Source organism: Colius striatus, chromosome 1 (assembly GCF_028858725.1).
Source record: "Colius striatus isolate bColStr4 chromosome 1, bColStr4.1.hap1, whole genome shotgun sequence".
NCBI lineage: Eukaryota > Metazoa > Chordata > Aves > Coliiformes > Coliidae > Colius > Colius striatus.
In genome coordinates, this window is record NC_084759.1 from 187685190 (window position 1) to 187746137 (window position 60948).

General features: G+C 40.0%; 2 protein-coding genes across 6 annotated transcripts; one reads left to right on the top strand and one right to left on the bottom strand.

Moving 5' to 3' along the window:
* Positions 1–31061: 31061 nt before the first annotated feature.
* CRELD2 (cysteine rich with EGF like domains 2) lies at positions 31062–43430 on the bottom strand. 2 transcript variants are annotated; one of them, XM_061988940.1, is made up of 10 exons: positions 43161–43405; positions 42044–42126; positions 41231–41341; positions 38956–39047; positions 37967–38143; positions 36691–36789; positions 35010–35087; positions 34162–34257; positions 33196–33336; positions 31062–31627 (listed from the first exon to the last, which is right to left on the bottom strand). In XM_061988940.1, exons 1-10 carry the CDS (start codon positions 43314–43316, stop codon positions 31569–31571), a joined length of 1092 nt encoding a protein of 363 aa, XP_061844924.1. In that variant the 5' UTR covers positions 43317–43405; the 3' UTR covers positions 31062–31568. The 2 variants fall into 2 exon arrangements, with proteins under 2 accessions (XP_061844924.1, XP_061844931.1); XM_061988947.1 differs by lacking the exon at positions 34162–34257 and having other exon boundaries at positions 43161–43430.
* Positions 43431–43602: 172 nt separating this feature from the next.
* ALG12 (ALG12 alpha-1,6-mannosyltransferase) lies at positions 43603–58394 on the top strand. 4 transcript variants are annotated; one of them, XM_062018325.1, is made up of 10 exons: positions 43603–43872; positions 47719–47910; positions 48035–48167; positions 49154–49327; positions 50633–50827; positions 52069–52172; positions 52630–52853; positions 53591–53760; positions 53952–54027; positions 57042–58393. In XM_062018325.1, exons 2-10 carry the CDS (start codon positions 47746–47748, stop codon positions 57271–57273), a joined length of 1473 nt encoding a protein of 490 aa, XP_061874309.1. In that variant the 5' UTR covers positions 43603–43872; positions 47719–47745; the 3' UTR covers positions 57274–58393. The 4 variants fall into 4 exon arrangements, with proteins under 4 accessions (XP_061874309.1, XP_061874318.1, XP_061874334.1 ...); XM_062018334.1 differs by having other exon boundaries at positions 43867–43945; positions 57042–58394; XM_062018350.1 differs by lacking the exon at positions 43603–43872 and adding an exon at positions 44246–44391 and having other exon boundaries at positions 57042–58394.
* Positions 58395–60948: the final 2554 nt, after the last annotated feature.

Sequence of the window (60948 nt, forward strand, 5' to 3'; positions counted from 1 at the left end):
GACATAACAGATACTACAGATTCAACAGTCAAAATTAAAATGGTAAAATCAAACTAGAAGGCATTTTCAAATAAGTCTAAAAACTAGTGTGAATACTCCTTCAGCTGTGTGTCTGGCTGGAGTGGCTAATAACGAGCTTTGTCAAAGTGTGGTGATAGGGCTCCTGCACTGACTGCTTTTATATACAAATGGAGCCTATACCCAGAAACCAGCCACTGTACCAAAACCATTAATTAGTTACCTATCACTGCCCAGAAAACCCCAAGACAATAAAAGGATGAGTGATAAAAGCAGAAGATTCTTCTCCTGTAAAGAGGTTGAGTTATCAGTGATCAAATGTTGTGGTAGAAGAAAAAACTATGGCTTAATTGACACTGTGAATCATATTCCATGTGCAGCTCCACACAGGATCCAAAACAGACACTGTGCTATTCACTGGTGTTACAGAGGTGAGAAGTAGCACCACATTTGACAAATTAAATTGCTTAGATCATATTTAGCTCAATCTGGAGATCATCATGGTCATCACAAAGTAACGAGGTGAACTCGAGCAGCTGTGTTGATGTGCATGTTTGGGGAAAAGAAGATCCTGAGGTGCTTTCCTCCTTTGTACTTTCTAATGGAAACCAAGTCTATGACCTAAACACAGGTATCCTAAACACCTGTCCTGTGCCTGAGCAGTTCTGTGGTATATTAAAGTTTTACAGCATAGCATTTAAAAAACTTTTAGTGAGAACTGATCACCTGACAGTAATATGAAAAAGAATTTTGGGACTGCTTGAGGAGTCTGTGCTACATGCTATTCACACAATATTAAGAATGATGTCTGTCATGGAAATCTGATCATCTTAATTAAGGTCAGAAACAATAAATAGGTAATAATACAACCAGTAGTACAGGATACCCAACTAAAAGCTCTTCCACATCAAGGATTACCAAGACCAAAATGCCACTGTTCTAGAGCAAGAATTATTTAATTGTTTGAGAGCTGGTTAAAAGATGGGAAACAAAAAATTGGGTTTAAGTGTCACTCAGCGGGTGGATAAAATACTGGAGTATCACCAGGTATGAGTGTTGGAATTAGTTTTATTTAACATCTTCATCAATGACCTGGAGAAGCAAGCGTGCAGTGAAATCTCAAATTAAGCTTTACATGGAGTCAGTGGCCATGCCAATGGAGAAGAGACATGGGACTTCACAGATCTGAGCAAAAGCGTAAAGTTCTCCTTAAAAAAAAAAAAATGTCTTCAGAACACACTGCATGTGCACTAGCATGCCTCACTGACATGGCTATGCCAGAGAGGACTTCTCATGCAGGCAAGGCTTTACGCCTTCATGGGAAAGGCCATTATCTATGAGATCATAACAGCAGATGGTCCCATTCTCAGGGGGGAATCTCAAACTTCATTTTGCTACAAGTTACAGATTTCCTTATTTCAAAACAAACTTGAGGCTCAAGGAGACCTCGCAGCACGGCTGGATGAAGTGTTGCATTACACAAGTAAAACAGGTTCCAGAAAGAAGCACAGTAACATCCCCATCTTAGAGATTGGATTCAGTAACTGATGACAGCTTTTTATGTGTGAGAATACTGAGTGTTATTCTGTTCATCATTAGTCGTAAAGCACTATTTTTTACTTTCCAAATTTGAAGAATCGTGAGGCTCTTTTGTCCCTGAGACATTTTAAGGTAGAAAAACCCTAACTCCATATTTCAAAGAATAATTAGATCTGCTGTCTTTCATCTTAGTTTAAGTCAGTCACTCCTGTCTAAAGCCTTCATCGTTGCTAAATCAATGTGATAGTGATCATCTGGACATTTGCAAAGCTGAAGTTTTGAATCCTGTTTATTGTAATAGATGTCACTGAATATTAGGAGTGAGATTTAGCTCTGGATTAAGACAACTAGATTCCAGTGTCAAAAGTGTTTAAAGCATTCAAGGAGTACTTGTAGGTGTCTTGTGCTACTTTAAAGTACTGAGGTACTTTTGAGGGCTCACAAGGCTAACGTATGACACTGAAATTGCAAAAGACTTGAAATATTTTGGAACAGTAGATAGGATGTCTCACAAGCATTTAAAATTGCACAGGCCCTACACTGAAATGACACAGATTCTACATTTAGATAATCAAATCCAGATGCACATGACTCTAGGATGAAATAAACCTGAACTGTGACATCTTAGATTTAAATAACTTTTAGAACAACTTCTGTAAGATGAATTTTGTTCTTACCATGTTTGTTCATGTAATGGATATATGTTCCCTCCACATTTTCTTGTAACTTTGCATGAATTACATGTATGTTTTAAACCACCAGGATCTCCTGTTTCAGTCAGAGTACGAGATGCACAACTATTAAATATGCACATCTATATGTGCCTTCAACATGAACATGAGATTCACATCCAAGCCTCAGATAGATTTAGCCAGACCTGAACTACACTTTAAAAAGCCCACAGGACTGTTATCTTGGCTCTAGGGTGGATATATGCTTATCCCAGCTGCTGCTCAGCAGTATGCGCCTTCCTCCTACACAGTGACCCCTCAGCAAGTGTGCAAGATCAGGTTGGCTGGTGGCAACAGGCGTTGTACTTGCAGAGCAGAAGGGAGACTGCTGCTAGGATTTAAAATACATGTTTTACAGCTTGCCAGGAGAAAATTTCATGAGATTTGGCTCATGTGACATATCTACCCTCAATGCTTTAGAGAACTAAAAAATAAACAGTGCCAAATATGCAAATATAAAGTGTTCTATTTCATACATACATTTCACTAGCATGCCTGACACTTGTGTCCTCAAATAACTCTGTGTGTGGCTGATTTCTCACACCCCAGCCCAGCTTTTTGTGATTACCAGTCATAAAAATCAGACTTTGCATTATACCTTGAAAATTATTATTTTGGGCTTCATTTATACTTGTCTGCACAACTCATTGCAGGTAATTTGAGGAGACATGGTAATCAAGACAGCCCTTGTCTTTCCACAGTGATATGATTCTCCCACAGAGCTGCTCATAAATTGACAGTTATATTTAAAGAACAGTATTTGTGTGGATTTTGATCTTTCTTGAACTATTAAATTATAAAATGTATATACTACAGATATTTACATACACTGATATTTCTTTTAGACTTTTACTTCCAACCTGCCAAAAAACCTGCCATAAACAGTCCTCAGTAACACTTTAAAGCAAAGTCTTTCATACCCTTATCTAAGTTAAAGGGACCATTTACTGGATTATACTTATAAATAATTTTTTAACAAGAGGCATATTTTCCAGAGAATCTGAAATACACTTCTCACAGAAATTCTTCAGCAGCTTAGCATGTAACCATCCGACAGGAGAGGGATACTGTGTGATGTCCAAGGTCACAAGTCATGAGCATGTGTGAACAAATACAAGCTAACTGTGTGAAGAGGGGAGCAGCAAGCACTCAACGTTACCCTCCGTTCACTGGTAAAGTCTGACAATGAAAGAGTTCATTGTATATGTGTGTATGTGTGTGTCTGTATGGCTGACCCTTCACAGCAGAACAAAGTCAAATAGCAAGTGAAAATGACATTAAAAACAACGTGCTCTGCAATTAGTTTGGTTCTTTCTTATATTCATGTGGATTTTTTAAAGTTTTATTTTAAATCAATTTGGCCAAACATGCAAGAAACCAACCAAAACAATTACTCACAGTCCAACACAAACCTGTAACCAAGCATCAGAGAAAGCACCCCAATAAAAACTGGTAAAGTTAAATAAGTGGCAAAAGGGAAGTGATGTATGTTGCTTAGTGTGGATATGAGTAGGATGGGGTCTGGTGTGCACAGCACAGGCTGTAAAGTGCTTAACCACCTGCTCAAAGCCAGGGACAGATTTTTTTTTTTTTCACCATATCCTGGTTACTCAGAAGCTGTTGTGTGGGTTACTCAGGCTAGTGTGGGTGGTGTAAGCTTAAAGCCACCAGAGCAGCTGATAATGCTGCTGAGGCACTGTCAGGAAAGAAAATACTGATACCTGGGACTCTTTGAATGTGCAAGGAGTAGTAAATTTCCATCTGGATTCAAGAGGCCAGGATGTGGTGTGCATGACCAAGGAGTTTTCACTCTCCTCTTACCCCAGTGATTCACCTCAATTACCCTTGGTGTCAAGTCACCTCATAGAGACCCTGGGTGACCACAGAAAGACATAAAAGCCTTATTTCTCACTGTGATTGAACCACAGTGCCTGCTTCCTGCCTCCTGATACTTCCTTATAAATTGGAGCTCAGGGGATTCCCTCTGCTATTGCTTTTAAAAGAGCTATTTTTAGGCTGTGGTCACTTTTCCCTTCCTGGACTTGTTACTGTCTCTAATGACTCTGCACTTTCGACCTGCAAATGCCCGACTTTTTTTTTTTTTTTAAGAAAAGGGATTTCCATCTCATTTTCTTATATCACCTAGTTTCTGGAAAGATCCTAAATAATCTTGCAGATTTCTCCAGTGCCTTTGCTTCTCTGAATGTATCTCAGAGTAGAGATGCAGAAACCAAAGAGAATCAGTATCCCTATGTATGGGTCCCTTTCCCCTGCTGAGAGGCTCCTCCAAACCATCTCATCCAGGACCCAGCTGAGAATCTCCAACCTCATACTGCAGTACAAGGCATGCTCACATAGCTATGACAGACCCTCCAGAATCTTTTGAAAGATCCGACATTTCATCCATCACATGGAACAAACTCATCTTGAGCTCAGATGAAGAAGTCTTCAAATTGATTTTTCTAGGTCAACAAATCCCCAGTATACTCTGAGAGCATGGATCTCAGCTCTTGGTTTGCTCTTCAACTGAGACTTTGAGAGTTGACTGCCACATGCTCAGGCAGTTGTATAAATTAAAGGCATTCCAGTGCACTACATGTGAGAGTTCACACAGCTGGAAGTTTATTCCAAGGTAATCAGCATGCTTCTCAATCTCATAAATGGTTGAAAAACTTAAGACAAAGATTATAGCTTTTAGGGAAAGATGGAAACTTTGTTCAAATTAACCAAAGTCAGTGAAACCTTCCTAATTGAGTCCACTGACCTTCAAATTGGACTGCCCCTTAAAGTTTTCTAGGCATTTGAGATCTTTGGGTAGCTTTAAGGGAATGGTGTACTATGGAATTGTGGTGAAACAAGCCAGGAGGAATTAGGAAGGTGAGAAAGCTTCTGACTTTTTCGGACTATATGCCAGAGACTTAGCACAGTACTTAGTTATGACAGGGAATACCTCAAGAGGAGAAGATGGCAGTATTTATACTGAAAAGAAATGGAAAAGTTATCTCTGAGCTCAAAGACCCTCTCTTTACTCCAAGGTAAGCAAAGGTATTTCATCAACACAGGTTTATTGTTGTGAGCTGTCGCATGTCTCTAAAATAAACTTATGGGACATGGAAACAACAGTGGACATGAAGCAGGTGCCTCAGCTTTGTTAGGATGCTTATTGTCCAGGCTTATTTTGTCCACTGACTCTTCCTAATAAATATCATACCCATATGAAGGATTGCTATCTCCCACATATATCTATTTAATGCACAGTATTTTAAGCTTTCTCCTTTCCACAAAAACTTAAATCGTAACACCAAATAGGTTTCTTGTGTGGCCAAGCATGCAAAATGTTCTGTCTTGGTGTTACAGATATGAGGGTGACAGAGTATGGATAGAACTTTTCCTGGGCAAGTTTTGTTTTCTTACCAAGTTTCCCTGTGAATCCAGCAGTCTCACACAAGACATATCACTCGAGCACTTGTAAATCTCTAGAATAAAATGCCCAGGGAGACCAGTGAGGGTCTCAGGCCAACCTTCCCCTCTGCAAGCAGGGCAGCTGCCTCCCTCCCTGACCTGTCTCTCACCCATGGAGCTGCTGCCAGAAACACAGTCCCTCATCCTCCGTGGTCCAACTGGGTGAAAGGGAAAGCTCCAGGCACCACCTGCCTCCTGCCTGCATGGGACACAGGCCAGACCTGGCAAGGAAATATTAAACAAATACTTATTAACAACAGAAAAGCTATGCCTGGAAACCCCTAAATCCATCTTCTCCAACACAAAGTGGCAGTCCCCTCTGGCAGCTGACACCAGGGAAACTGCACTGGCATTTTAAAAGGACCAAAGGCTGGGTCCAGTATGTATATGTAACACAGTGGAATCAACAGAGGCAAACTCACATTTGTGCTGTATACAAATAGGTTAAGATAGCCATGCACAATACATTTTCAGTTATGAATGTAAACGTTTTAAGTCTGAAGGACAGACTCTTTGGGATCTATCTCACAGTGTGTAATACACGTGTACACATGCATATGCTTCCATGTGCATATACATTTGTTAGTGCCGTTCACTCTGCGTTGGTGTTTTTTAAATCAGCACCCTGCTAGATAGGGTTTGTGTCTTATTTTGGCACTTGCTGTTCATAGGCAGACATGAGCCAGAAAGAGTTTGGAACAGATAAACACTGCCTTCCCGGATCTCTTCCACTTTGCAAAGGGAAGAGAAAAAGCACCCCAATAACAGGATGTAGGCTTCTCCAACAGAAAACACACAGGGAACTCCCAGCACCTCTCAGTAGACCCCAGCAGTTTTCTAGCCAAAAGCTGAAAATAACCTGGTGAGCCAGCAGCACCATCAGTAAGGGAAAAGGCAACATGAGTGCCTCAACATGGCCCACGCTGTGGGTTTTAAGCAAGTGTTTGTGCATGATATGAAAGTCATGCCAGGGAAACTCATCAGCCTGGATTTCAAGACCTCCCTGGACACCACGGGTCCCTGATATTAAGCCCCTAAAATGCTCGAAGGTGACAGGTCACAAGCTTTCCAGTTGGGCTCTCAGTAAGGGGTTTTCAGGTTAAAAAAAACAAGTGAGTTAAAAACAAATAGACACTTACTTTCCCTCTAGTTGAGAAAAGATAAGAAACAGAAAAATACTTACCTAGAAAACTAAAGTAAAAAATATGATTTGTGCCTATGTAGTGACTTTATGTATCAATAAGCAATTTAGAAGGTTGATGGCACCTATCAATTAGAAAAATGCACCACTGTTTTCTTTTTCTGTTTACTTACACACAAACTGGTCTCGTGCTCTCCTGTCTCTGGAGGCTGCTGTGTTTCACATTGTTTGTGAGTTATATACTTTTAATAGCACCTAATGAGATATCTGCTGCAGAATCCTCCTCCATCCCTAGCACATGATCCATTGCTCACGTCTATAGTATTACATACCAAAAATAGCTCACAGCTACTACCCACATTCTTAGAATATCACAAAAAAGCACAATGAAGGACACAAACAGAAATAGAAATCATGGGTCACATCTCAGTATATTAGGTAGAAATGTTGCTATCTGATAATAGAAAAGTGTGTTTTAAAAGAGTATTGTTAAGAAATGTGCCAGCAAAAAGGATTATTATAATTCAGACTCCTGTAAATGCATTGACATAGTTTTTCCTTACATGATCTGATCCTATTTTTAGCAATATTTAAATCTTATTTAATACTTGCGGATGGAACAGGAGAGAGACAGGTGGGAAAATATGTTTTTCCAAAATGACTGTAAGCTTTCAAAGAAAAAAGCATATTTTTGAAAAGAAATGAACCCTCACACCTTTAATAAGGCTAATGTGGGGGCATTTTAATACAAAATTCAACCCTCTGAATTCATAGAAAAGATTGAGAGATTTTCACCAGCACCAAAAGGAACAGGACATTTTGCCAGTTTGTCCCATAAAAAGTGATGTGTGGATGAATAGTAAAGGATGAGAGCGTGGCCATATGGTAAAGAGTATGTTTTTAGTGATCGTCATCACTCTTCATTTATTTTTGCTGGGGCTCCCTCTCCCTCTTGGCTAGCCTCAGTCTTCTCCACATCCCTGCCCCTGAGGCTTTCTCATATTCTTTCCCACAAGCCACACAAGTTTTCCCTGCCTTGGTTGCTCATGCAACCAAGTTCCCCTCTCACTCACCTTCCATCACTTCTCCCCACCCACAGGTCTTGATCCAGGGATTTCAGATTTCTAATATCACCCTTCTAAATTCTCAGTCAGTCACAGTGCTCTTGCCCTGGGCACTCCAGTCCTTGTCCTCATATTATTTCTTAGCCTGTCTCAAAGCTTCACCTATCACTACGTCCTTCTTGGCTCCATCATCTCTGTTTCCCCTCTGTCCAACCTTATCTTGCACTTTCTTGGTCCTTGTCCACGGTTTCTTTGCTTTCTTCACAATCCATCAGCCTCCATACCATCCATTATTTCCTTTCTTACTTTATTGCCCCAGTTTCCCTATCAATGTGGTCATCATAGAGAACTTCATCCAACTTTTTAAAGTCATAAGGAAAGCCACGGGAAGAATGTCAAAGATCCAAGAGATCTAGTAAAAGGGGCTTTGTTTAGTCCCTTTAATTTTTTAGGAGAGAGAGCTTTATGTGTCTCAGAGGAGCATGCCAAAGCAACCTCTAGGAATGGGAGTAGAGTAGTGGAAGAATGAGTCATTTTGCAGATCAAAAGGTCTGGGAATTGTTCTTGTTTACAAGAGAGGTGGATTCAAGATCTAAGCTGAAAACATACTGATTATACAGGAGATCAAAGTAAGAACATCAAATACATCTGCCCCAGATGTAACATGGCCATGAGGGCCTTTACAGTTTTGTCATGTCATGCCAAGCCATATTTCCATTTAAAAACAAACAGCACCTTATCTGAATAGGATGGGACTTCACAGGCAAATGCAAGTTTCACTGTTTTGCTTTGTCAAAATGATACATGTAGTTCTCAGGTTTTCATATCTTTATCCAGGTGCTTGAATGCATAACATCTGTTGCTTTCATCCATAATTCCCAAATGATACACTACTAAGCCATTGAGGATGGAAGTTTTACAGATGCCATGTACTCCTAGTTCAAGCACATGTCATTTCACTATTGTTCCTGAACAGCTTTATCTCCCCGGGGAAACCTGAACAGAACTGCAAAGAGACACCAAACAAACACACTATCCGTAGCTGCTTTGGCTACTAACACTGTTGAGTTACCTTCATGTTACAGAAGGACTGAAGGGAAACCAGCTCTGGGGAACCAAATCACAAATTCATCTCACCATCTAGAACAAGCTCCTGAATCTTTACTTCAGGCCAGCGTTACAGTAACAAAGCAGGCTGGATAACTGGGGTTTGAGCAGATATTAAACCCAGAGTCAGTAACATTAATGTTTAAACTATGCATGTTGCAGAGTAAGCATTGACAACATAGATGTTAATCACAGGACATCGTAATTGCAACTGAAGGGAAGATCAGTTAAGTGTAAATGTATAATATACATAAAGTTATCTGAGTTGCTAACAGTGCTTTTTGATGACCTAGTAGCAGTTATTGTACAGTAAACTATTATATATGTAATACATATAACATACAGACTTCTCAGAGGTAATTTCTCCAGTATCTGAAAACCTCACCCCATAAATTCATGCAACTTTAGTGAAGTTCAGCCAGCTGAGGGTCTGGCCAATTGCAATGACAGGATTTTTGTCTATTTTTCTTTTACTTATTTCATTCTATTAACTCAATTAAAATAACGAAAGATACAGGTTCCAAGTAACGAAGTCTTGATATTTGGAGACATACCGGCTTCAAATATTAGCACAACAATTAGCTGTAGTTTTAGGAGTACACTGATAAAGACACTTATTTTATACAAGGCAAAGACTGTATATGATGTGAAACACCAGAACCTGGTATTTGTGAAAAGAGATGTCAAGATTGGCTTGACGAAGGCAGTCGTGATAATAAGACTCATGTATTTGATGTCTGAAAATGCTCTTTATAGTGTTTCAAAGGATGTAAGGAGAGTAAAATATAAAAACATCTCAGTATTGGTCAGCAACAGAGAAGACCACACAGAACGAATACATCATCTGCTGGCCAGAGGTACAAATTACTCAGTAAGTATACAGATGAAGTCACCATGAACTGACAGGACATTCACAGGGTAAAGCATCATTTAACATCAGTATTAAATTCATACCTAAGCAGGAGACCACAAGAAACTGGTTTTTTGTAATGGTAGCTTTCATTACCTCCTCAGGGAGAGTGAGAATAATACGTCTTCTGTGCCCTTCAGTGAGAATTCATTATATTTTTTGTCATTAGATTCTGAACTAAACACAGCTCAATTAATATTAAGCCTGGAAAGAATCCTAAAACTGAAAAAAAAAGTTTCTATAGCACAGGTAATCTGAGGACAGGTTTCTAGTGGGTGATAGTAGTTGATAACATCTAGCCATCTGAAGGAATATCAAACGCTTGAATTTAAAGTGAGAAAGAAGGGGACACACCGTTTCCCTGGTCAACAAGTTCTGTGTTTACCATGATCCATCTTCAGGACTTGCTATATTCATTGCTCCACGCTTTGTACATTGTGGTACTCACTTTTCTAGAGAGGAAGTAGAAACAGGTGGTTTCAGTTACTTTTGTGGGTTATGTTTGATGAGTTGCTATATTCTGCAGGAATCCAATTGTCTTTTTTATCTTTCTGTGTTTTTAAGAGAGTTTTTAGTTCAAATCTTGAAAGTATTGGGTGACATGAACACGGATAACATTTTTCCAGTGTAAATACTTTGAACTCTAAGAGAATTAAATCTTTTTTTTCCTGTAGTTCACCAAGTTCTTGTTTCAACTCATACCGTAGTTTTGCCTGGTTGTAAGTGCAGGAAAGGAGTATATTCTAAGAAGAATGTAATTTCCTGTGCTGATTGGGTATAAACAATGAGTCTCTGGCATTTCACAGGTGGGTTTTATTACTTAAGCTTTTCCTAATCCTACCCCATAAACCATCTCTGTAATACAAAAGTCTATTTATGACTGAAGATGCTCACATGGGCAGTGGGTAGGGGCCATTTGTGGGATTTGACTGACACATTTAGCATCAGAGGCCTCATGAGCAAATGTTCAGTTTGCCATGGGTTAAGGAGTGAACAGTCTTTCCACGATGGGGAATATGTGGGAAATAGCAATGTACTTTTCTTCTTCCATCACCTTCAGCTCAACAAGAGGCTAAAGTTACTCTTATTTATAACAGCATACAGGTTGCTTCAAATTTAGCAGGCTAAGACTTTTTCCTAAGAGCTGTGTTTCCAATTAGAGAAGAAATTTCTCCTGCTGCTCTGCTGTACTAAATCCAACTTGGTGGCTTTTATGCCAAGGGAATCACTGGCTGCCCTGATGGGTAAATTAACACCCACTTAGACTGGAGCTAAGTGTAATCCAGACCGTGGGCATTGCCTAGAGCTTCATAATCTCAAAGTTTTACTTTTGAATGAGGTTCTTGAACATCCAGATGAAGACTACTCAAACTCTGCTTCTGCCCACAGACAAAGCTGACTTGGGGTCCCTATGCTCTGCCCACAGGCAGCATGCAGGTGAGGCAGTGCTGTACATGAGTACTGATCCAGAGCCACTACATCTGCACTGAGGAGTCCCTGAGCACACTATGCCCAGCATCTCTCAACTTTTTTAAACAGTCCTGCCAGTAAAGTTAGGTCATTGTACCATGCACCCTAAATGTTGTAAAGTACATATAACATCAACACTTGCAAGGATTTTTTAGAGAGATGTGATAGAGAATTCTCAAGTAGCACTAAAAGCTACCACTGCTGGATATTAGAAATTTCATATCTACAAAGCTGGACACAAACAAAATTCACAATTTATCACAAATTACTATCACAAATACCAAATAATTTAATTGCAACATACAAGTTTAATGCTGATTGGAACCTATGGTATCTTATGATTTACCATAAACTGTCCCCCATAATTACATTTTTTGTTATTTTTGGATAAACTATAGAGTTGGTACAGAAAGTAGACTTTCACAATTATCAATGATAATTGAATAGCAAATTATTTAATTATTAGCAATGGAAAATTTAGTTGAGAAACATAATTTACTGAATTGGTAAACATACTCAACCAGCATAACAATAGAATCTTACATTGAAAATATAATCCTTGAATGAGAAGCCTCATCCTAGAGAAATGACATATTATTTCTTAGTAATATAGCATAGCACTAAAATCGCTACACAACTGATAGCGTTTGGTAGTAATCATCATTGCTCTGTCCCATAATACTTCTGCAGGCATAAATTCTTACCTATGTGATAAAATGGAGTTTATAAAATATGTCTGTCTGTTGACTGAGAGGTATTCAGTCTGCCAAAATAACTTTCCAATTAAAAAAAGGACACATTTTCCTGTTCTTTTCCATGGGGAAACTGCAATGCAGATCTGCCTTGAAAAATATCTGCTGATTCTGAAGTCTTAGTGCTTTTGCATCCAATCCTCATTCGTAACCTTGGTCTGTGATAACCTGCCTTCAAAGTGGTGCAGTACTCCAGAGCCAGACTTGATTTCCATCATTGCATACCCATTACAATGACATTTCTGCTAATTCAAGCCAAATTAAGCCTCTCTGCAAGACAGAGGTCTATAAATTTATAAAATAGAAGGGACTGATTTTCTTTGCTGAGTGATACGTATTCTGTTTCCTCAGCTTCACTGAGTGTGTAATAGTCTGACTCTGCATTAATCTGCTGACATATCTGAAAACAAAAATCATCAAGATGGCAGCATTTTATTTACTACTACAAATATCTAAATGGTGGCTGTCAGGAGGCTGGGGCATCCCTTTTTCTGTTGTACCTAGTGACAGGACAAGGCCTAATGGGATGAAGCTGGAACACAAAAAGTTCCATTTAAATACAAGGAAAAACTATTTTACTGTGAGAGTGAGGGAGTCCTGGCACAGGCTGCCCAGGGAGGTTGTGGTGTCTCCTTCTTTGGATGTTTTCAAAACCAGCCTGGACACATTTCTGCTTTATCAGGGCAGTTGGACTGGATGACCTCCAGAGGACCCTTCCAATCCCTACCATTCTATGACTAAGATTTCCTTGGAATTTGAGATTTTTCTTTGTGAATGGGCCAGACTAAATAAAGTTTTCTCTGTTACTTTATTCTCTAATACTCTAAATTAAGTATTTTGATAAAATCTATTTATCTTCTTTAATTTTTGAGCTTTTTTTAATTTCTGAAAGCTCATTTGTTTCAATATAGAGGCATTCTCACTGATTAGGATAATTTCCTTCCAACACACCTATTTTAAAACACTGGCAGGAAGGTTTCTGTTTTTTCTCATTCATTTTCAGTGCTCTGAGTTCTCAGTCACGCTGCAGTGAAAAGCTGTGGGCAAACCTCACACTGATCACAGCAATGGTCACACCTTACTTGCAGTGATAGACCAAAATTAGAGGGTTGGCTGCACAATTCAGTCTAGTCATGTGCCGACTGGCCCCATCCCTTCTGTGGTCCTGAATCCCTGGGGATCATCCAGGATTTTAGTGGTAAGGAAAAGCAGCTGATACATCTCTTTAGATGTCAACAGAAGTGTGGTAAGATGAGATTGAGAGCAGAAAAAATGTAAGCAGTGATCCAAGGCCTGTGGACAGCTGTGATCTGAGGAAGGAGAGAGATTGCAGATAAAAGCAAGGAGACAATGGGGACGAATGAGGCAGGTGGGGAAGGGAGAGGTGCAGAAAAGCCAAGGAGCTGGCCAGAAAAAATGATCCTCAGCATTGCTTAATCACTATTAGCAGTTATCTCCAAAATCCATTTGGTTGTTGGAAAGCATTCTTCAACTTCTCTCCTGCCCCCTTGAATGCACAACTCTACTAGTTAACTAAATGTTTGTACAGAACAGAGACTGGAGGGGATCATCCAAGTAAAATAACTTAAGCTGCATTTGCATCTGGAAAATAATAAAAATTCCTTTTGTCTAATTTCAGTGATTTCCACTACAGCAGAGATTCTGAAAATCAGTTTCTACTTTAAACAGGAATCACACCAACTAGGAGCTTTTATCCTGGAAAATATGGTGTGACTCCTGCCAGCAGAAAGAGGTCTTCTACAAAATCATTTATCGTTTGTCATCAGGAGATACATCGCTCATTAGGAAAGAATGAGAGAACAGTTAAAGAAATCTCACGAAGTTTAACATTTCTTGACCTATCCTCAAAAGAAAAGGTGATTTTGCTTGGAAGAAACATTTTGTCCTGCCATTAATGCCATCCCCTAATGAGTTTTATTTTTATTAGAACTGGTACTTTTTAGAGAAAAAAAAGAAAAAGTCTGGGAAAGAGAAGGATTGGAGAGAAGATGTATTCCTCACATTGCATTTTGTCGCTTTTTCTGTACATCTATTTTATTATTTGTGTGGGAATGCAGCAAAGTGCTGATTTCCTGAACAAGAGGCTGTGTGAATTCCAGTTATAACCATACGACCAAACCTTGTATAATCAAAAGCAACTTTTTTCCTTGCCTGTATTTTCCTTGAGTTCTTGCCAAAAATGCGGCTGCCTGCCCTTACAAAATCTACATTAACTCTCTGTTTTGTTTGAACTGATGTGAGATATGCTCCATAGTGCAAAGTCTGTAGTCATTTTACCACTTTGGACCACTTCTCATTGGGGTGTTTGAGTGCTTCTCCCACTTCTGTGGTGATAGGAATTTCACAGAAGAACCAGAGAGCACAAAATTGCTTTGATTCTTGTGTTCACTAGAAGTGTTCATTGTACATAAGATTCCACTATGTTCATCTAAAGCCCAGGCTGTCATGGGGGTGTCAGATTCTTCAGAGCACATCAGGAAACCAGGAGGATGCTCTGTATAACAGCAACTGTGGGTGACTCCTGAGCCCATTAAGTTTCTTTGTTAAGGTCAAAGCTTTCCCTTCCTGAGACTGGCCTCCAAGTTCGTTGGAAGGCACTGGAGCCCTTTCACCCTCTACATTAAGTTAGATGTGTTCTTACCTCACACTGGGATAACACTCCCCAAGCCAGGCTATCAAGTTTAGGCTTGCTCAAAGAACAAAGCTCAATGAAGTAAATGATCCAAACACCATGTAGGTAATTTACAGCAAGGCTAGACCTAGAATTAAGAAATCTCATCCCAGTTTGCACTCCACCAGACTGTCCTTTCCCATGGGTTTGCTTGTGCACATGCTATCTGAACTTTCTACCCTCTCAAAAAGGTACTTTCACTGTCATCATCTCCAGTGCATATTCAGGATTATTCTAGTTCTCAGAATATTCTATATTTTGCTCTACTTGTCGTCACGTTTATTTTTTCCTACAGTCTCATTTAAAAAAAATAGTAATTGTTGAGGTGAAGCTCACCTACAGTTTGGACGTTTTTGTAAATATCTTACATTTATTGCTTATTTGTAGAGGATAGCAGCATTAGAAGCAGCAATTCTTGCAATGACAATGCTCAGAAGTGACTGTTTCCCACAATTGGTTGGTTTTTGAAATCCCCGTTATCTCCTCCTTCAACCTGCTACCAGGAATTTTAAGGTTTTTAAGGCTCTCCTGGGATCTTAAATAAAACTGCCAAGCTTAGTTTGCAGAATTATGATTTTTTTTCCCTCTTTCTTTATATTTGTAAACACAAGGGCTCAGAATAAAAAGTATAGTACATCCATTTTTTCACTGGTAAACTCAGAAGGCCACAATCCTGTGATAAAATCCCTCTACCCTAGAGAACAGCGAAACTTTGTCAAAACATGAGTATTTCCTGGAATCATTTTTAAGTTCATAAATAAATAAATTTCCCGTGGAAGTTTATCCAACTGCTATTCAAAGAACATGTACTCATATGGTTGCTTCTTTCCAGTACTGTGCTTCTAACTCTTGTAAACACCGTGTTCTTACTTCACATTGTGGGAAGCCCAAATATTATTACAATAAAGAATGCAAGCCAATAGAGAGCATGTGCTACCACTGGTGATGACTTCCCTGGTAAATATTATACTGTTTTCAGAGAAATAGCAGATAAATCTTCATAAGTACTACATATTCTTGTTTACAGAATACTACGAAAACTGGCAGGTTTTTAAATTGCTGTTAACAGACACACAAGTTCACAGGATTTGGAACACATGCTGTGATGTAGCTAAATTCAACAAGCATGGATGTTTCCTGTGGAAGTGTAAGAGGTAGAACAGGGGTCAGCATCTTTTCAAGTGCAGTGTGCCTGACTACTTTTTTAAATCTCAAATGAGAAGATAAGTGCACAGGAAGGAGCTCAATGTGAGACAGGAAATACGGCCTCTGAAGGGAACGATGCAGCTAATAATTTCTGTTTGTGAGGCAGTGATGTCTGAGCCCTGAACTCAGAAAGAGTTGTGAGAGCCACTAACTGTCTTGTCAGGACTCAGTAGCCCCCGCTCTTTATACCTTTATATTCAGGATCTGCCTCTCCTCCATCTTTGTCACTTACACTATGTTGCTGACCCTTGCTAAAGACTGAAACATTCCAGTCATCGTGCAGAGGTCTCTCACTTCAATAACACAATGTGCTGCTTGAATCCTCCAGGCCAGTACTGAATCCTCTCACACATGCCTTACATTTTAATTGCACCACTCACATTGAAGACTGTGAAATTATTTATAACTTTAAAATGAGGTGTACATGTTTCTACTGTTTAAAGAGCATCAGGCACACATCCATGATGATCTACTTAATTCAGCAAAAAAATGGTTAAACCTCTGCTTAAATCCCATTAAATTTATGATAAGAGGACTATAGATATGTTTGGATTTAAGTACTTTCTACTTAAGCTTTACACACTTTATGAAACAAGGATGTACATGTGTATGTTAACATGGATTTACTTTCTTCTGAAGAGTGCTCAAACCAAATGAAATAAAAACCACATGTACACATACAAAATACAAACACAAGGATTTTACATTTGAAGCAACTTGTATTCCTCATGCCAAAATGAAATAACTCTTCTAATTATTATATTTGGTATTTCTATCATACTGTTTAAATGGTCTTCATAGTAGTGACCAAGGAGAGTTAAAAAATAATAAGATTGTATATTTAAAGTGGTGATGATGCTTGGAAAAACAAAAGAGCTCTACAAAGCAGAAGACTGACCTCATTCTTCTTCAGGAAACAAGAATGCTGTCTGGTCCATATATGTTCCAGTATGTAATTCCCTCCTTGCTAATCTCTTTCTTTTCTAACTATAAAACCATAAAAAATGAAACGGGAAGTACACTAGACTGTGACCCTCACAAAATCATATATTTTTATTGCTGCAGTAGGTTTCCACCAGCTCTTGGGATGAAAATGGTAGAGTTTAATTGGCTCTAGTGTCAAGTAAAGAGTCTTGTACCAAACACTGCTCTACTGTGCCTAATGAGTCATCAGCTTTCATTAACATTCATCTGGTTCAGGTGGTGCCAGGTTGTAAATTGATCATAAAAGTTGTTCCATTAGTCTCAGTGCTTTCATGATCGTGGGAGCTCCAGATATATCAACAAGAAATCTGAAGAAGCTCCAGTTGTTTCTGTCTACATCACTGCTCTGCTTCTAACCTGCAGAAAACATATAGCTGTAGGCAATAGGAACAACTGGTGATAGAGCTGACTTGCAGAGGGAAAGACTGAAAACCAGTGAGGGAGCAACAGTTGTGCTTTAAATAAACTGTATTTGTACAGATGAATAATGACATAAATACATGTGTTTTTTAGAGAAAGATTACAAGCCTTTAAAGGTTCTACTTATACTGAGGTTTACATCACCCTGTCAAGTATAGTGAAGTGTGCATTTGTGCCTTGTACTTTGACTATCACATCACACAAGAGATATGCAAGCTATGTAAGAAAGGCTATTTTTCTTCTTGAAGTGTTATTTTTCAAAGAAAAGATAAAATTTTCTTCTTCTATTATTTGCTGAATAGAAGTCCATAACCTAGTTTTGTAGTTTGTTTGTAGCAAGTTTACAAATAAATCTGTCATGCACAAGCCTACAAATGTTTAGGTTTTATACACATATATCTGTGTCTATTAAAGGTACTGGAACTGTTAATTTGAGTTAAAATGAAGTGTAAATACAAGAATTCAAAGAAAATGGGCATCTATCCAATCACAGAAATGGACTGATAGGAGCCTTATGAAACTCAGTAAGGACAAATCCAAATTCCTGTTTGAGACTGAAGACCCCCTTGCAATGACAAAAGCTTTTGACTTGAGAGCTAGATAGCAGCGCTGTGGAAAAAGCTCCAAGGGTGCTGGTGGGCAGGGACATGAGGGTGAGCAAGGAGATGAGGGTGTGCAGGGAGATAAGGGTGAGCCCTCAGACACTGGCAGAGGGTAAGGCATGGCCACCACCATGGTTGCCTTAGCAGGAGCAGAAACAGAAGATTGAGGAATCACAGCAGTGTGCAGCAGGAGGGCCAGTAGGTGTAAGTCAGAACAAGACAAGCTCAGCCTGAATATACAGCAAAATACTTTGTAAGGACAGTTGCCAAGGGAGGTTGTGTGGTCTCCATCCTTGGAGGTTTTCAAGAGCATGTAAGGTAGAGACCCAGACTCCACAGCTGCTCCTTTTCAACAGTTGGATGAGAGACATCCTGACATCCTTTCCAACCTGAATTTTCTTGTTTCTAAGATCATGTTGTTTTATATAACTGAGAATATGTCAGTTATTTGTGCTTTTGGAATGAATGTCATGTATAAGATTTATTCAAAGCATATAACCTATTAATTAGTTTTACTTAAGAGCAATCATGTCCATTTAATTGAAGGGATGACATTTTGGCCCTTCCTTCAGTACTGTAGCTCTGATTGAGACAGCCACCTCCTGAAGCAATTGATACAACTTCTGGGAAGCTTAAGAGTACCCTCTGCTGGCTTCACACGAAAACTGTCAAAATCTGCAGCACAATCGACTGAAACAGCATCGCAGAGATGCACTCCTTTCCCAGAGTAGCACAGCTGTGCATCTCTGCATGGGGCACACAGCTGTGCAGGAACATCTATCATCTACAAAGGGAACGCCTGAAGCAACAACACACCCCGCCTGCCACAGAGCTCTCTTTCCCAAACAACAGGAATGCCAGAGCTGTCATCCCATCAGGATGCCTGTCTTGTCAAATCGCCTGTCAAACACCATCTGCATGAAGAGCTTTAATATAAAATAAAACTTATTCTGGGGACACTGTGTTTGTTTTGAACATGAACAGCATGCAATGAATTGATAACAGAATTATGTCCTAAAAGACAAAGTGAGCTTGTCTTTGTCCCTTGTGAGCTCATGGGAAGACTTTATCCACCTTCTGCAGTTCACATTGCAACCAAATTTATTGTTGCAAAGCTGACATCAGGTAGGAAGGATCTATTTTAATCACTCATGTATATTATAATACACGATAGGAAAAAACCCAAAGTTGTGAAGCACTCCAATTGAAATTTATATACTATGGGACATAGATTTATACATACCCACCTATTAAAACATTTCTTTATAAATATAAAAATTTAGATTTATAGATCAATAAATGTAAAAATGCAGTTCAGACAATTCTTAATTTGCCAACCTTGATGCTAAAGAGAAGCTGCTGGATAACATTATTGAAGAGGTCCAAGAGATTGTCATTGATGGTAGGTGCTGTACCACCCCTTTCTAGCAGCTGTTTCATATACCTGATAACTTCTCATGTTTCCTCTTCTACATTCTCAGTCATGTGTGCTTTTCTATTTGCCAGTGCTGAGCTATTTAAATGAAATAGTAACTTTTAAAAATCATGTTACAAAGTCACTGAAAGGACACACTAATAGGGCAAGTTCAAGGTGATCTTAGCATAAGAGTGCCAAGAGTTACAGCTAGTCATTTCCTTTATGTAACTGCATTTTGTATGAAAACGTTAGATGTTTTTATGCTTTTCTAAATGGTAGTTTCTGGCCTTCTTTCCTTCAGTGCTTGAAAATGTGACACTACCTATTCTAGGAAACACAAAATTTGAAAGTGGACTAAAAAGCCAGTGTATTATTTATGTTAAATGTCAAAGACGAGTCTCAGTTCCCTGAATTTGTTCCTCTTCCACCTTTTGCAAAGCAAAGATCTTACATAGGACCATCTTTTGTGTCTGTTCTTATTTACTGTGCTAGTCATTACAGAGAACTACCATAAAATGAGCACCTGACAATATATTCTGATAGAAAAAATAATAGGGAATGATGGAAAAGATATTACCTCACCAATTTTGTAATTAGAGACTGCATTTTCAAATGGCACAGAGAGAACAATTTGACACTGCCAAGGGAAGAGTAAGATGGGCAACAAGGTGTCTCTTGTTAGAATACTGAATAATTTATTCACATATCCTTTTTTGGGGAAATCTGTCTTATCTAGAAAGCAAACCAAACCCAGAATGTGGGCAACTTCATGTTTTGTTTTTAAATTATGTGTTTTTCCTCCTTTTCCTTTATTTAGGAAAAAAAAGCGCCTTTTTTTTTCAAACTAAGAAATGTTAAAGAAAAACAACGTTGTTTTTTAAAAAAATAGAAATAACTTCTTATAGGTAACATAGAATGGGCAAGAATATCAGGATCCAGACTAGATTCCTAGAAGTCACTGAAAAAAATACTGTGAAGAACTGATTTAAGGTGTCCTTTCTTTTTTCCTCAGGAAAAAAGGTATCCAGGTACAATATCTGTCAAAAAGAGGATACAAAGTACTGGGCTTATAAAGTTACTGTATACATAATCTACCAAAATGACAGATTATGCTACACAGCCATTATAGATTTTCAAAAAATGAAGCACCAGCACCAAAGTAGCCATAATAATTTCTCAAAAATGCTTAGAAATGTTGACAAAGCAACTCCAACTTTTGTTTAAAGATGCTTTTCCCAACATTAACAAGCTTAATGAGCATTCATCATACATCTAGTTTGAAATCCAACATCTTCTTGTTCTATTTTTTCCCCTCTTGGACTTACTGTACCCTGTGAATACAAAATAATTTAGTAAGAGAAGAATGTTTGTCCTAGCTGCACAGCTTTCCATCTGATACTCAAGCAGTTTCTACAGTAATGGGCACAATGCTACATCTGGATCCTACATATCAAATACTATGATGCAAACTGAGGAATGAGGATTGGGGACATGACTCTACTTAATAAAGGGAAATCAAAAAGATAACCCTCTGTCCCAAAGAATCTACAGTCTCCCTGCTGGAAAAGGCTAAATTAGGAGGGTCAAATTCAACAAAAAAAGCATCACTAAGCAGCAAAACAATATTTTTTACCTCAGCATCAGACAAACTAGCTTAATCAAATACCATTTTACCACCAAAGCAATAGCAGGATCACAATCCTTGACATCAAGAGAGTAGATCATGGCCTGCTCAGGGATCTGCTTGGAAGGGAAGCTAAGATAGCCCTAGACAGAAGGGTCTGGGAGAATTGTCTAACAATCAACGATTCCATCTCCAATCCTAATGCATGGGAAACCAAGCAAAGGTGACAGAAAGTCAGCACAACTGAGCAATAAGCTCCTGGCTAAACTGAAGACATAAAAAGGAATGCAAGAGCTGGAAACAGGGGTAAGTGACTCAGGAGGAATACAGAGACTCTGTCTTAGCATGAAGGGGTGAGGTTAAGAAAGCCAGAGCCTACCTGGAAGAGAACTGTCAAGGGATTTGAAGAGCATCAATGGTTGCTACAGTTATGTCTGCAGCAAACATATAAGCCCACTGCTGTGGGCAGAGGACGAGGTGACAAAGAACACAGAAGAGGTCAAGGTACTCAATGCCTTGTTTGTTTTGGTCTTTACTGGTAAGGTTTGCCTTCAGAATTCCCACATCCATGGGAATATCTGAAACAAGGAAGATTTACCTGGAGGAGAATCAGATTAGACAACATTTAAACATGCTGGACAGCCTGTTAAGTCCATGGGCCTGATAGGATGCACCCATAAGAGCTGTAGAGATGAGCCAATGCTACTGCAAAGCCATTCTTGATCATCTTTGAAAAGTCACCCTGGTTGGAACAGATTCCTGAGGACATGAAGAAAGCAAGTTGTCAAGTCTCCCTCCCTGGAGATACTCAAAACCAAAGTAAACATGACCTTGAGCCCCAAGGTTCTGCTTTGAACAGGGTTGTTGGCCTAGACAGCACCTGAAGGCACATTCTAAGCTCAAGCATTCTGTGATTCTGTCATATAGGATATTTGTATGGCTTATATTCTTGGCAGTGGCAAAGCTCAACTTTGGTCAAGTAATGGAATGCACTCTGGCTGCAGCAAGTGCAGATGTGGAAGAGTAAACTGAGTCTCAGGCACATTTAGGAGACAGGTCACTAACTTCCTTACAGCCCAACTTCAACAGACAACCAGAGTTGGTGTAATCAGGACCTGCGGCATATACTACCATCCATACTCACAAAGCAAGCTGAGGCTAGGCCAGGTTAGGCCCAGCTTAGCTCAAGGTCCAGGACACTGCACCATGCCAGGAGTGAAGTGGGACAGTTTGTACTTGGATGTAAACACACTCTGTGATCTCAACTTCTAGATTCCTCTCCAGAAGCCCAGCACCTACCAGGTGTGAGCAGGGTGCCAACAACAGTTGTAATGTGATCTAATGGCAGCTATCAAACAATTCAACCAGATTTTGGCATCTACACTCTAGATAGCCAAAGTTAAGCAAATTAGATATGTACTCTGAGGCAAAAACAACTCTCAAACCTGCCCCACCCAGAACATCAAGTCTGACTTTTCATTCCTTCTACAGAGCTGAGGTGTATGAATCAGGATAAGTAAGTCGTGTCTACTGATAACAGATACTAATTTTCTTTCAAAAATCCCTAAACAACCAAAAACCACAAAACTAAAACCAAAAAAAACCCAACCCATCCTGCCCTCCTCCCCTTGCAAAAGAACACATAAACTTTTATGAAATTCCACTGCCTTCCAGAATCTTGATTTAAGAGGTCTAGGTTCAAAAGGATTAACAGCAACTCTGCTCCTCACTCCCAAGACATTCAACAAAGACATGGTAGTAAGGACATGCCAGTTATCTCAACTGCTTTTGTGTGCCACGAACAACAACTGCTAGACTAGAAATTCAGTTTTAACATTCCAGTCTTGTAAGAGGAAGTATTAACTTGAACATCTTTTTTGTATTTAGGTTACAATCAAGACAAAAACGCTACAAAAAAAGAGTTCTAATACAATTTCAAAGGTACTTTCAAGTAAGAGAATCTAAAATGCTAGTGCAAGACTAGTACATTAGCATACATTAAAATCTAAGAGGAAAAAAACCCAAGACCCTTGCAAAAATATTTGAGCACTATCTGCAGATTATATTTGGATTAACGTTAGAACTGAAGCTAGAAAGTTAGATGTGGTGTGAAGCTGCTGAGAAAGATGAGGAAAATTCCATTTTAATCCAAGAAAGATAAAAAAGCACAGAGTTGCTTTGAATAACTTCAAAAGTTTCCTTTCACAACAGATAAAATACAATCTTGGAAAACTACCCATGGCAGACCGATAGATAGAGGGAAGGAAAAGGGGAGGTATCAGGAGATCAGCTAAGACCATTAAGGAGAACTGTGTTTTTTATATATATCTATAAATATATATACATATAGGTCTCTTTAAAGACCTGCTTGGAGAGATCTCAGGGAATAGGATCCTAGATGATAGAAATGTCCATGAGAGCTGGTCGATCTTCAAGTGCCACTTCCTCCAAGCCCAAAATTGGTGTATCCCCACAAGCAGAAACGCAGGAAAAGGAGGCAAGAGGCCTCCATGGATGAGCAAAGATCTGCTGGGACAACTCAGGCAGAAAGAAGCCATCTATGAGAGGTAGAAAAAGGACCTGGTTTCCTAGAAGAGTAGAGGAACATTGCCAGAGCATGCAGATGTGCAACCAGGAAGGCTAAAGCTGTTTTAGAATTAAACCTGGCCAGGAAAGTAAAGGGAAACCAGAAGGGGTTTTTTAGGTACCTCAGAAGAAAAAGGAAGATTTGGGGGAATGTAGGCCCACTGCTAAACATAGAGGGTGTCCTGGTGACAGAGGATGCAGAGAAGACCAAAGTACTGAATGCCTTCTTTGCTTCAGTCTTTATGGCCATAGCCAGCCCTCAGGAAGCCCACACCAAAAAGGACAGTAGGATGGCCTGGACAGCAGAGGACTTGCACTGGGTGGAAGAAGAAGAGCCTAAACACTTATTGGGCCAGCTTAATGCTCATAAATCAATGGGTCCTGATGGGATGCATCTGAAAGTGCTGAGGGAGCTGGATGATGTGGTTGCTAAGCCACTCTCCATCATTTTTGAACAATCATGGAGAACAGGTGAGGTGCCTGAGGACTGGAGAAAGGCCAATGTCACACCAGTCTTCAAAAAGGGCAAGAAGGACGACCCAGGAAACTACAGGCTGGTCAGCCTCACCTCCATCTCTGGAAGGGTGATGGAACAACTTGTCCTGAATGTTGAAAAGATGATTATCAGGAGAGTCAACGTGGATTCACCAAGGGAAAATCCTGTTTGACCAAAATGATAGTTTTCAATGACAGCATAACCGGCTGGCTAGATAAGGGGAGAGCGGTGGATGTCATCTACCTTGACTTCAGTAAGGCTTTTGACAATGTCTCCCACAACATCCTTATCAGAAAGCTCAGAGTGGTGATTAATGGCACAGAATCAAGTTAGAGGCCTGTGGCCAGTGGAGTTCCACAGGGATCGATTCTGGGGCCAGTCTTGTTCAACATCTTCATCAATAACCTGGATGAGGGGACAGAGTGTACCCTCAGGAAGTTCGCTGATGACACCAAACTGGGAGAACTGGCTGATTCCCCAGAAGGCTGTGCTGCCATTCAGTGGGATCTCGACTGGCTTGAGAGTTGGGCAGAGACCTCATGAGGTTTAATAAGGACAAGTGCAGAGTCCTGCATTTGGGGAGGAACAACCCCATGCACCAGTACAGGCTGGGGGTTGACCTGTTGGAGAGCAGCTCTGCAGAGAGAGACCTGGGAGTCCTGGTTGATAATAAACTAACCATGAGCCAACAATATGCCCTTGTGGCCAAGGCGGCCAATGGCATCTACTCTGCCCTCATGAGGTCTCATCTGGCGTCCTGTGTCCAGTTCTGGGCACCCCAGTTCATGAGGGACAGAGAATTTCTTGAGAGAGTCCAGCACAGGGGACTGGAGCATCTTCCTTATGAGGAAAGGCTGCTGGGAACTGGGGCTGTTTAGTCTAGAGAAGACTGAGGAGGCATCTCCTTAATATTTACAAATATCTAAATGGTGTATGTCAAGAGGTTGGGGCATCACTTTTTTCTGTTGTATGCAATGATAGGACAAGGGGTAATGGACAAAAGCTGGAACGCAAAAATTTGCACTTAAACATTAGGAAAAACTATTTTACTGTTCAAGTGATGGAGCCCTGGCACAGGCTAGAGGTTTTCAAAACCAGTCTAAGCAAGTACCTGTGTGACCTCATCTAGGTGGACCTGCTTTAGCAGGGGGGTTGGACTAGATCATCTCTAAAGGTCTCTTCCAATCCTTACCATTCTACGATATTATTGGTATATATGATCCAGAACTGCTCAGGGGAGAGAGGGTTAAAGGCTTTTTTCTTCCCTCTGCATTCTTTTCAATTAGTCACATATTTAGACAAGCTGGAATTATTTGCATGCCCAACCTTGCACTATATTAAGAATGATCTGGAAGCAATTTGAAGGTCAGGGTGCGCTCAGTTTGGCAGGGAAAATAATCTCAACATATGCACATAGTGCTGTACACAATGAGAGATTAACATTCAAAATGTGATTTGTCGCTTTTTAAACTTGGAAATGTCAGTTCAAAGGCTAACCATGACAACTGCCTGACTGAAGAGTACCTGTCCTATACATACTAGAAATATGTGTGAACAGTCCTTCTCAATCATAAAAGGAAAAATAACATTGTGCTTGTACCATATATCCTGTATATTTTACAGTGACCTGTGCCCTGATCTTGTTTATAACCTATGAGTTTTGGCATCTGTCCTGAGAAAGAAGTTATTTGAATGCTTGCAGGTGATCTCTGATTTCCTAAATTACCTGAATCATCAAGTTATTCTATAAAACAGACTTCTTTTCTCCTATTTATGAATTGATAGTATTATACTTCACGGAGAACTCAGCTTCTATAACAGACACACTATGCTGAGAATTCACACCAAAGAATAAATTCAATATTATGTCCCACTGCTCAGATGAAAACAATTCAGCATGTACTTTGATTCCTAAGTTTACGTATTGCAGGGGGTTTCTGGTATACATGTTGAATACTTCAGACACCTTTCCTGGCCCTTGTTTAGATTTTTAATTGAAACATGTGCAAGAAGATGAGCTGGTGGGGCAGAAGACCATCCTGGATGAACAGGGAGATTTTGCTGGAGCTCAGGAGGAAAAAGAATTTATCATCTTTGGAATAAAGGTCAGGCAGCTCAAGAGGACTACAGGACGTTGTAAGGTCACGTAGGGAGAAAATTAGAAGGGCTAAGGCACAAATAGAACTTAAGCTGGCCACTACTGTAAAAGACAATAAGAAAGGTTTCTATAAATATATCAGCTAAATAATATTACCAGCTATATAAAGGAGGGCTAAAGAGAACCTTTATCTTTTAATGGATGCAAGGGGAAGCTTAGTGACCAAGGATGACGAAATGGCTGAGACAATTAACGCCTTCTTTGCCCAAGTCTTCAAAAGTAAAACCGGTTGTTCTCTGGGCACCTGGCCCTCTGAACTAGAAGACAGGGACAGGGGATGGACTGAAGCTGCCTTAGGGCAAGAGGAACTGATGTGCAACTTCCTGCTCTATCTTGACTCACACAAGTCCCTGAGGCTGGATACAATTCACTCAAGGGTACTGAGGGAGCTGGTAGAAGTGCCTGCCAAGCCATTCTCCCTTATCTACCAGCAGTCCTGGCTCACCGAGAAGGTCCTAGAGAATGGAAAGATGGCAAATGTGACACTCAAGAGGGGCTGGAAGGAGGATCCTGAGAAGTACAGGCCTGTTAGCCTGACCTCAGTGCCAGGGAAGGTTATGGTACAGCTCATCCTGAGGCACACAGAGGATAACCAAGGGTTCAGGCCCAGCCAACATGGATTTATGAAGTGGATGTGAGAAAGGCTGTGGATGTGGTCTTCCTGGACTTTAGTAAAGCCTTTGACACACAGTCTTCCACAGCATACTCCTGAAGAAACTGGCTGCCCATGGCTTGGACCTACTCTGACATGGGTGAAAAACTGGCTGATGGCCAGGCCCAGATAAATCCAGTTAGTGACCAGTCATCAGTAGTATTCCCCAGGGCTCAGTGCTGGGGAATTTATGTTTAACATTTTTATCAATGATCTGGATGAGGAAATCAAGTGTACCCTCAGTAAATTTGCCAAAGACACCAAGCTGGGTGGGTGCCTAGACCTGCTTGAGAGCAGGAAGGCTCTTCAGAGGGACCTAGACAGTCCGGATAGATGGGCTGAGGCCAGTTGTATGAAGTTCAACAAGGACAAGTATTGGGTCCTGCTATTCAGCAGAAAAGGACCTGGGGGTGTTAACTGACAGCCTGCTGAACATGAGTCAGCAGTGCACCCACGTGGCCAGGGCCATGGTATCCTTGGCTTGTATCAGAAACAGTGTGGCCAGCAGGACCAATTTGGTGATTATTTCCCTGTACTTGGCCCTGGTGAGACTGCATCTCACATACTGTGTTCAGTTCTGGGCCCATTGCTACAAGAGGCACATTGAAGTGCTGAAGTGTGTCCAGAGATGGGCAACAAAGATGGTGAAGGGCCTAGAGAACAAGTCTGATGAGGAATGGCTGAGGGAGCTGAGGATGTTTAGCCTGGAGAAGAGGAGGCTGAGAGGAGACATCATCACTCTGCAACTACCTGAAGGAGAGTTGTGGTGAGGTGGGGGTTGATCTTGTCTCTCCAGTAATGAATCACAGGACATGAGGAAATGGGCTCAAGTTGCACCAGAGGAGGTTTAGACTGGACATTAGGAAGAACTTTTTCACCAAGAGGATTATTAAGCATTGGAATGGGCTGCCCAGGGAGGTGGTGGAGTCACCAGCCTTAGAGATATACAAAAGACACATAGATGAGGTGCTGAGGGACATGGTTTAGTTTAGTGATGGGCCTGGCCCTGTGAGGTTAGTGGATAGACTCAATAATCTTAAAGGTCTTTTCCAGTCATAACAGTTCTATCATTCATGGAGGTCTGCAGGTTTGCCTTTTTCTAGAAAGTGTTCCTGGACCTTTTGTGGAGTTTAGCTGTTAACACACTAGAGAACCTTTAAAGTGCCTAGATGGTACTTGAATAGACTATTTCCCACTGCAAAAAGCACTTAGTCTTAAGAAACCCCAAAGAAGTAGCAAAATTAACAAAATGGATGACATTTTTAGTTTGGATAACATAGAGTATGAAGTTTACAAAATAATAGGTGTGAATCTAGACCTTGGTATTTACGACACAAATACCTAACCAACACTTCACTGAAGCCCAAATCTTGGGTTTAGGTATCTCAGATCAATCCTGAAGTATTCACCAACACATTCACGTAGTTTGACATAAGGCTTGTAACTCCAGGCAACCTTAAGTACAAAGTCTTTTACTGCATAACCAGAGCTCTTTACCGTGTAATAAAAAAAAAAAAACAAACCCAAACAAACATGTGAAGGACTTGTGGATTTTAGCACAAAGCTACTAACATTCATTAGAAAGCACTCATACCCTGGATTGGTGTAGTTAACACCAAGTACTTGACCTTCATTGACAGTTTCTCCTTATCAGGTTAAATCCTGCTCCTCCACTCCCTTCATTCTGATTATGAAGGGCAAAACCCAAGACAATTGAGTCTGATCCCCCACTGTGTTCAAGACAGAGGGAAAGGGAAAGAAGAAGAATAAATTCACTTAAAATAATTTTTGTTCCAACCTCTAAAACAGCACAGCAGTAACAGACTGAAGCAGTAAAATGAGGATGCATAATAAAACAAGAGAACTCTTTAGAAACTCAACATCGAGAGAACATGAGATAGTAGCATAGTGTTATCATCAAGTACATAACTTGGTCAATATCCCTTTAAAGAAAGCTTAAAAGTACTTGAATACACCTTTCTGGACATCTGACTTATGAGGTTTGTCCACAGTAACAATGCAGAGCAACAAGTGCTAATAATTAGAGCATAGGGGTATGGGAGGACTGAGGAAAAAAAGACACTAGTGACTCCTAATACCCAGGTATCATGTTCATATGTTTCCTAGGGAATAACACTCTGATGGTTCTACTATGGCAATGCAAAACTGAAAACACTTATTTTCCAAAACTGAACAACAGTTTGGTCAGATCTGACTACTCTCATTACTTTTGCAGGCCAGGCTAGGAAGAGTTTCTCCTCTCATAACAAAAAAACCCCCAAATTATTGGATTTTTTTTTATTTCTGTTACCTCACCTCAGAGTTGAGCTTCACTAGGACCAAATCAGTTAGGGCTTTCTATCCTGAGATTGGTGGGGGAGGAAATGGAAAGCAAGTGCTTCCACATTGTTGTTAGGAACCTCACCAGATATCCCCACCTCCAAGTCCCCAATAACTTGAAAAGAACCTTAGAACAGCAAGTTCTTCTTCATATGAGGATGCATTATTTCAGATTTGAAACATTAATATAAAAGTATGTACTGGAGAGAGAATTCCATTGAGTATGAGTTCACAGCAGTTTCTAAACAGAACAGGTATTTCATGTTACTGCTAACAAGGAGCATTCAAATCATCATCTGGAGCACCTGGAAGCTAAGTGTCAATGACTGAGTACCAAAGAAAAGCTACACTCCTGTAAGATCCTTAGGCCTAATGTTACCATCACTGGCTACACCTGTATTAAAACCCTCTAAAGGTCTTGGAGTTGTACTCCTTGTGCTCCACAAACTGCCTACTTTTTCCTCCTTTTAATTAAGCACAAAACTCATCCTACAATTTGAAAGATATGTGGCCTGTGGGCCCTTTTCTGACAATTACATCTGAGAAAGCACCAAAGTTTTCATTCTCAGACTGGCAAATTAAGAAGCATCTAGATATAATAGCTAAAAGAATAGAACTTCAAAAAAACCCGTCACAGATACTTTAGTACCCTTGGATATTGAAACTACAGCACACAAGACCAACTTAAACAGCTTTTAACATGTGAATCCAAAGGATCCCTCTTTGTACAATATTCCTATGTATCTATTGCACACACAAATCCTACACACACTGTTCAGAAATTCAACTGTGGCTTAGTCTGAACAAAGAAGTCTTCAGAAGTACACAGAAAAAGTGTTTGGCCATCACTGCTCAACAGGTCAATCCTATTCATACCCTTTTTATTCTTACTTACCTCGGGGTACTGTTTATAGCTTCCTCATAGCCAAGCCTAAACTATGCTCTTTTTAGTTGGACCACCTTATGCTCCCTATATCCACTGCCACAATATATTCCAAATTTACTCCCTTCCATCTGAGCTTTAAGTACTGCACCTGGATGGTCCTTACCTTATTTACAGCTGTGTTAGTCCCGCAGAATATACCAATTTCAGCTCTTATACTTGCCTTTAAGCTCAGGGACAATGCATAGGAAGTTCTGTCTACGCTATGCTATGCTAAGCAGCCTTTCTTCTGAAATGGTGCAAGAGACAAGAAGATAAGCTGATTGTAGTATGCTTGCTATGAAAGAAAGGAAGCTATTACATGCTACAGTAAGACTGTAGTAAAATCATACATTCATCAAGTCTAGAGAGTACTTCCAACAACCAAGTCACTAAATGTAGGCATTAGCCAAACTGACTTTTCATCACTCTGTAAACTACTTCACACTTGGAAGAAATACTTGTATACCGACCTTTGGAAAATTGTTTGAAATAATTCTTCCTCTAGAGGAAAGTGTGTGTGTATGGGGGGTGGGGGGGGGGGGGGTGGTAGTTTTTTTTCTTTTTTTTTTTTCCCCCCCATATATATTCCAGGACAACCAAGTGCTGGAATTGGGTGCTGAACTAAAACAGAATGCTCACAAGGTTCTGAGGTTTTGTTTGGTTTGGTTCTTTTCCTTCCCCCCTGCCCCATCCTCCACTGCCTAAATGAAAAATAGACATGACAACACAGCAAGGTATTAACATCTTAAAAATTTTTAAGGCACATTCCAACAAAATAGACTTTTATTGAATGCAATATTAGGCATTCTATTTTGTTTAAGGGAACAGTGCTTCCCTGTCAGCAAGAGAATCCCTTTGACAATTTCTAAAAGCTGTATTTCAGTTACAGAAATAATTCTGATGTCGAGAAACACCAAACCTCAGTCCAAATTTTTCTTATTTTATGAAGTGTAACTAAGTCCTTCCAAACCATGACAGTTTTCAGTAGGCACTAGAACAAGAAACCTGCAAATTGTTTACAATTGCTGGGTACAATGTCATGTCAATTACAATTTCATACTAACCCATCTAAAGTGTTGTTCTTGAAGAATGATATAAAAAGTGTCATTTGAGAATAAAGAAATGCAGCTTAAACAGCAGTTTATCACCATTGTTAAAAAGTCTTAATGGCAACCTGCATATTTAATACCACAGTATGTCAGCTAGCAGAGGGGCTTAGTCCAACAATTTAAAAGTTTAGATAGGAATGTCTCTTTTGGTTCTGAATCCAGATCATAAATCATCATGTCCAACAGGTGAAGGCTCAGTTGCTTCATTGTCTGTGTCCTCTCCTGTGAAATTAAATACCATAATTAGGATAAAAATGTATTGATTACACCATTTTTTTTACTTTAAGAGTCTTTTCAAAGAGAAACCCCAAACCAACATATTTATCCATACCAGAGAAGCAATAAAGGACCATAGAAAAGCTACTTGCACCATACCCAACTAACTGATTTTAAGGGACTCAGTGACTGAGAGTGTAAGATCTGAACTGAATGACCCTGAGTAACAATACAATATGCAACTTTGTAAGTTATTATTACAAGATGAAAAAGCAATCTTGGGGTGGAGGGCAGGGAGGGACAAAACAACTCCTCAAACAAGTCAAACAGAAAGAAAATAAAAGGTGTGAAATTGACTGTCATCTATTCTCCCATAAGTTTTACTGTAAAATAACTGTCTTTCACTTTGGAATAATACAAAAAGCCTAAACGGGCTAATGAAACACTAATCAGTATAATACTGCATCCAGTGCTGGACTCCCCAGGTCAAGACAGACAGGGAACTTCTAGAGACAGTCCAGTTGAGGGACAGCAAGAAGATGAGTCGTCTTACGAGGAAAGTCTGCGAGACCTGGGGCTGTATAGCCTGGACAAGACTGAGAGGGGAACTTATCATCATTTATAGAGAACTAAAGGGAAGGTGTCGAGAGGGTGGGGAAAAGTCTTTTTTCTGTAGTGCCCACTAATAGGACAAAGGGTAACAAGCCGGAACACAGGAAGTTCCACTTGAACATGAGGAGAAACTTCTTTCCTGTGAGGGTGAGGAAGCCCTGGCACAGGCTGCCTGGAGAGGTTATGGAGTCTCCTTCTCTGGAGGTTTTCAAAACCCACCTGGATATGTCCCTGTGTGACCTGATCTAGGTGAACCTGCTTTAGCAGGGGGTTGGACTGGATGATGTCTAGAGGTCCCTTCCAACCCCTACCATTCTACGATTCTGTAATTCTGTCCATAACATGCCACACATCCTAGAGCAAAATACATTTGAATTTCTTGACTGCAGGTATAGTTTCAGTAGAAGGGAACTGTTTAGCTTGACTTAAAGATGAATATTTTCTTCATATTCACCTTCACACCAACTCTGGCACTTCTACGATTACAAAACAAATTCAGCTTGCTGATCGCAGAAAATCAAGCAGAATTCTTTTTGATGGATTACAGTGAGTTGAAGCAGCTTGAATGTCATCACACAAATCTTCAGGTCATTATAATTAATAGCAAAGGAAAAACGCTATGGAGGAAGAAGACCTCCTTTTTATGAGCAGTAATTTGCTACTTCACTTTACGTAATGAAGCCACACATTTAAGTGATTTACAAACAAAACCTTGAGTTAAGGAAAAACAAAATCATCACAGGAAAAAGATCTTTAAAAAAATCAACTGCCTTTAAGCAAGAAAGCATGCATGCCAGAATGTGGCCTATACCACAAACTTCCTGATCACACAGATCACAGTTGTAGAAAGATGAGAAATTGTACAGAAGAGTTTAAAAGCAACTAGACTCTTAGACAGAAATACACCACCAAGTTGTCAATATATCATTTTTTTTTGAACATGTGACTGAAAAACCACTTGCCTGTTTTTACAACTTGAACACATGTTCCATCCTTATCTTCAAATCCTTCTGAACATACACACTTGTAACCACCTGAAGTATTAACACAGTCTTGATTCTCTTGCACACAGACCTTTTCGGGAAGGTTACATTCATCTATATCTAGAGATAGGATAGAGAAAACAAAGAGTCCACTGCTATTATTTTGTCACAAGTCTCAGTCATATAACACAATTTCATTCACATATAGAAAACACTGAGGACCAAAATGCTACTGCAACAGATTTAACATTTGTTAAAACAATCTGTTAAGGTTCTTCACGCTTTAGACTGCTTTTCAAATTTATTCAGATGGTACCGACTTTTCTGTTTTGCAGGCCCATATGTGGGGAAATAAATTAAGTGATGGCACTTGTCTTAACCTACTGAAGATTTCCCCAGAGTCATTTTCTACTGATGCCAAAGCAGAACTAAAAGGAGCCTGTAAATATTACATCATCATAGGTAGCAAATGTATCTTCTGCTCTTCCCCACAGAAAAACTCTAATTTCACTCTACTATCATTTCACGTTGTAATTCACTATCAATTAATATCATTTGAACTTGGATATTAATGAGTGAACTGAAAGACAAGAGAATCCACATTGCACTCCTGCCTTTCTGTTACAAAATGAATACAGATGTACCCTTCATTAGAAGTGGGAGATAACTGACAGAAGACTCCTGTATGTTTCCCGAACCTGCTATAAATATTTTGTTCCTTTTGTTAGCAGTGTTTCACCTTTAAGCTTTGTCACGCATATTAGCTCAATCACACCAACACCTTTGCTGCTAATACCAGAATAACTGGGTTCATTTTAGTAGGCTTGAGAACTGAAGCAGAAAGATGCAAACATACTTTACAGCTCCTCAGTGTGGCTAACCCAGAGTGAGTTAACTGGTCTTCTACCAGTCTTCTACCACTCTTCTACAGCTAAATCCACTAACCTGTACACTTTTCATCTTCCTTCATGTACCCAGATGCACAGGTTTTACACTTGTCAGAACCTTCCCCTGTGCAACCTATGCAGCTGGCATCACATGCTAAAAATAAGCATAAATAATAAGCATTAAAAAAAAATCATATATCTGAGGTTTAAATACCACTCTTAAATTCAGATTACCCACATAAGGAATCATAGAACGGTTTATGTTGGAAGATCTTTGATGATCAACTACTCCAAGCCCACCTTGGAAATCCACGCTTCTACTACATTAGGTTGCTCAAAGACCCCTCAGCCAACCTGACCTTGAACACTTTCAGGATAGGGCAGTCACAACTTCTCTGGGCAACTTGTTCCAGTGCCTTACCACCCTCACAATGAAGTTCTTTCTTATACCTAACCTAAATCTACTCTCAATTTTAAACCATTATCCCTCATCCTATCACTTTACATGCCCTTGTAAAGAGTCCTTCTCCATTACTCCTGTAGCCTCCTTTTAAGCACTGGAGGGCTGCTCTAAGGTTCCCCCAGAACCTTCTCTTCTCCAGGCTGAATGACCCCAGCTCTCTCAGTCTGTCCTCACAGACAGAGATGCTCCAGTCCTCAATTATTTTTGTGGCCCTCCTCTGGATCAACTCAAGCAAGTCCATGTCCTTATGCTGGAGATGAGTTATCACAAGAGTGAAGTAACCAGAAATCTCTTGCTTTCCTTGTACAACATGTCTAAAGCCTCATGCTCCACATGTGCTGTCAGGACTGGACCTTGTTGTACTAAATGCCTGGTATCATGCTCTGCCTAGCATTTCATTAGGATTCTAGACAATAAAGTAAAATAGCAGATTAAAAAGAAACCTTTGCATGAGAAAGATCCATCTGTGTTCAAACAATACTGGTGATCTTTGCAAGGAGAAGCAGCACACTCATCTACATCTGAAAGACAAGATGTGACAAGTTACCTAAACCAGTAGTCATGATTACTCAGATTAATACTTGAGATTCTGTAAGAACTGGCCCACAGAAGCTATAAACTTAGAATCCAAATGCATTGAGAGTAATTTTACAATGACCTCAGGATCAAACAAACAACATGTTAGACAAAGTAACATGGTAACATATACTGTTTCGTTCAGCTTAAACTTACATTAATAAACCAAAACTGATCCTCAGAAGATGTTTTGTGATGACAGCAACAAAACTATCAGAAATTCAAATGCTAAAATTAAATAAAACTTCCAGAATACCTGCCATCCTTGTAATTTTCAAGTCGATGTTTTGCATGCATTTATGCTTTTTATGCAAATAGCATGACAAATAAGCAAGACAGATGATTATTCTGAATACTCCTCTACTCATATATTACCAAGCTTTAGAACTTTTTAAAGTGTTAAAAAAGTTATGCAAATACACAGACATAATCTGCTTAGTTGTCTACATAAAGCAAACTGGATAAAGCCAAGTTATGTTTAGGACCTGTCAAGCTAAAAACTAGTTCTACCTCGGACATTAAAACATACCAGTCTTGTGATTTCAAGGAACAGGTACAGTGATACTCACAACTTAGCCTTTCTCTGTCTGCCATTTCTATTTCAGCCCCCTTACTGTCTATCTCATCCTTTTGCTGCAGACATCATTCCTCACTCAGTTTATATTTTACCAATTGCAATGATTCTTTGGAAAAAAAAAAAAACCCATTTGTACAGAAAACAATACTGGAACATCTTAAAAATGCTCCTGGAGCGTTCAACAGTTGCCTAAGCAGGTACCACAGGAGCTATAATTCAAATCCCAATTCTCCTTAGCACTTCTAAAAAGCAGCAGTGTCCACATCATTTTTAGGATACCGTTTCTAGAAATATTCTAGGCATCTTTAATTGGTAAAATTCAACTAGTTAAGCAGAATATGTTACTCTCCATCTTGTGCATTCCTGCATCAGCACTATCTTTAGTATTTGGGTTTTTCCATTAAGCATTTCATATGTATCTCCTCATAAACCAAAAGAGATGCTAACCTAGAAACAGAAATTAATGGAAGCACAGGGCTTGACATCTCTCAAATAATAACGAAAGCTAGTATGTCTGATTTTAGTGAAAGGTTTTAACTCTATTAGGGTTCAGCATTTATAAACATACAGTAATGTAAAGACAATTGTGCAATTGCTACAAAATATGGATACAAGCTAATAGAAATCTTCCAGTAGTTGACAAAATAATTTTAATCAAGAGTAGGATATTGTTTAGCATTCAAATAAACAGAAAATATACGTCTTGAAATGAACACTTGCTGCTATCTGTATTCCACTAAATTAAAAAGCTAAGGAGCAAACAGTTTGATAAAGACAACTATAATCACCCTGCAGCTTGGTGGAGAGGAAACGCTGCTTCCCTGCAACGTGAAACAAGTTAGGAAGAGATGAGACTACAAACTGTAGACATCTGATGGAATACTTCCATAAAATATAATAGAAGTCCATGTGATGTTTCACTACTCAACATGGCTACAAAACCTGTTTGAAATCTACTAAGCATTACTCACCTACACAAGCTGCTTCTTCATTTTTAATCCAGCCTTCTTTACAGTCTTTGCAGTCCTTGTTACTTGGACCAGAACAAGTTTTACAGGCAGTGTGGCAGGCTGAGGTAAGAGAAAACTACAGTCTGAGCTTCATTTGATAAAAACCTTATTTAGGAATCACTGGAAGCTATCATATTTTAGTAGCTTGACCCTCCCATTTGCCAGATTAAATCTTGACTTTGTGGAGATAGATAAAAATGTAGCTTTATTCTGCAAACAAACCAAACAAGAAAACAAACTACAAAAAAAATGTACAGAATGATACCCCAAAAACCTGGGAAGCTGGGCCTGGCAATCACAGTCATCTGCACCTTTTAAAATAGTACGATGAAATTCTAATGACTACAAGTGTCAGGTTCAACTTCCAAAATATTTGGGAAGATGAGATCAAAAAGGTAAGCTTTGCTCAGCTCCTCAGGTTTGGGACAGCAGTCTAAACAGCACACGCAGCACTCCTGCCTAATGAATCCTTAGACTACTTCATTTGCAACTAGCTAAGAGGGCAACACGTAAAATGACAGTAGTCTGAAGAACTTCAAAGAAATATATTAGAATACAGTTGTATGTGCATATTATATATATTTTTAATACATTACATGCATATGTAACATATTAATGTTCTGTATTGTCATATAAAACAAATCATACAGAAGAACTACTGCAGTCAGATAAGAAACCAACATAGATCATATAAAAAACAATCTTATTAGATCCCATGGTCAGGATTTAGTTACTGAAGAATCTCATTCAAGATGTAAAAACAGATGAAAATCCATTCAATTGAAAAAGTTTATTCCTAAGTTCTGACCTGGTTTCAAAATTAAGCTTAGACATACTTAACTGGAATCTATGTAGTGTACAGTACAGATCATCTGTTTCCATGCCCAGATTATCTGGAACACAATGAAAATCTAGTTTCCAAAGTAGCCCACTTGTCAACAATTTCAGCTCAAGATACTCATACAGTACTTGGGGGAGCGGAGGCAAAGCTTTTTCTTCCTTCCCTCCTCCCTTATGACATAGATGAATTCTGTTTCTTAATTTAAAGCAGAAAAAAAAAATATTAGGAAAAAAAAAAAAATCAAGGGCAGTCTGGAAGGATGACATAACAAAACCTTCAAATTCCAAACTGACTGACATATTATTTATGGTTAAAGTTTAAATTGTTCCTAGTTTTGTTTACAAAAAAATGCAGGAAGAAGATAAAGATCTAAGTATATGTCAGAAACTTTGTTACCTGTACAAACAGAATGAGTTTCATTTCTCATGGTACTGAAGTAACCACTGGAACAGTCCAAACAAAAATCTCCTGTATACTCCTTGTTACAGCTACATGAGCCATCTCCACCTCGGGTACCATCCCCATCACAGTGGCCATTTCCATGGCAAGGTCTTTCTGATCCACCGTGACAAGCTAAAAAGGACCCAAAATACTTTAAAATCAGATATTAAAGGAAATAACTTCCTCTTTTGAGCTACAAGCACTTGACGTCCCTCCCTCTTCACAGACAGTTAAAATACAACAACAAAAAAAACCCCTCTACCCACCTCCCAAAATCACCAAATCACTACAATAAACTAAGATGTAATTTTCAAAATCTTTGTTTCACCTTGAGAGCAACCAAAAGGCTTGCAACAAGGAATGCTCAGTAATATAGTCAAGTATAAGAGGAATACAAAACAAGGTGTAAGATTTTAGAGAATTATAATTTATACAAACTTCAGAGGCCAAAATATCTCTCTTTACCACTTTCACAACATCCCATCGTCTTCCACCTACTTCTATCCAATTTCTCCCATTGCCTCTTTAAATGAAGAAATTTAACAACTCAAGATTTAATGTCCAGCAGAGCTTTGGCCATTTGATTCTTAATACTGGTCAAGGTCTGTTGTCTACATAGCTTCTGAAAGGCCACCCAAACAACAGACTCAATGTCACATACAGACTTTAAGCATTGGTCAGCTATGGATGTGGGCATCAGATCAGATAAGATTTTGCACATCTAAGTACCCTTGATAGCTTTGTACATTTATTCATGCCCAAAAGACTTTTCTTCAGGAGGAATGGTTACAAGGGAGCTACTTATCAGTCAGCAGCAAGGTATATTATACACAGCAGCTGGTGGCTCACGCTTCGTATCATGCTTCACGTATTTGTTCATGTTAGGAAAGATTGGAATTAACAGGTAAGAAGAATGAATTTGTATTTTTCAAAAGAAAAATTACCAAGGCAGTCTGGTCCATAAGTTCCAGCAGGGCAGCAAACTTCTATTGTCTCTATGCAAAACCACTTAAATAAATCAGGATACTTCTTCTTTCTATATATGAAACACAGGCATTTATCAATAAAAAGAATGAAGATTTTTTTAAAAGTGAAGTTGCACACCTAAACCTGGCCAACACAGTAAATGACTGCACATGAGAGATTAGAAACCTGTTTATGATGACAGTCTTATCTCAAGTAGAAATCCTCCAACTGGAGATTCATTTACACATTATATTTAAGGTGTGAAATAAGAGCAACTAATAAAAATCAACTCATCTTGACACATACAGAAACCTTTTTTAAAGCATATTATTTTTAAGAAAGGTTTATACACATAGCTTAGACAGCCTTATTTATGTCTTCCTCTTAAAGAAAACTGCTGTGCCTTTATCTCAACTACGTAGAAGAAAATCAATGAGATGACGGGGTGACCACTAAAATTTCTCCTCTTTTTAGCATGAATCAAGTATTAAAAAAATCCTTGCAAGATAATATTAAGTCAGTTATGTGTTACTCTAGCACTAGCATAACCTCCCAATTAACAATGAAATCACTAGATGTTATTTTTCAAGCAAGCATAGGAACTACTACTGTTCCAAATGACAATTCAGAGATCTCAGTGTCACACTGATAAAGTCTCAAAAGCTTTAGTAAAGGAAAGGTTCAGATATTCTGTAGCTTGACAGAAGTCTTCAGCAACTTCTAAGGCATGCGCAGCTTCTCTTTCTAACTATTACAACTGACCATATTGAGTCCAAGGCTCAGGCCCTGAAAAATAAATTTACTGAGTACCACACGCAATGTAAAATCTTGGGAAAAAAGATCTAAGATATCTGTAAATAAACAGTCTTTGGAAACTACCATAGAAACTGAATGACATTTAGTTATTGCAGGTTAAAGGACAGAATGCAAAGTTAATCACTGGCACTCAACAGGTCTATTAAATACAGAAGCTTTAAAAAAAAAATCACGTATTTTATTAATGGTTATGTTTATTTTAGGAAGTCTACCTTGACAGATTCTGTAGTTTAAGACACGTTTCTTTCTGCTCTAAATATTCAAGACAAATTTAAGACGTTGGGTTGCATAGCTCACCTTTCTGGAAAGCATGTCCTATGAGGAGGGACTAAAGAATTGGCCTTTATCTAGTTTGGAGAAAAGGCGGCTGAGGAGTGACCTCATTGTGCTCTACAGCTTCCTGAGGAGAAGTGGAGAGGGAAGTGCTAATCTCTTCTCCTGGGGATTCAGTGATAGGACACATGGGAATGGTTCAAAGCCACTCAAGGGGAGGTTTAGACTGGACATTAGAAAGCATTTATTTACCAAGACAGTGGTCAAACACTGGAATGGGCTTCCTAGAGAGGTGGTTGATGATCCAAGCCTGTCAGTGTTTAAGAGGCATTTGAACAATGCCCTTAACAATATGCTTTAACTTTTGATCAGCCTGGATTTGATCGGGTAGTTGGGACTAGGTGACCCCTGTAGGTCCCTTCCAACTGAAATATTCTACCCTATGCTATGCTGCTCCCTTCAATTGGCATGTTACTGATACACATTCCCGTACACTTACATAAAAGGATAAAGCAACAAAGCAGTTAGGTGGGTTATCAAAAACCCTTATATTGCTATGAAATGTTATAATAGCAGTTCATTCTACTGAATTCTCGCTGATTGGGAGCGCTGATAGTCTAAAGTAATAAAAATTTGTCTAAAAGAAACGTGACTTTTAAAAGTATCCTGAAGTATTTAAACGCTACAATGCCATCCTTGCACTAACTATATTTTATAATGGTACATGACAAGCTTCATTGTAACAGTAATCATAGGCTAGCTTAAAAGGTAGATAGAGAAGTCAACTCCTACATTACAATGCTCAAGAGATCCAATTTCTACATTTATTAGTATCAACTATTTTCCTGATTGTCAGAAGAAAATAATGTTTTAAGACAAAGGGAAACAGAAAAGGAAATAAACCTCAAAGTATTCCAATGTTAGTTTGTCTCAACACCCCACTGGTAATTAAGTAGACAGCATACGGAAAGCCAGAGTGGATGTTTTGGTGCAACACATCCAGAATTGAAAATAAAACACAAGTAAAAGTCAGTACCAATGGCAACTCTGGAGGTATAATGAAGAATTACCCACAATGCCATTACTCAGGCACAAGATTTTGTAGTTCATTCTCTTAGATAACTTATTCATATAAAGATCTCCACCAAAAACCGTGATACTTACAGTTTGAACCACCATTTCTCTATATGTTCTTCATGCTCTTCTACCATGTTGTTACATTCAAAGTTACTACTGTCGCACAGTTTCTCTATGATCTCTACAAGACGAATTTCGCTATAAGAAGGGAAAAAGTCACAAGTTTATTTGATACCACTCAAGACACGACAGAGAAGCTAGACTGCAGACCAGAATACTTTATTAGTTTACTGTGTGTTCTGAGTTAGTTCCAAAACAAAGCAAATATAAGAATAAAGAACTAATGAACATTACTTTGACTAAAAAAAACTTAGAAAGACCACAAGAGTCATGTTGGCTTGCTTGTATTTATTATGTCTGTGGATCACAGGTTTCATAGATTTTTTAGCTTCCCAGCAACTTTTTGAGTGCAGTAATTTCCTCCTAAGTTTAACAATAAGTTAAATTTTGTCCTACATTTAGCACTGAAATAGTGATGACTCTAGGGAGGAGATACTGCTTTAATTCCAAAGCAAGTATTACCATGTTCCAAATCTTTTATGACTATCAATTAACTATTCACCATTATTTAAGATCATTATTTTAGGACATTAACAGGCAAAGTGAAAAAAACTACCATGACCAATGACAGAATGAACTTTTGTTGTTTCCAGAAACAAGAGAAATAAAAGCATTAATAAAGGGGGTTCAGTCTTTACTGTAATCTTTGATCAATAAGAACTTAGGGCTTGGACACACAAAACTTTAGCTGAAGTTAAGTTTCAGACAAACTCTAGTATGGTGAAGTCACACACAGTGGATATGAAATGCAGTCGAAAAACAAGTACTGAGACAGTTTACCTGGACTCATACTTTGATAGTGTCTTCTCTTCCCAAGCAGTGTTTCCGCCACCAAAGTTCTTTTTCGCAGTATCTGCTAATCCCTACATATGAAAATTACCAAAAGAATATAAGTTACATAGGTTTGATTTCTAACAAAAATTAAGGGTAAGAGTAAATGCTTATATGGAAATTACGAAAAGTGCCATGAAGAAACTTCAGTAAGGCCCTGAAGCTGTTAATCAAATAGGTAAGCAAAAGGAACAGCCAGTGGCAATATGAAACATTAGAAAGCATATGTTATAGCATAATATCACATAAACAGGGCTTTGTTACAGTCTCCATTTATGTCAAAAACATACATGTATGAAACCTTATGCCCATCTCCTTTCTCAGAAATTTATTAATCTGCTGAACAGGACCTCTACTTCATTCAGTTTTGATAGTACTTAATCCAGCCTTCACCACGTTGCAACTTAAATGCATAGCTATAAAATGAGGTACATCTCCACAATGAGCAAAAAACTTCGAGTCACAGCTGATGCCTATCAATTGACACCCTGAAAAAAGTCTCCACTGTTGAAGTGCTATACCAAGCCTACAACAGTGCCTACACATACAGCCCCTTGCTGTCAAGACTGAATTTACTGTGTTGCAACACAGGACTGTCACAGTGGCAAAAGACAGAGAATTTCAGGTGATGCTTTCCACCAGCACCTCCCATGCCGCCGAGCACGTCCAGCATTAAAACACCAAAGTACGGCCCTCGGCACTACACCTGTTACAGAGGCCGAGAGCGAAGCGGTGCTGTCCATCCGCCTGACTAGCCGCTGTCTGCAGCGAACCACCCGATAGAAGCCCTCCCAGACTGTGGCCGGGGGGGCTACAGAAGCTGCTGGGCTGGGAGCCTGGCAGCCCCAGGGCGGCAGCCCCGCATCGCCCCAGGCGCTGCCGCCAGCACTCCGGCGGACCCAGTGCCCCCCCGCACCCGCTGACCTGCCAGGAGACCGGCAGAGGCCTGCGCCACTACCACCGCATCCCAGGCCGCCCCTCGCCGCAGAACCCTCGCCCGCCCCACACCCACCAGCGCAGCCGCCCGCCGCCGGGCTCCGCGCGGCCTCTCAACCCCGCCGCCCACCTGGTTGAACCTGTCCACGATGCCGCGGCAGGTGGAACACGCCAGGCGCCGGCGCTCGGCAGCGGCCGGGGCGAGCGGCAGCACCAGCAGGGCGGCAGCGCAGAGCGCCGCGGCCAGCGGCGCCCGGCCCGGGCGAGACGAGGGGCCGGGCCCCATGGCGAGGGCGTGGGCACCGTCGGGGAGACGCAGCCCCCACCGCGGCACCGAGCGCGCCTCAGCGACGGCCGCGCGCGGCGCGCTCACCCCGCCCCAGCGCCCGCGGCAGCCGGCCCGCGAGCTCCATTCAGATTTCCGCGTCAGCTCCACGCACGCTCCAGCCGGCGTCGCTCATTGGTGGAGGCAGTGGAGCGGAGGCACGTGGTCCAATTAGCGCCCGCCACGCGCCCGACCAATTGGAGTTCCCCGCGTCCGCAGAGAGCTGAGGGGTAGCGAGCTGCCCGAGGAAGTCGTGCCCAGTGGCTCTCGCGCGCCACCGCCATCATGAGAACGGGCAGGTGAAACCTCTACCGGAGCTTCAGACCCGTCCGCCATTTGTACTTGGCAGCCTGCTCGGAGCCCTTTTCCTGCCGGGGGCGTGCTCTGCCCTCACGTAATATGGCTGGGCGGCGAGGTAGTCACGTGGGCGTGAGGCCGTCTCCGCCCGCTCGCCTCCTCGCTGTCAGCTCCCTCCTGCCGGCGCCCTCTGCGGGGCAGCCACGTGGACGGCCGGGCGGTGAGTGCGAGCCGAGCCGAGGGCGCTGCGCCCGTGCCGGCGGGCTGGGGAGGGAGCAAGCGAGCGGTGGGAGGTAACGGTCGCGTGAGCATGTGTGAGGAGGGGCAGGGAGGCCACCATCGAGCCCGTTTGATCACCGCAGCCCGGCTGCAACGGGGCCAGCGGGCAGTCCCGGCAGCCCTGTCCCACCCAGACGCGCCGGGATTGCGGCTGCAAGCGGCCCTCCGCATCTGGGCGCGGTGACCGCGGCGTGACGGGAGGGTTCGGCGGGGCCGGGCGGGGCGGCCGCCCCCTGAGGCGCGCGCGCGGCGCCGGTCAGCGGCGGGGCTGCCTCTCGGTGGCGGCGCGTGACGTTGTGGTCTCGTGCTGAAGCCGCCCCACAGGGCCGCGCAGGAGCCACCTGAGGGGAGTAACGCTGAACCGCCCCCAGCGCGCGCCTCCGCGCACGTCGCGATCTTCGTTTGTCGGGTTCTGAGCTGTGTGGGCCCCGCGCCGCACGTCCGTCAGCCGAGGCCGAGGGTGGGTTGGCAGCAGGGGCGAGCCGGGGCGCAGCGTGGCGCGCGGGACCCGCCAGTGGGTTGCGGGGCGGGGGGAGTTGTGTGTCTGTCTGTCTGCCATCGTGGCGGGGCCGCCGCTAGAGGGGGCCGCGCACACGCTGAGGGGGCGGACGCGGGTAGCGGGCTGGGGAGCAGCCGGCACTGGCGGGGCTGGTCGGGGTTTTTGAGACGAGAGCAGTTTGTGTCGTTCGTCCCCAGCCCGGAGGAGTGACATATCCTACGCGGCTTCGTCGTACCTTCCGCCGTAGCTGGCATTGTCCCAGGCTTCAATTCCTGGGTCAACTTGCTCTTCTCTTTGTTGAAAATAATGCAGCGTTGGTGTTACCAAAGCGAGATGAAGCCCAAGAGAGAGGACCTCATGGTGGAATGCTATTGGTGGTTTTGCTTAGATATCTCCCTACAGAGCATGTGAGGGAGTGAAAAGCAGTTTCTGTAGACATATCCAACGTGCAGTTTGGCTGCCAAATATCATATTTATAGCAAAGAGTGTCTGGAAAACATAAGTAAGCTAAATATAGTAGATTTTTCATGGGAATAGTGACAAGTCCATTATTGGAACTAATGACACTTCCATAGAAAAACTATAGAAACAGAATAAACCAATTTTTGGTGAAAGTGCTTCAGCTTATTGATATAATACAAACTATTTTCACCCATTTTCATCCCAGGAGAAGAAAAATTATTTATATTGGAAGTCTCTACTCTTCTGTCTTTCAGTCTTGAGGTAGCTACCTGGGGGGGAATCAAGGTGGCCGTGTTGTACAGTTCTGAGGAAGATTCCTTTACATTTGTTAATGTATTAATGGCAAAAATATTTCTTAAAATGTTAATGATAAATAATAAAAATATTTTAATAAGGAAAGTCATCGGACTATTGTAAGCAAATAGAAATATTTTTATGTGAAAATCTGTTATCCGAGTTAGAGCATTAAAAAAATAAAAGCTGTAATTGCAAGTATTTTGTCTTTATAGGACAAATTTGTTTTAAATGTCAAATTTAATGTGTGCATGTCTTGATAAATTCCACTTGAATTTTGAGGTTTGTTGGCATCAATTTTCAATGGAGCAAGCTATCTTGAGTCTTGACAAGACCACTAAATTTATTAGGCCTTATCTCACAAGCATAGGTGTTGTCTTTTTGGTTTTTTCTTTTTTTTTAATCTTCTAGCATGTTTCCCTTCAGGGAATCTCCGTGTAGATAACATATATAATTATCTTCAAAAAAAGCATGAGTATGCTGGCAAGCTTACTTTCTTCAGGCATATAAGAGGGCTGGAGTCAACAAGATAATAAAAAGGCCTTGTGATAAACTGTGTGTGGGATATATAGCCTAACTGTCATTCTGATGATTTAGGAAGTTGGGAACTCATTATTCACATGGTGATCAGCTAGAGATATCAGGAGCAGGCTGTGTTGTAGAGTGATCAGAGTATAATGAATGCAGTATTTACTAGTGAGGGTAACATCTTTTTAGTACACAACTAATACTGTTAAGAAGAAAAAAAATATTGTTTCTTGGCACTCAGGTCCTTTTACAAGGATTTGTTTGGTCTTACAGTATCTGAAATACTAAGAAGCTGCTAACTGGGAGAGCGAAATATCCACCGTGCTGCATGTTACATGCTGCTTCACACAGCACAAGAGCTACTCAAATGCCTGTGTTGCTTATATGCAGCACTGGATTGATCGTTCAGTGTCCATTTTTTCTCTTGAGTAAGTTTGGCCAAAATGAGATGCCTCTGTTTATTGGAAGAATTCAGCAAGAGAGCTTTCCAAAGACAAGAATTTGCGCAAGGCTTAATTCCTGCCAAATGCTTCTTGAAGTGCTCCTGATATCAGACCCATACCTCTTTTAAAGCTGCTGTGGAAAGAGAATTCTGTCGTAGCATTTTTATCCATCCTTGTAAAAGTAATACTAGGCACAAGTTAAAAAGACTTCTTCACACTTCTTGGGGTGTTGTGTTTATTTAGGCTCTTAACGTTGCCAAACAAGCCAAAAATTGTAGGGACCTACCACAGAACCCTCTGTGTTTGAGTTTAAACTTTGTAATAGCAGCAGTCATGAGAAAAAGATGCAGTCATTGAGATACATAATATGCAGACAATTGCGTGTAGGCTCATAGTCAGGAAAATAAGGAACGTTAGCTCACTTGCTGTTTATGAGCAAGACAAACATCAGTTGCAGAAAACATAATTCTTGAGGTACAGTTTTTAAATGACCCTAGCAAATCTGCCAACCATCTGAACATCTGTTTGGTGGACATATTTAGACCAAAACACAGGAGAAAACATCTCTAACCAAAACCCAAGTTATAAAATTGTACCTTAAATGTGCTATTTTTAAAGTTTTGTTTTTCTGTGAGAACAGAACAAGAATAATGATAACTAAAATCTGTTGTTTTTTTATTAAATTCTGAACTTACAAAGAGGAGGAAGCTTAAATTAAAAGAACATGAAATAGATTACTGTGTTTTTTCCTGGAAATGGTCGTGAAAAAGCACTTTTTTAACTGGTTTATAATCAAACTAGAAAAGGTGAGACATTTATACATGACAATACCTATGCTTTATTTGCTCAGGCATCACCTGGACGTATGATTTTGTCATCATGATAAAACATCTCATCAGCACTACCATGAGAGTGGCTCAGGACAGTATTGTGAAATGCAGTGCTAGGGAGAGGTGGCCCTCCTTGCTGTGTCAGAGCGGAATGACAGGGTCCAGACCATCTCACACTGGAGCAATGCGTGGTGTGAGGGCTGCAGGGGATTCAGCAATTCTGCGCTGAGCTGCTGACAAACTCACAAATCAAAGTATTCTGCTCTCTGCACTTTCTCATCCTTGTGATTGCTCTCACCCTAGTTCTGGAGTCTCAGGCAAATGAGAGATCATGTGTGAAACCAGCGTGCGGTTAAAGTGAGAGCAAATTACAAAACTGTCTCTGCCGTGGAATGTGGTCTTGACTGAGGTGTCGCCCTCAGCAGGCCTGGCAGTACAAGAGGCAAAGGGACGTGTTTTCTGAAGTAGGGTCTGTGTTGTCTGTGTTTCTTCCAGAGAAAAGTAAAACCTTTACATTTACAGAAGGTGGCATAAATCCTGAAGTGCTGCCTGAATATATTTTTTGCTACTTAGTCAATTTATTGAATGTATTAAAAAAAAGGATGGATTTATTAGTTTTTGTTTAAACATTTACACTTTGTAGTATATTTTCTTTGCATCATCAATCTCGCTTTCTCTGTACACTTCATTCCATGTTGTTAATGTATCGTAATTTTCTTTTTATTAATAAGAAAATATATGTGAATTTCGAACCCAGTATGGCTCAGAAGAGGAGCTCGAGTGGACAGTCATTCCCTTTGCTGCTGCTGACTATTGTTGTGGCTTTTGTTCATTTGACTGTCTGTCCTTTTACAAAAGTGGAGGAAAGCTTCAATCTACAAGCTATCCATGATGTGGTGTACCACCAACTAGACTTGGATAAGGTAAATGGAAAGAAAGTGCTTTTGTCTTGAACAGATTACAGTTCCCTTTTATATAATTAGGATAAATGCAATGGAAATATGATTTATCTGAGTTTTCTTTTGTTTCTGATTTTTCTTTTTGCAGTATGACCATCATGAATTTCCTGGAGTTGTCCCAAGAACGTTCCTTGGACCAATTTTTATTGCTGCTCTTTCCAGTCCAGCTATATATGTACTCTCTGTGCTAAGAATGTCCAAGTTTTACTCCCAGCTGATAGGTATGAGAACTTCAAATTGTCAGACTATATATGGTTTTAATATTGGTTTAATGGGTGACATTGTTGTAACCGTCAGTGTTTGGACCAGTGGTTAAAATGTGATATTCTTTTGCTTAGTGAGGGATCCTCAGCTCAAGAGGGACAGAGAACTTCTGGAGAGTCAAACACAGGGCCACCAAGATGATCAGGGGACTGGAACATCTTGCATATGAGGAAAGGCTGCAAGAACTGGGGCTGTTTAGTCTAGAAAAGAGGAGACTGAGGGGGGATCTTATTAATACTTATAAATATCTAAATGGTGGGTATCAGAAGGTTGAGGCATCCCTTTTTTCGATGGTATCGAAAAATGGGACAAAGTGTAATGGGATGAAGCTGGAATACAAAAAGTTCCATTTAAACATAAGAAAAAAGTATTTCACTGTGAGGGAGCCCTGGCACAGGCTGCCCAGAGGGGTTGTGGAGGCTCCTTCCTTGGAGGTCTTCAAGACCTGCCTGGACATGTTCCTGACCTGATCTAGGTGAACCTACTTCTGCAGGGGGGTTGGACTAGATGATCTCTAAAGGTCGTTTCCAATCCTACCATTCTATGATTGTATGATCTTGCAGATTAGGGGTACTTAGAGCCAGCATGGCAATTCCACTCCCTCTTTGGGGTAATTAACAGCACAGAGAATGTATATGCTAATGAACATCAGGCAGCGTAGAAAAAACAGTGTCTTCAGGGCTTGTGTACTTTGTGTAGGATTCAGAAAATATTAGTTTTGGCATAGAAGTATTGACCTTTGTGCAAAAGTATCAGACAAGTTAAAGGTGGATGAAAATAGATAAGCTAGTGGGGAAGTTTGAGTGTTTTTTTTCTTTAGGATATATTGTAATATCTTCAGTAGTATTCTTCATAACTTCTTCCCATTATATTATGTAACATGATTGTCTGTTGGTGATCTATCAGATGTTACTCTTATTTCCCATTATTTTTCTTCTAATAGTCCGAGGAAGCTTGGGGCTCAGTGTGATCTATACTTTATGGAAGTTGCAGAAAGAGGTTAGAAAGCAGTTTGGAGCAACTACATCAACAGTCTTCTGTCTCATCACTGTTACACAGTTTCATTTGATGTTTTACTGTACACGAACCCTCCCTAATGTGTTTGCGCTTCCTTTTGGTAAGTTTTCACATAGCAATAACTTTAAAATACACTAATTATTCTCAAATACATCAATAGGTAAAGCACAGGAAATGTGTGGTCAGGCCAAGTTAGTATATGTTCTTGATTAAGAGTAGAAAACTTAAGTTTACCTTCTACTGCTTTTACCATAAATGTTTACAATGGCCGTTGAATCAAGTTTTATTGAATCTGAGTACACGTGGAGTTTGTCAGATGTCTTTGATTAACTAGAGTTTTGAGTACACATATCTGATGCATAAAACAGAGCTATTGAAAAGGCAGTAGGTACACTTGCAGTTCCAAAAACTCTGTGAACTTAAAGAACTCCCACTGCAACATCTCCACCTTCCTGTTGTGGAGTTAACTACAAATGTAGCAGCTTGTACACTTAAAGGGGAACAAAAAAGTGGGTTAAAACCTTACTCTGCACATGCAGTTTTTCCCCAGAGATGATGACAGGGAAGGTTAACCATGTGTGACATATTAGCTGACTCAATGCTTCAAATGCAAGTTGTTCAGTTAATAAAATCATGATGTTGGTGTGAGAACCTGTTTATATTAGAACTGAAAAACAAAACAAAAAGCAGCTGAATTATCAGATAAACACTGTGTAGTGATAAACTTCTCAGATAATTTCTGCAGATACTAAAAATTACAAGTAGTTCCATGGTTCTGTACTATTAATATGTCATACTTTTCCTTTAGGGCCTTGACTACTTTACTGTGTAAGTCAGTGTTATCATGTGATTTAAACTATGGAAAAAGTAGAGGAAACCTCACCTGTTAGAGATACAATGTGTCTCCAGCTAACTGTGCAAATGGATATTTATAGATCCTTCTCCCTGAGCAGTAGTCTGTAGTCTCTTTTTTGTACTTGAAGTCGAGTGCTGTTATCATGAATAGAGATGTAGTCAGAGAAGAGAATAAACCAACTCTTCAGCTGATACTGAGCAACAATAATTATGAATCTTAGATTGAAATGCTTTTAGTACTTCCTTAATATTCAGTTTTGTTGTGTTTTTTTTTTTCCTTGAGGCTATTCAATATGCTATCTTAAGAAGAGTTCTCATGTATTCCTTCTGTAACTATACTTTTCCTAATTATTTAAGTGTCAACAGTAGAAAATTGTGTGTTATTCTAAATTGTGTTTCTCTAACTGAATAAGAATTTCTAGACTAGAAATCATAGGAAAACCAAGAGATCAAGTTAGAGGAGCAAGGTGCCGATGTTCAAAAAAAGTGTTGCCCTTTAGAAAATGAACAATTCAGTGTGTCAGATGGTATGCTTGCTTTATTTTTGCAGTGCTCCTGGCATTGACATTTTGGATACAGCAAAAGCAAAGGCCATTCATTTGGTTCTCAGCTTTGTCAATTATAGTCTTCAGATCAGAGCTCTGTATATTCTTGGGCCTCATGCTCCTGGTGACATTATTAACTAAAAGAATCTCGATTTTCAAGGTGCTTTCCCATGCTGTTCCTGCTGGATTGTTTTGGTTGGGTAAGTGTTTGCTTGGAAAAAAAACAAATGCCACAGGATAAATTCAACAGAAGTTGGGAGATTTGACTGATTTCTTTGGTGACTTGACCCCTAGGGCTTTTCTAGGGGATGGTTTTATCTGTCTGTCTATCTATCTGTCTATCTATATATCTATTTTTGCCTGACTGAAAATTTCAAGGTTAGGAAATAGGTGTGTATAAAGCAGTAGAAAGATACTGTGACCCCTGCCTGTGGATGATTACAGTATATCTTGGCCTTAAAAAGGCTTAGATGTGCAAGTTGATGTTAGTATAATTAGTACTTGACTGTAGCTACACATTCATCATCAGGTGTAGTATCCATTGCCATGATGATCAGCTAAATGCTAAGATTAAATACAACATTGTGACAGACAGGAATACTGAGCAAGAGCATTATGAGGACAGTCAACAGTTGAGCTCTGTTTCGTTATCATTTTAATAGCATGATTATCCATGCTAGAGAGGCTGAAAAATCTCCTTGTCTCTCCTTAAGCATGGAAGGTTCATGCATATGCACGTGAATACTCTAAGCTTCTCTGCCAGTCTACCTAATTAAAAACACTGTTGTCAGATGCCTGATGATATAGCCTCTGGTAGTATGCTATCCCTTCCACAGCGTGACAGTAGAAAAAATAAAAGATCATGCTTTGTGCATTTGGAAGCACCTTACAGCATAAGAGTTCAGAGGTCCAGCAGGAATTAGTCACTGGTACTCCCTGCCCCTCTGGGCAAACTTTTTAAATACCAGAGCAGTTTTCACATATCTGAGTGGAGGAGATGGGGCTGTCATATTTGCTTCTCTTATTTTTGCCTTTTAGCCCTTATCTTCCTTCTTGCCTCCCGACTAACAACTCATAGCAAACTTAACAGCTTTACAATAAAAATCCATTCAGTGCCATTTGAAGTTAACCTGCTTTCTTCCCATTCAGTAAACGTAACGCTCTAATATTCTGTTAAAATTAACTTTAATTAAACCACTGCATTTCAGACCTGGAGTTGGAGTGCATCTCAATCAGATTCCTATCTAATGTGATTATATTAAGACTTCTATTAATAAGTGCCTCCCTCCTCTGAATTTCCTTTGCAAGACAGACAGATTGTGGCTTTGGGTGAGGCTTACAGTGCATGTTCTAGTTTATGTTGATCTCATCAGTAAATGTGCTAGTTTGCTTTTCCCTAGTTTTTAATTCACGCTGATTTATATTTCTTCAATTATTTCAGGGCTAACAGTTGCTGTGGATTCCTTATTTTGGAGGCAACTTGTGTGGCCTGAGGGGAAAGTGCTCTGGTATAACACAGTTCTGAACAAAAGTTCTAACTGGGGAGTATCCTTTGAAACATACAGGGAAAAAATATATTGAACACTACCAGACAAACAAAACAGACAGCTTAATGTGACTCTGCTGTGGTATTAGATTCTGCTTTTTGTATAGTATCGCATTATTTGAAGCTTATGAGGCACTGTCTGTTTCTCAGATCTTTCCATAAATGTTAACTTTCCTGATGACTGTTCCTTGATGATTCACACCGGTGGAAACCCCTGTGTCTTCCGCTTGGTTTTTCATACTGCCCATTGTTAGTGCCATTTGGTGTGCGATGTGAGTGTAGTTGGGCAACTGCTTTTATTTCTCAACAGGTAAGGCAGGAAACTAAATGCCTGGAAGAATATGATGCACAAAAAATACACTGCATGCTTGCAAAATTTGTGTGTACTGCTCTAAAGAATAGTTACTTAATTTGTTATCAGTGAAAGCATCCTTAACTCTCCTTTTCACCTTGAAGACTTCCCCCTTCTTGTGGTATTTTTATTCAGCCCTGCCTCGTGCTTTGGGATGCAGCATTATATTTGTACCTTTAGGTGTAGTGGAAAAGAGAACTCGGATATTACTTTTGCCAGCACTGGGCTTCATATTTGTGTATTCGTTTCTCCCACACAAAGAGCTGCGTTTTATCATATACACTTTCCCTGTCTTCAACATAGTGGCTGCTAAAATGTGCTCACGAATGTAAGTTCAAAATCCTGTTTTCTTTCTTGTTTGGGTTTTTTTTCTCTGAAAAATGCAAAAGAAAAGCAAAACCACTCATACTATTTTTATGCACTTCATTCTGGAATCTGAATCATCTTGAGATCTTCCTGTGCTTTAGAAAGGACATCTGTATCATTGTACCCATTCAAATAATGAGGGGAATGGGGACAAAGAAAAGTTTGAATAATTTGATGGGATCATTTGGCAAGTCTGGGGCAGACTTGAGAACAGAGCCCTGATTTTACTGTTATGCTGTTATAATTAATTTTATTTTATCCACCATAGAAAAAGACAGATTTCAGTGTACTCTCTGTTGGTAGTGTAACTTACCTTAGGAGAGACAGTTAATAGACAAGTGGAGCTCTTGAAACATAGAGTTTGTATTAAATAGTTAAACTTGGGTATATTGAAAAAACAAGTTAACTCTGGACTACTTTGAAAGAGAATACATTCATAGCTAAAGGTTTTAAACACAGAAATACTTATTGATGAGCTTGTATTAGCTTTATTAATGAGAATATTCTGATTTAAAAGTCGATAGAAGCATGTAGAAATGCATAATAAATGCATTCCATACACATGATTGTAATAGAATTTGAATTAATCTTTATTATCTAACAGTGGAGTTTTCATAAAAGTTCTGCCACGGTAGTCAATAACCAGCATGAAAGAAAAATAACAGTTTATTCTTATTCGTTTTGTTCCTTCCACAACAGCCTGAATAACTACCGGAAATCCTGGCTGTACAAACTCGGATCTTTCTTTGTTGTACTACATCTTCTAGTTAATGCTGCTTATTCAGGAACATCTTTATATGTTTCACATTTCAATTATCCTGGTGGAGTGGCAATTCAGAAGTTGCACGAGTTGGTACCTTCAACAGCAGGTAGGTAAAGCTGGTTTGAAGTATGTTTGCCTGATTTCAATTGCAGGGTTTTTTTGCTAGTATATGTTTACATGTACTGGATATTACTTCTTCACACTATTTACATGCATCTTTTCTGTTACTATTTTGTTAAAATCAGAGTTGTCTTGGAAGAATTTTGAAACTGTGTTTTGTTTTCATTATTTATGTAGATGTCTCTGTTCACATTGATGTGGCTGCAGCACAGACAGGAGTTTCTCGGTTTCTAGAAATCAATTCAGATTGGAGGTACGTTATAAATGAGGTTGTGATCTGAAGACAGGACTCTTGCTTTTTCCTTTCTTGTATGTGCAAAGGGGCAGGCATCACAGATACGGTTTCTTGTACAGCATGTTTATTAAGCTGCGTCAAGAACGTGTTAGCTGTATTAAAGATACTGATGTTTTAGTAAGCTATGTTTGATATCTCATTAGATCTTGTAAAACACAGGTGAATACTTTTCTGCCCTTGGCAGAACAGTGTATATAATAGTTGGGTTTTCTTCTCATTTTTTGTTTTTGAATGATGTGTGTCAGTGTGAGGCATATCTATGTACTAATATTCCAAGTCTATTTTTATGTGGCATGTCCTTCACACAGAGGGCATTGAAGCTGCTGTTGTGGACGATTGGTCACATTCATTAGCTCTGAGAGAAAGCAGTTGGGTGCTTCGTTACGGGACCAGCGGGGATGGACAAACAGTTTTAACCATGGGAATACTGAAATGAAGAGTAGGAGACATCTGTGGGATGGCATTACTTGCTTTTCAGGGTGCAGATCAAAAGGAAGGTGCCTTTCTGATTCATAGGCCTGCCCCTTCAGCTAAAGTGTAGGTTTCTAACTTAAAATGTCATCTTGGAAAGTGACACAAAGCCTCACTTCATACTTCCACAAAACAAAAGCAACGCAAGCAGATTTTGGTTTAAGTACTCTGAGCATGGAGTTCTTCATCTTTAGTCACACTTTTCAGGATCAGATGTACAAATATAATTTTTTATATGTTTAGAGATACAAGTATTTTTTATGTAAAGAGGAGGAAGTGACAAGTAAGGGGCTCCTGGGGTAATTACAAACATCATTGAGCTTCCTATTCCTCATTTTATTTCCATTCTCTCTCATAATATTGTAATGGAACAGACAGTTTAAAGCTGAATTGCCTTCACAGTTACCAATCCAATGTTTATTTCAGATTGGTTTTTGCATGCTCATCTACAGAAAGTCTTATGACATGAACAGTGAGGAGGGGACATTAAGCTATTAGAGTCAAAGTAATAGAATATGCATGATAGCTAAAATGTTCCAGTCTTTGTATTTTTAATATACTTGAGTACACACACTACTCTGAATACAACTCTACTCTCTAAATACAGTGCTTTTTGTACAGTGAGTTTTTTGAGGTGGGGTTTTTTGATTGTTTGGGTCTTGCAAGGCTGTATTGTAGTAGGGTTAGAAAGTGAATGAAGAATATCTCTGTCGCTGATGGATGTTTCATAGTGTTGCAGCTACTCTAGAGCACTTTACATCTCTCTTCTTATCTTTACTTATTTTAAAAAAGCATCAAGGGAAGGCTGATTCAAATAAAGTTTCACATGAAAAAAAATCAGGCAAAGTCCACAACTGAGCATCGTACCCAGGACTTAACACTTTGTCTGACAGCACAATAATGCAAAGTTTAGTGGCACCAGCTGTCCCTTTTATCCAAGGAAGTGACAGAATTTCAGATGGGTGAAAACTACCATCTTCATAGACTGTGTACCTCAGATGAAGACAGATTTGTGGATAGAGTGGTTATGAAGCTGATGATTCATCAGGATAACTACAATCCATAAATAAAAGCATGTTAAAATTAAGATCTTTCAGTGGTGTGTTCAGATTACATCTATTTGCCTCAAGAAAAATGCAAGTGATCCATTATTTTTCTTCAAAGGGTGACTGAAAGAAGCTTGATGCAGATTCTTACACAGGGACAGGTGTTACGATCTTGTCTTCAATTAGTGCAGTCTCTTTGAAACAGGAATAAAGATGCTGTATAAGCTTCAAGTATTTAAAAATAATAAAATTCAGAAGTGCTTGCAGCCAGATGAAAGGGCTCTTTACTTGCTGATGAAGAAAATGCAAAGTCAGTAGTTAGTGAAGTTGTTAGGCAGTATGTGGTTCCCTCTGCCAGTTTGGATGCATGTACCATCCTAAGTGGGATTGTGATCTTTTTGGAAACAGCGGATGAAATCTATGTTTTGGCTTTTTTTAATAGAAGAAGAAAGCTTTTGTTCAGTGTGCAAAGTCTAATTCTGTATTAAATGGTGTATTTTTGACACCTCTGGATTCTGTCAGCCTGAGGCCTGTTCTGCGTTGACAACATTTTAGTTAACAATCCACACAAATCCTCTAGTTCACTGTAGAGTACTTGCCTTAAATATTTTAAATGTTAAGGACTACTATATAAATTGAAATTGTTTCCAGTTTTTCCACAAAGGATGTAGGCAGATGAGAGGCTAGGCTGTAGACACATATATGGCAAAAGATGCAGTCTGAATTTACTCCTAGGTGCACTTAAGAGGATGTAGGGTTGGGATTGCACCACTTCCCTACCAGTGTCCATGTTTGTAAGAAAAGGCACAGCCTTGAATAAGTTGCTTGTGAAATGCATGTGAAAAATCACATGCCTAAGACTAGCTGGTAGAGAAAAGCTGGTAGAAAATGGTTCACAGAAAAGGGCAACAGAAAGGGTGAACGCCGGACACTGCTCTTTTACAATTAGATGTGTAAGACTATCTTGTCATAAACAAACTGAAGATAGGTAACCTCCACCTTAACCTCAGACTTAGGGACTGTCACCCAGCATTATTGTTGAATGTTTTTCTGGGATATAGACATAAGATTTGCATCCAGGTCTCCCACTTTTGGAAGCATGCTTAAGAGTGGGCTACAGAGTGGTTTTGGGTGGACATGTCTCATATTTCCCCTTTATGGCTAGATTGATAATGTCTCCTTTTAGGAAAAAACTGTAAATGTACATGCTAAATAGTTTTAGACCTCACTAGTTACTTTATATTTATACCTGAACAGGCTTATAAAAGCTGACCCGAAGTGACCTACCCAAATACAATTTTCTCCCCCAGTACTAGTTAATTTAATCAAGAGGTTTAAGTGAGACTGTTACAGTTCCTTCTGTGTTTCATCTTGGAGGCTACATGCCCTCGCAGTAATGGAAATGTTTAATATGTAACGAGAGGAATGTAAATAAGCCTTCTTTATTCTTTACAGGTATGACAAAAGAGAAGATGTTAAACCAGGAGACCAGCTGATGTTTTCTTACACGCACATACTAATGGAAACAAACCCTCTTCAAATATCACATTACAAGACAACTCATAGGCCACTTGCAAATATACCTGGCATCAGTAAAATTGGGTTGAACCTTACTGCACTACCTCCTTTTACTTTAAACTTGAAACCAAAATTAGTACTGTTGGAAAAACTTCCTCTATCATCTTGACTCTGAATTTTAAGTAAGCTTTTTGATGTAACCTTGCTGATGGCTGAATAATCTAAGACAGCAGCAAGGTGTAGTTCCAGCACTGCAGGCGAGTTCTGTGGAAGGGCACAGAAAACCCCTACACCCGTTGGTATTTCACGCCGTCCAGTTTCTTATGTGAATACTACAGTGCATTCCTCATCAGTATTTACTCCAATACTGACTTGTATTGTTAGATATTTTTGAGAGGCTACCTACAAGTGTAGTGGTATTAAGTCAGACCTGTCCTACGTGGTTCAAGTAGCTGTCTGTTTCATAACGTAGTACAGGTATGTCCTAATTGTACTATACAAGATACATAATGGAACAGGTTTGTGCTACGGCAATAATTTGATTATGTAATCTATGTGTGCAAAGATGTATTACTTGATGTATCTGCAGGATTGTAACCCCTTCAGTTGTCAGAGTGCCTGTGTGAACCTTAATGATGCTATCAACATAGGAAAGCCATATTCATTGTAGCTTCACCACAATACCTAATTGTGCCCTGTAGGCTACTAAGCTAATGGAAATGAAAGATTCACTTAAAGTAGTTGGACCTCTGGACGAGCACTGTCTCATTACAGATTTGAGTATTAAAGGATGGTTATAGCTATTACAGTGGCTCATGAATAAGCAGAAACCTGGATTTCACAGGAAAATGAATTTTTAAAATAACACTTCCCTCTTCTGCTGTAATGATATTATCTTCATTTGCAAGAATTTACCTACGAAAATATTTACTTGAATTAACTTTTAAGAAGATAGGTAGGTGCTGTTTTCCTTTTTTTTTTTTTATTAAGTAGTCCCTTTGGAAGGGAATAAGCCAATATGCCATATGTTGCATTCTATAAACTAGAATAAGATAGCATGCTCTGTATAGTCTCTTGTATTATATGTTAAGGATGTCTGCTTAAGATTGCCAAAGGGAACAAGTTAAAGAGTAAACTAAGGAAAATATGTTGTAATTTTAGTTAGGGCCAGTTGAAGTATGAGAGGAGCTCCATTAGTGTAAAGAAAAAAGTAATTATTGGCAGAAAACTATTCCTTGCTGACTGAAAACTAGAGTAAAAAAGTCTGAAGAAAGTGTATTGTTTTTGCTTTCATGCTTTTTTTTTACTCTTAAAGGGTGCTTCACTCATGAACTACCTGTCCCCAGCTGTGTGTCAGGTTTTTAGAACCAAGTTTTCTTGGGGGGGGGCGGGGGGGGGGCGGCAGCTCTAGATTATATATGGAGCAGGTACTGTGGTGGGGCGGAGGCCACGCCCCTGGGGCTGTTGCACAGCTTTCTTCAGGCCCAGCAAATCTGGCACAGGCAACCTGCACAACTTGCTGGTCCAGTCTCGGGCTCCTCTTGAAACTGAAATCACTCAAGTATTATCTACGTGACTTCTCTTTGGAGGAAAACTCCACTTCCTCCACAGCCAGTTTGAACATCAAACAATTCACATGAGACAGAAGTATGTGTGCAAATAGCTGAGAATTTGGAACAAGGCAAAGGAAAACATTTGAGTTAAGTATGTGTAGGTCCTTATGTTAAGTATAATAATTGACTTTATATAACTCCCCTACACTGTAATCCAAAACTACATTTATTGTGCCCCAGAACAGACAAATGTCTGCGCTGCTGAAGTTCAGTGTATTTTTATTCCAGCTTTCCCCGTCCCTGCCTGTCAAGATCCCTCTGCAGACACTTCCTGCTGTTCCCTACAGAGAAACCTGGGGCTGTGTAACACACTTGTAACACAGGCAGCGTGGCTGGCACAGAGCATGTGGACATCAGGCACTCCAAGCTTCAGCTTCCTGAGCATCTGACACAGCTGATGGAGACCTTTATAGACTTTGGTTCTATGCCTGGGTGACACCAGGGAGGGTGTCCAGCTGTGGTAATAAGTGTGTGTTACTGCTCACAGCCTCAGAGTAACAAGATCTTGGCTTAAGGGGGCCTGTTTAGTGCACTGGGTAGGGGTATAGAAAGGTAAAATCATACAGGGAGATGGGAGATACAGGATTGCAGTTGTGAAGTGTCTAAGGTTCATTTAGATCTTGTTGCATCTTGCTTTGCCCATATGGGTCTTGAACAGAGCTTAATTTTATGATCTGTCTGGTATTAAAAGACAAGGGAGTGTAGCTCCATGTAGTGCATGCAGTACCAGGGACAGTGGGGACAACCCCCGCCAGCACAGGCCAGGAATGTCAGGGTAACCCTCTCCCAGCTGTCAAACTGGGATGAAGACAACTGTAGTTTTTCCTTGAAATAAATACTCAGTCCTTGGGATAGAAACTAAAGCTGTTTCTCCCTTCTCTTAAATGAATCTTCTCCTCTCCAAGTCCTGCATTGTCTCTCTTCAGCTCCCCAAGAAACAGAGCTTATTTTCTCAATACAGATTAATATTCATTGTACTTGCATGGAAGAAAGGAGGTGTGGGTTTAAGTTCCCACAGATAAAAGAGGGTGTTGAGGAAGTCACACTCCTACAAACCTGCAGTGAGGCATTACAAATTCTGCATGGGGGCATGGGGGAAGCCTCAAGTTACTGCCTGAATGGTGCAGGTAACACAGACTCTGTGAGCTTACTTGGTGGAATTTTTTAAGGGACTTAATACAGTTGTCATGACTATTCAAGTTCTTAAAAATTCCTTTTGTGTCGACCTGTTACAAACCCCCCTAACTTAAAGCATAAATTTTCTTCATGAAAGCACAAATAGGGTGAACAAAACCAAACAACTGAGGGATGAATTATTCTCAATAAAACACACTGCATCTATAAATTGTTACATCTATGCCATTTAAATACAGAATGGAGTTGTAAATAAAATATACTCAGCATGTATAACGATGCTGAGGAATGAGACTTATGTTGTCTCATTAAACTCCCCAAAGGTCAAATGTTGCGTAGCATCATGCACTGCCTTTTGAAGTTTGATTTAATTTCTTACAGGCAGTGTTTGCTCCTGTAAAGAGCAAGGCTTACAAATTATTTGGACACAAACATGCTACCATGTGATTTCACGCAGAGATGGTGACTAATCGCTGTCTTACAGCCTGAGACGTAGGACACCCTGTGTTCTAACACTGAAGTAATCACATGAAAAAAGTTGTGGAACTCGCTGATAGGGAACATTTTTGGATGCTGAAAGTAAAAGCTGTTTTAAAACAGGGTTAAACAGATCACTCCCACATCAAGAACTAAAAGAACCAAAGATCAAGGAATAATTTGCCATTGACAAAGTCTCCAAGTAACAAAGCCTTCAGAGCTGGGAAAAAAAAAAAATCAGACTGTATTTACCTTATACCTGCCCCAAGCACTTGCTATGGGTCTTCTGTCTCAAACAAATTTGGGGTGAGGGGATGTGGAGAATGGTTGTATTGGATCCAAGATAAAATACATTTATCAGGTAAAACAGAAAAGCTAGGTGTCTGGGGTTCTTCCTTTCACAGTCCCTTTCACCTCAGCCTGCAGAACACCACCTCAGTGCCATGTGGCTGCACAATATATTTTGAAATACCAATCACCCCCCTTTTTCTCACTCCCTTGATGCTTCACACATCCCCTTGATGAGACAGTCAGGAATACTTCTAATTCCTTCCATAACTAAGGAGCTCGAAAGGAGACAAGATTTAAGCACTTGTTTGCTGTACCTCAATTTCAGTGCA

Bases quoted from the DNA above. Each gene is read 5' to 3' on its own strand.
- CRELD2 (XM_061988940.1), bottom strand. From the start codon at position 43,316: ATGGGGCCCGGCCCCTCGTCTCGCCCGGGCCGGGCGCCGCTGGCCGCG. The intron at 33,337-34,161 runs GTTAGTGGATTT...TCCTATCTCTAG, and splicing joins GGAAGATGAAAAGTGTACAG to ATATAGATGAATGTAACCTT. The intron at 31,628-33,195 runs GCAAGTGGTTTT...TTAATTTCACAG, and splicing joins TGTTCAAGTTGTAAAAACAG to GAGAGGACACAGACAATGAA.
- ALG12 (XM_062018325.1), top strand. From the start codon at position 47,746: ATGGCTCAGAAGAGGAGCTCGAGTGGACAGTCATTCCCTTTGCTGCTG. The intron at 48,168-49,153 runs GTATGAGAACTT...TTCTTCTAATAG, and splicing joins GTTTTACTCCCAGCTGATAG to TCCGAGGAAGCTTGGGGCTC. The intron at 49,328-50,632 runs GTAAGTTTTCAC...TTATTTTTGCAG, and splicing joins TGTGTTTGCGCTTCCTTTTG to TGCTCCTGGCATTGACATTT.